At 43.5% G+C, this 72089-nt stretch overlaps 2 protein-coding genes and 1 long non-coding RNA gene across 3 annotated transcripts; all 3 read left to right on the top strand.

Annotated features, from left to right (window-relative positions):
• Positions 1 to 33277: 33277 nt before the first annotated feature.
• Positions 33278 to 37880, top strand: LOC143806948 (uncharacterized). The gene is made up of 2 exons (XM_077288024.1): positions 33278 to 34251; positions 36450 to 37880. Exons 1-2 carry the CDS (start codon positions 33381 to 33383, stop codon positions 36500 to 36502), a joined length of 924 nt encoding a protein of 307 aa, XP_077144139.1. The 5' UTR covers positions 33278 to 33380; the 3' UTR covers positions 36503 to 37880.
• Positions 37881 to 38024: 144 nt separating this feature from the next.
• LOC143806949 (uncharacterized) lies at positions 38025 to 42539 on the top strand. Its single transcript, XM_077288025.1, has 2 exons — positions 38025 to 38998; positions 41197 to 42539. The coding sequence occupies exons 1-2, from the start codon at positions 38128 to 38130 to the stop codon at positions 41247 to 41249; spliced, it is 924 nt and encodes a 307-aa protein (XP_077144140.1). The 5' UTR covers positions 38025 to 38127; the 3' UTR covers positions 41250 to 42539.
• Positions 42540 to 42736: 197 nt separating this feature from the next.
• On the top strand, positions 42737 to 48638 carry LOC143806947 (uncharacterized). The gene is made up of 2 exons (XR_013221599.1): positions 42737 to 43804; positions 48149 to 48638. It is a non-coding gene; the product is annotated as an uncharacterized LOC143806947 (long non-coding RNA).
• The last annotated feature ends 23451 nt before the right edge of the window (positions 48639 to 72089 follow it).

Raw genomic sequence — 72089 nt, 5'->3', positions numbered from 1 at the left:
GCGTCAGCTTTGGGTCTGTTGTGTCTGCGTGGCTGTTGCAGGACACGATGCCGGCTACACAGCAGGGGAACAGCTGGCGGTACTGAACCCCACTGACAGAGTGGCGTGTGTTTTGCTCTGTGCAGCCAGCACTTCTGGACAGCAACTAGCGGTGTTGGAGCCCGGGCTCTGCAGGTGGAGCAGAGTGTAGGCCGAAGCCTAATTGAACCGATTTTAAAGGTAACTTTTAACCCCCCCTCAGGGGTTACAAACTACAAGAGCCACAGCTTGGGCAGCAGTAATGCTGCACAAGTCAAAGGTTGCTCTTTTAATTTTGCTCCTTGCACACGCAGAAAGAAACACGTATAACATTTAGGCCCTTAAGCAGTCAAACTGTTTTGGAGGCGTGAGTTCACTTTGTAATGAGACGCAGCACAGCTGTCAAAAATCCCACCTTGGTGCTGGGCGCGGCCTCCTGAGCGTCGTTATTTGCTGCACAGGAGTCTGCGCTGTCGTGTTATCCCTTGGCCTTGCGCTGTTAGCGCTGCCCATCTTCTGACATCATTTAATGTTGGCCGGTGCGGTTCGCGATGACCATGAATCCCAGCCCCGCAGTGTCTTTACATTGTTAAAACACTGCGGGGCTGGGATTCATGGCCTGGCGCAGTACATATGTTCGCCTCTCACACTCAGGTCCTTACACCTGCTTCAGACTGTGCGGCGTCAGCTGATCCCTTGTCGCATGCCACGGCCATGAAGCCGCACAGTCTGAAGAAGGCCGAAGGAGATGAGGGACAGGCGAACATATGCACTGCTCATGCCCATCAATCACACCCTCGCAGTCAAAATAAATAAGACACCGAGGGGCGTTGTGTGGGCCAGGGCGGCCGCAGAGGCGCAGCCAGCCAAACAATGATGCCAGAAGATGGGCAGTGCTACCAAGGGGGTTGCAGCGTGTCATTACAAAGGAAAGTCACACCTCAGGGACAGTTTAATGGTCACAGAGGACACATTTTAGACGTGTTCAGTTCCACGTGTGCAAGGGGAATAAGTTTCTGAGCCACCTTGCACACATGCAGCATTACTGCTGTACAAGGTGGCTGTGAAACATACAAACGCCTGGGGGAGGGGGGACAGGTTCCCTTCAATTTCAGTTCTTGTGTCTGCGTGGCTGTTGCAGGACACGATGCCGGCTACACAGCAGGGGAACAGCTGGCGGTGCTGAACCCCACTGACACATTGGCGAGGTGTTTGGCTCTGTGCAGCCAGCACTTCTGGGCCACAACTGGTGTTGTTAGAGCCCAGGGTCAGCAGGAGGAGGAGAGGGAGCAGAGTGTAGGCCGAATCCAAATACCAAAAGAAAACGCAGCCGCACTGCCGCTGATGTAAAACATCGATGACTACATATATAGTATTCCTCGTTGCATTGGAGGTGCTTGCAATGAAAAACAGTCCATAAAAGTGCAATTCTGAGAAAAGATGCAATAGCACTCACCAATGAGGTGCAATAACGGTCCTTTTTATTGAAGAAACAGGTGCATGAACAAATCTTCACGGCATCGGGGGTGAGAAAAGGAAGTGAGCAGGGGAAGGCAAGACGACGGCAACCGTTTCGCGCTAATCCAGCGCTTCTACGGGTCTGATGGATCGGGAAATGACGCCAGTATAAGTAGGCAGGCCAAATGGGCTGTCCCACTCACACCTCGCGCCATCTCTGTCGGTCCATTCATTAATAATACAAAACATGAACAACACTGGAATGACTAATAACATACAAAGAGTGAATACAATTAGATTAAAACGAATAAAAACATTTTCAGTGAAGCTCCAGAGATAAAATACATCTATCACGACGTGACTGAACCCAGCAAAGGAGTAATGCCTATAATCGTCTCTTAGTTAAGCCAAATATTATAATTTACATCTAAATTAGAAACAGGAGAGATCTTTTCAAAAAATAAACAAAATCAGAGAATAAGAATACCAAGAAAGAGGGGGGAATGAAATTGGGGCAACCTTGCTAGGGATCGAACCCGAAGGTATTAGAGAAACACTGACATGTCTAGCTTGTCATTCAAGCCAGCATGTCCCGCGGCTCTGGTCCGCATTATCCAGCGTGCCTCCTGTCTGAGTAAGGATCTGTGTAAATCACCTCCTCGCATCGATGGTGTAACCCTTTCGATCCCTGCAAACAAAAGAACCTCTGGTTTGCTTTCATGTGTGTCTCGTACATGTGCAATTAATCTCGGCACCCCTTTGCCAGTATGTATTGATCTAAGATGTTCCCTAAACCGGATAAATAACTGACGTTTAGTTTTCCCTATGTAAAATCTCTTACAGGGACAATATATAACGTACACAACATAATCCGATCTACAAGAGATAAATTGTTGTACATTATGCTCTACTGGACCGATATTTAAATTTTTTCCAGTGATATGTTGACTACAAAAGTTGCAGCGACCGCAACGAAAGTTCCCCTTGAGAGATGATTGTTGCAACCAATTATTCTGAACACCTAAGGTTTGATTATGCACTAATATATCCCTGATACGGGTACTTCTTTTATTTGAAAATAAAGGGCCGCACGCTGCTTTGGAAGCTAGGTCCTTATCTTGTTCCAACACATGCCAATGTTTTCTAATGGATGTCCTTATGGCCTGATCTAATGGGCCATAACGAAAGCAGAAATTAAATCGAGATTCTTTAGGGGCTCTACTCTCGCTGCCGTATACCTGTGAAGAATCTGTCACTCGGTGTAATGCAGAATTCAATAATGATTCGGGGTAGCCTCTATCTCTTAGCCTCTGGCACAAATCGTCCGATTGTTGTACAAACCCCTCTTTTGTGCTGTTGATTCTCCGTGTACGTAACAATTGGCTGTAGGGTAAAGAACGTTTCGTGTGTGACGGATGGTGACTATCATAATGCAATAACGCATTAGAAGCGGTTGGTTTGCGATGGATAGACGTGTGTATCTCATCGCCCTGTATATTAATAAGGACATCCAAAAATTCCAATCTATCCTGTCCAAACACAGAAGTGAAACGCATGCCCATATTGTTAGTAACGTTAAGAAACGCAACAAATTGCTCAAAGACCTCCGCAGTTCCGTCCCACACCAGGAAGACATCGTCCACATATCTCAGGTAGCATCTCACATACTTGAGGAAGGGATTCCGTTCGGAATACACAAAGTCCTCCTCAAATACAGCGAGATAAAGATTCGCAAAAGTACATGCGACCGGGGTCCCCATGGCAGTACCCGCGGTTTGTAGATACCAGTTACCTGCAAAAGTAAAAGCATTATGGGTGAGTATAAAACTCAAACCCCTGCACACAAATTCGTTGAGGGCCTGACTCGTCTCTGTCGTGTTGAGAACACGCCTGATTGTGTCTACCCCCAAGCATTGCGGTATACTGGTATATAAATTGACCACGTCAATGGACGCCAGGGAGAACCCCGGTCGCCAGTGGAACCCCTGTATCTCTTTGAGAAAAGAATTTGTGTCCCTGGTGTAGGACGGAACCGATCGAAGCAGAGGACAAAGCAACCAGTCAAGATACTGTGACAGGGGTTCCGTAAGAGACCCAATCCCTGACACAATTGGTCTTCCAGGAGGATTAATTAAAGATTTGTGTATCTTGGGTAGGTAGTACCAATAAGGCTTCATAGGAAATTGAGGAAATAATTTCTCAGCTGTTTTTTGGGAAATAATTTGTTGCTCCACGGCTCCCCTTAAAAAAGATTGTAATTCTCCTTTAAATTTTACTGTAGGGTCTCCCGATAATTTTAGGTATACTTCACGATCAGAAAGTTGACGTTCTGCTTCAAGTAAATAGGCATGCCTTGTTAACAATACGGTTTTTCCCCCTTTGTCGGCTGGGCGTATAACTACATCAGGCCATTCTGACATTTCTTTTAAAGCCAGCCTCTCAGGAACTGTTAAATTATTGGGTGCTTGTTTGTAAATCAAAGCTTCGATATCTTTCAACACTAAAGTTTCAAATAAAGTTGCTGCATTACCTGGAATAATTTGTGGCATAAAAGTTGATGGTATGCCGCCGACAAAGGGGGTAGAAACCGTAAAAGGAGTAACCTCCTTTGCTGCGTCCAACTCATTTATACTTAGTAGTAACCTAGCATCATCATTAAAATGAGCAAGGGATTCCCCATCTGGCTCTGCAAAAAAACCCAAAGGTCCTATGCTGCATGGACGTGCAGCTTCTTGTGTAGTGACATGAACAGGAGTCGATGAAAATGATTTATATAAATGAATTTTTCGTACGGCCTTAAATAAGTCAATCTGAAATTCCACGAAATTAAATTTTTCAGGGACACAATAATTTAATCCTTTTGCTAACAGGGAATATTGTGCAGAAGTCAAGATTCTATCCGTAAGGTTGATCACACAGTCAGATACGGGCAAAGGGGTTAATGTCCCTGCCGCCAAGAGACATTCTTGCGTTTGTTTCTCCAGCCTGGAGCCTGACCGCTGCTTCTTCCTCCCTCGACGAGTTCTTCTCCTAAAGGGAGCGCCGCTGCTCTTTTGTTTATTTTTTGAAAAGATCTCTCCTGTTTCTAATTTAGATGTAAATTATAATATTTGGCTTAACTAAGAGACGATTATAGGCATTACTCCTTTGCTGGGTTCAGTCACGTCGTGATAGATGTATTTTATCTCTGGAGCTTCACTGAAAATGTTTTTATTCGTTTTAATCTAATTGTATTCACTCTTTGTATGTTATTAGTCATTCCAGTGTTGTTCATGTTTTGTATTATTAATGAATGGACCGACAGAGATGGCGCGAGGTGTGAGTGGGACAGCCCATTTGGCCTGCCTACTTATACTGGCGTCATTTCCCGATCCATCAGACCCGTAGAAGCGCTGGATTAGCGCGAAACGGTTGCCGTCGTCTTGCCTTCCCCTGCTCACTTCCTTTTCTCACCCCCGATGCCGTGAAGATTTGTTCATGCACCTGTTTCTTCAATAAAAAGGACCGTTATTGCACCTCATTGGTGAGTGCTATTGCATCTTTTCTCAGAATTGCAGAGTGTAGGCCGAAGCCTGCACTGGTGGCAGCTTTGTGTCTGCGTGGCTGTTGCAGGACACGATGCCGGCTATACAGCAGGGGAACAGCTGGCAGTGCTGAACCCCACTGACAGAGTGGCGTGTGTTTTGCTCTGTGCAGCCAGCACTTCCGGACAGCAACTAGCGGTGTTGGAGCCCGGGCTCTGCAGGTGGAGCAGAGTGTAGGCCGAAGCCTAATTGAACCGATTTTAAAGGTAACCTTTAACCCCCCTCAGGGGTTGCAAACTACAAGAGCCACAGCTTGGGCAGCAGTAATGCTGCACAAGTCAAAGGTTGCTCTTTTAATTTTGCTCCTTGCACACACAGAAAGAAACACGTATAACATTTAGGCCCTTAAGCAGTCAAACTGTTTTGGAGGCGTGAGTTCCCTTTGTAATGAGATGCAGCACAGCTGTCAAAAATCCCACCTTGGTGCTGGGCGCGGCCTCCTGAGCGTCGTTATTTGCTGCACAGGAGTATGCGCTGTCGTGTTATCCCTTGGCCTTGCGCTGTTAGCGCTGCCCATCTTCTGACATCATTTAATGTTGGCCGGTGCGGTTCGCGATGACCATGAATCCCAGCCCCGCAGTGTCTTTACATTGTTAAAACAGTGCGGGGCTGGGATTCATGGCCTGGCGCAGTACATATGTTCGCCTCTCACACTCGGGTCCTTACACCTGCTTCAGACTGTGCGGCGTCAGCTGATCCCTTGTCGCATGCCACGGCCATGAAGCCGCACACCCTCGCAGTCAAAATAAATAAGACACCGAGGGGCCTTGTCTGGGCCAGGGCGGCCGCAGAGGTGCAGCCAGCCAAACAATGATGCCAGAAGACGGGCAGCGCTACCAAGGGGGTTGCAGCGTGTCATTACAAAGGAAAGTCACACCTCAGGGACGGTTTAATGGTCACAGAGGACACATTTTAGACGTGTTCAGTTCCACATGTGCAAGGGGAATAAGTTTCTGAGCCACCTTGCACACATGCAGCATTACTGCTGTACAAGGTGGCTGTGAAACATACAAACGCCTGGAGGAGGGGGGACAGGTTCCCTTCAATTTCAGTTCTTGTGTCCGCGTTGCTGTTGCAAGACACAATGCCGGCTACACAGCAGGGGAACAGCTGGCGTTGCTGAACCCCACTGACACATTGGCTGGTGTTTTTCTCTGTGCAGCTAGCACATCTGGGCGCCAACTGGCGGTGTTAGAGCCCAGGGTCAGCAGGAGGAGCATAGTGTAGGCCGAAGCCTGCACTGGAGCAAGTTGAAAGGGAACCTTTAACCCCCCCCCCCCCGAGGGGTTTGTAGCTGAAAGAGCCATATTGTACAGCACTAATGCTGGAAAAGGTAAACTTAGCTCTTTTAATTATGGTCCTTGCAAACGCTGAACTTGACACTTATGAAATGTGTCCCCCGGCTGCGCTGGCCAAGATCCTGCCTCGTTGTGTCATCTAATGTAATCACTCTGCGGACCTGTGATCCATGGGCATGCACAGTGCATATCCTTGCCTCTCACTCCCCTCCTTCCAGCTTCTTCAGACTGTGCGGCGTCATGGCCGTGGCATGCTATTAGGGATCAGCTGACGGCGCACAGTCTGAAGAAGGCTGAGGGAGATGAGAGAGAGGTGCATGTCCATGGATCACAGGCCCGCAGTGGGATTAAATCAGAAGACACTACGAGACGGGATCTCGTCCAGCGCGGCCGCACAGGCGCAGCCAGCCTGACACCAAATGATGTCAGAAGATGGGCAGCGCAAACTGTGTGCATGTACAAGGGCTAACATAACAGCACAGGCTCCGGGACAGATTCAAACAACGCTGAGGAGGCGGCGCACGGCGCCAAGGGGGTAAGAATGACAGCTGTGCTGCGTCACATGACAAAGGAAAGTCCCTCCGACCGGATGGTTTAACGGTGTGAGGGGACACATTTCATAAGTGTCAAGTTCAGCGTGTGCAAGGAGCACCACAAGAAGAGCCACTTTTTCCTTTTGCATCATTATTACTGCTGCACAAGGTGGCTCTTTCAGTAACAAACGCCTGGGGGGGGGTGGCTTCCAGGTTCCCTTAAATTTAAGTTGTTGTGTCTGCGTGGCTGTTGCAGGACACGTTGCTGACTACACAGCAGGGGAGCAGCAGGCATTACTGAACCCCACTAACACATTTGCGAGGTGTTTGGCTCTGTGTGGACAGCACTTCTGGACAACAACTAGCAGTGTTGGAGCCCAGGGACAGCAGGATGAGGAGGAGGAGGTGGAGGAGATAGGAGGGATTGCCACACACACAGCTGGGGAACAGCTGACGGTACTGAACCCAATAACAGAGGAGCGACTGTTGACTGTGCGGACAGCTCTTCTGGACAACAACTAGCGGTGTTGGAGCCCAGGGACAGCAGGATGAGGAGGAGGAGGTGGAGGAGATAGGAGGGATTGCCACACACACAGCTGGGGAACAGCTGACGGTACTGAACCCAGTAACAGAGGAGCGACTGTTGACTGTGCGGACAGCTCTTCTGGACAACAACTAGCAGTGTTGGAGCCCAGGGACAGCAGGATGAGGAGGAGGAGGTGGAGGAGATAGGAGGGATTGCCACACACACAGCTGGGGAACAGCTGACGTTACTGAACCCTAATAACAGAGGAGCGACTGTTGACTGTGCGGACAGCACTTCTGGACAACAACTAGCAGTGTTGGAGCCCAGGGACAGCAGGATGAGGAGGAGGAGGTGGAGGAGATAGGAGGGATTGCCACACACACAGCTGGGGAACAGCTGACGTTACTGAACCCCAATAACAGAGGAGCGACTGTTGACTGTGCGGACAGCACTTTTGGACAACAACTAGCGGTGTTGGAGCCCAGGGACAGCAGGATGAGGAGGAGGAGGTGGAGGAGATAGGAGGGATTGCCACACGCACAGCTGGGGAACAGCTGACGTTACTGAACCCCAATAACAGAGGAGCGACTGTTGACTGTGCGGACAGCACTTCTGGACAACAACTAGCGGTGTTGGAGCCCAAGGACAGCAGGATGAGGAGGAGGAGGTGGAGGAGATAGGAGGGATTGCCACACACACAGCTGGGGAACAGCTGACGTTACTGAACCCCAATAACAGAGGAGCGACTGTTGACTGTGCGGACAGCACTTCTGGACAACAACTAGCAGTGTTGGAGCCCAGGGACAGCAGGATGAGGAGGAGGAGGTGGAGGAGATAGGAGGGATTGCCACACACACAGCTGGGGAACAGCTGACGTTACTGAACCCCAATAACAGAGGAGCGACTGTTGACTGTGCGGACAGCACTTCTGGACAACAACTAGCGGTGTTGGAGCCCAGGGACAGCAGGATGAGGAGGAGGAGGTGGAGGAGATAGGAAGGATTGCCACACACACAGCTGGGGAACAGCTGACGTTACTGAACCCCAATAACAGAGGAGCGACTGTTGACTGTGCGGACAGCACTTCTGGACAACAACTAGCGGTGTTGGAGCCCAGGGACAGCAGGATGAGGAGGAGGAGGTGGAGGAGATAGGAGGAATTGTCACACACACAGCTGGGAAACAGCTGACGTTACTGAATTCCAATAACAGAGGAGCGACTGTTGACTGTGCGGACAGCACTTCTGGACAACAACTAGCGGTGTTGGAGCCCAGGGACAGCAGGTTGAGGAGGAGGAGGTGGAGGAGATAGGAAGGATTGCCACACACACAGCTGGGGAACAGCTGACGTTACTGAACCCCAATAACAGAGGAGCGACTGTTGACTGTGCGGACAGCACTTCTGGACAACAACTAGCGGTGTTGGAGCCCAGGGACAGCAGGATGAGGAGGAGGAGGTGGAGGAGATAGGAGGAATTGTCACACACACAGCTGGGGAACAGCTGACGTTAGTGAATTCCAATAACAGAGGAGCGACTGTTGACTGTGCGGACAGCACTTCTGGGAAACAACTAGCGGTGTTGGAGCCCAGGGACAGCAGGAGGAGCAGAGGAACACAGTGTAGGCCGAAGCCCAATTGGAGAAAGTCGAAAGGGAACCTTTAACCCCCCCCAAGGCGTTTGTAGCTGAAAGAGCCAGCTTGTGCAGCACAAAGGATGCAAAAGGAAAAGGTGGCTCTTTTCATTATGCTCCTTGCAAACACAGAACTAAACACATATTATAAAATGTGTCCCCTGATACCGTGAGACCGTCCCGGAGGTGGGACTTTCCTTCGTAATATAACGCAGCACAGCCGTCATTCCTACCCCCTTGGCGCCGTGCGTCGGCTCCTCAGCGTTGTTTAATTCCGTCCCGGAGCCTGCGCTGTTATGTTATCCCTTGGTCAGGCACACTTAGCGCTGCCCATCTTCTGACATCATTTGGTGTCAGTCTGGCTGCGCCTGTGCGGACGCGCTGGCCGACAGCCCGCCTCGCAGTGTCATCTAATGTAATCCAACCACGGGCCTGGGATCCGTGGCCATGCGCAGTGCATATCGCCTCTCACTCCCCTCCCTACGGCTTCTTCAGACTGTGCGGCGTCACTGCCATGGCATGCTATTAGGGATCAGCTGACGGCGCACAGTCTGAAGAAGGCGTAGGGAGATGAGTGAGAGGCGGAGGTTCAGATATGCACTGCGCATGTCCATGGATCTCAGGCCTGCAGTGGGATTAAATCAGAAGACACTGCGAGGCGGGATCTCGGCCAGCGCGGCCGCACAGGCGCAGCCAGCCTGACAACAAATGATGTCAGAAGACGGGCAGCGCTAAGTGTGCCTGGCCAAGGGATAACATAACAGTGCAGGCTTCGAGACAGAATCAAACAACGCTGAGGAGCCGGCGCACGTCGCCGGGGGGGTAAGAATGACGGCTGTGCTGCGTCACATTACGAAGGAAAGTCCCACCTCCGGGACGGTTTTACGGTATCAGTGGACACATTTTATAAGTGTTAAGTTCTGCGCGTGCAAGGAGCAAAACAAAAATAGCTACCTTTTCCTTGTGCAGCATTACTGCTGCACAAGGTGGCTCTTTCAGTAACGAACGCCTTGGGGGGGGGACAGGTTCCCTTACATTTAAGTTGTTGTGTCAGCGTGGTGGTCGCAGGACACATTGCCGCTAACACAGCTGGGGATCAGCTGACGTTACTGAAACCCAATAACACTGGGTCGTATGTTTTGACTGTGCAGACGGCACTTCTGAGCCTCAACTGGTGGTGTTGGAGCCCAGGAATTTAAGTTCAGGTGGTAGAAAGATGAACACAACAGGAGACCTGGATACTGTAGACAGTCACCTAATTATTTAATCAGGAAGAGGAGTGGCAAATTCCTGCGAGATCCAGGCCTTGTTCATTTTCAGGAAAGTAAGCCGGTCAACGTTATCGGAGGATAGTCGCATGCGACGGTCAGTTAGTACACCACCTGCAGCACTAATGACGCGTTCCGATAGTACACTAGCCGCAGGGCAAGCCAGCACCTCCAATGCATACTGGCTTAGCTCTGGCCATGTATCCAGCTTTGAGACCCAAAACTTGAAAGGGGAAGAGCCGTCTGGGAGTACAGCAAGAGGGCAAGACATGTAGTCTGTCACCATCTGACGGAACCGTTGCCTTCTGCTGACTGGAGCCGTCTGTGATGGTGTAGACTTTTGTGGCGGGCACACAAAACAGAGCCACAGTTGGGCCATACTGGTCTTGCCTTGGGCAGAGGCACTGCTTCTGCTCCCTCTTTGTGCAGAGCCTCCTCCACTGCCTGGACGCACTGAGCTGCTTTGTAATGCACTAGCAGCACTTCTCTCAGTTGGAATGGAGAAGATGATGGAATTCACCAGTGTGTCTTGGTACTCCCGCATTTTTCGCTCCCGGTTCAACGGTGTGATGAGGCTTTCTACAATGTCCCGGTAGCAAGGATCGAAAAGGGTGAACACCCAATAATCAGACATGTTGAGAATGTGGGCGATGCGGCGGTCGTTTCTCAGGCACTGCAGCATGTAATCCACCATGTGCTGCAGACTGCCAACTGGCCAAGAAACGCTGTCCCCTGCTGGAGGCGTGATCTCTGCCCGCTCGTCATCACCCTACCCTCGCTGTACACACTGAGTACTGGACAATTGTGTAACTCCCTCCTCTGGATGGATGTCTTCCTCCTCCATTGACTCCTCCTCATCCTCCTCACAAACTGTCCCCTGCTTACGCGTTTGTGAGGAACCACGTGGTGCTGACTGTCCACCTCTTCCACAACATCATCCCTTAGCGCTTGCAGTGATTTTTCAAGCAGGCAGATAAGGGGGACAGTCATGCTGACTAGTGCATCATCTGCACTCGCCATCTGCGTGGAATAATCGAAGGGACGCAAAACCTGGCAGACGTCCTTCATAGTGGCCCACTCTGTGGTTGTGAAGTCTGAACGGCGCGGAGTGCGACTTCTTTGCGCCTGATGCAGCTGGTACTCCATTACAGCTTGCTGCTGCTCACCCAACCGCTCCAACATATGTAACGTGGAATTCCACCTGGTAGGTAGGTCACATATAATGCGATGTTCCGGCAGGCGGTGTCGGCGCTGCAGAGCCGCAACGCGCGATTTTGCTGTGCTGGAACGCCGCAAGTGAGCACACTCTAGGCGGACCTTGTGCAGCAGTGCATCAAGATCCGGATAGTCCCTCAAAAAACTCTGCACGACCAAATTGAGCAAATGTGCCAGACATGGGATGTGAGTGAGGTTGCGGAGGCCCAGAGCTGCCACCAGATTTCGGCCATTATCACACACTACCATGCCTGGCTGGAGATTCGCTGGCACAAACCACACATCGCTGTCCTGCTTGATGGCATTCCAGAGCTCCTGCGCTGTGTGGCTTCGATTCCCCAAAGAAATTAATTTCAAGACGGCCTGTTGACGTTTGGCCACGGCTGTGCTCATGTCGGTCGTAACAGGTAAACGTTCATCACGGGTCCATGTGGAGGTGGACTGTGACGGCTCCTGCAGCGATGATTCTGAGGAACTGGTGTAAGAGGAGGAGTCAACAGAATGGATTCCTGCAATCCTTGGAGTGGGCAGGACACGTCCTGCACCACTCGCATGATCTGTACCCGGCTCAACAACATTAACCCAATGGGCAGTGAGGGAAAGGTATCGCCCCTGTCCATGTTGACTGGTCCACGCATCGGTGGTGAGGTGGACCTTGCTACTGACGGCGTTCAGTAGCGCATGTTTTATGTGTCCCTCCACATGCTTTTGCAGGGCAGGGACAGCTTGCCTGCTGAAGTAAAAGCGGCTGGGCACATTGTACTGTGGGACTACCAATGACATCAAGTCACGGAAGCTGTCAGTCTCCACCAGCCTGAATGACAGCATTTCCAGTGACAGAAGTTTGGCAATGCCTGCAGTCAGAGCCTGTGCTCGTGGGTGGTTTGACGAGAAAGGCCGCCTTTTCTCCCATGCCTGTACTACCGATGGCTATAGACTGGGCTGGGAGTGTGTGGATGACTGGGAACGTGGTGCTGCAGGTGGAATTACAGTGGGTCTCTGGACAACAGGGCCAGAGGTTCTTCCACGGCGATCCTGGGAGGAAGCCGAACCAGCTGCGTGTGAGCTGGAGGAAGAGGCAACACGAGCTGAAGAGGTGGTAGCTGCCGCTGTTGGTTGGCCTAGCTCTTCAGTGTGTTTTTCTAACTCCGCCACGTGCCTGGTGCGCACATGTTTCCACATGTTGGAGGTATTGAGGTTGCTGACATTTCGACCTCTTTTGACTTTGTGATGACACACCTTGCATTTGACATAGCAAATGTCATCTGCAACTGTGTCAAAAAAGGACCAGGCACTACAAGTCTTGGGAGCGCCCTTTTTGGCTTTTGGAAGAGACATGCTCCTAACGGGTGCCAAAGCGGAGGCTGCAGGATCCGCAGTCTCCCCCCTCCCTCTCCCTCTTTGGCCCGTTCGGGGAATATCTTTCTCAGAGCTGCTCCCACCACCTTCCTGTCCCTCACGCCAAGATGGATCAAGGACCTCATCATCTACACTACCCTCTGCCCCCAACTGCTCCTCCTGGGTAGTCTCAGCAGCAGAGCACGCACCAGAAAGTGGCACCTGAGTGTCATCAGCGGATGCGTCCTGCGATGTGGTGACCGGAGGCACTGGCCCACCCGCCTCTTCAGACTCAGAGAGAAAAAGCTGTTGGGCATCACTGCACCCTGCCTCTTCTTCCATTTCTCCAATGCTGCTTGGCTGGCCCCCTGTTTCCAAGCCAAGAGTTTCAGAGAACAGAAGTAGAGTGGCTCCTGTCCTGGGCTCTCTGTCTGCCTGGGCAATTTGGCAGGTGGTGAAGAGACAGATGGGTGCTCTCCAGTGCTCTGTGTCTGAGAGGATGTGGCACTAATTGAAGTCGATGCGTTAGCTGCCATCCATCCGACAACGGCTTCAATTTGTTCTTCACGCAGCAGTGGTGTACGGCGCTCTGCGACAAAGCTGCACATGAAGGACTGTTCCCTGGTGAAACTGGGTGCTGAGGAGTCACCGGTGCCCGCAGCAGGCACAGAATCCCCACGTCCTCTCCCTGCTCCGCGCCCACGCCCACGTGCCTTACTCCCTGCCTTCTTCATCTTGGTTGACTGATAAAGATAAGCAGAAAAGTACTAACGGCTTTGTGTGCTTATTCCTGAACAGCTCCGAGTCCTAACAGGTATAAGAAACACTAATTTTCTAAAGTGTGGACTAGACTTTAATATGAGCTAATGTGGCCTACAGAAATGTAAAGTGGTGTGTTTGGTGAACTTTATTATTTATTTATTTTTGGGGGGCTGAACTGACAACAGAGAGAGCTGCACTCACACGGAGACCGTGCAGACAGCCGTAAACGGCGCTGCAAGGCCCAAAAGCCCTCCTCTACGTTATCCTATGTAGTGTTTTTCCACAAGTTAGCTGAATACGGGTGGAAAGACACTAATAGGAATTTTTTGGAAAAATGTGCAGCAGCCTGCACTACTTAAAACAAAAGGAAAATTGATTTTACGGTATGACACAGTGAAGAACCCTGAGCTGGATACAACCAGGCTATGGCTGCTCACAGACTACAGGGCGAGCTGCAGTCACACGGAGTCCATTCAGACAGCCGTAAACGGCGCTGCAAGGCCCAAAAACCCTCCTCTACTTTATCCTATGTAGTGTTTTTCCACAAGTTAGCTGGATACGGGTGGAAAGACACTAATAGGAATTTTTTGAAAAAATGTGCAGCAGCCTGCACTACTTAAAACAAAAGGAAAATTGATTTTACAGTATGACGCAGTGAAGAACCCTGAGCTGGATACAACCAGGCTATGGCTGCTCACAGACTACAGGGCGAGCTGCAGTCACACGGAGACCGTGCAGACAGCCGTAAACGGCGCTGCAAGGCCCAAAAGACCTCCTCTATTTTATCCTATGTAGTGTTTTTCCACAAGTTAGCTGGATACGGGTGGAAAGTCACTAATAGGAATTATTAGAAAAAATTAGCAGCAGACTACACTACTTGAAAAAAAAAAAAAAATAGAACAGTATGAGGCAATAAACCACCCTCCCTGAACTGAATACAACCAGCTATGGCCTATTGGCTGCACACAGACTAGACAGTGGGCTGCACTCACACACACACAAACACACAGACCTTGCAGATCGCTGTGAAAACAGCGCTGCAAGGCAAAAGCAAGGTGATTAGTAGGTGAACACAGTGGTTGCTAAATTAGCCTTGAAAAAGAACAATGAAGCAAATCGCTATCTCTAAACTGGCCCTCGGTCAGCAAACAGCGTCCTGTCACTAACTGAATTCACAGCAGAGTGAGCGCAAAATGGCGCCAGAGACTTTTAAACTGCAGCATGACATCATTTCAGCAGCCAATCACAGCCTTGCCAGTAGTTTCATGCCCTCCATGCTGAACAGGATGTGCCCACACTTGGAATCATTCTCATTGGCTGAATTTGTGCAAATTTGTGCAGTTTGAATCCTGGGAACTTCAGATTCCGGTATCCGATACGCGGCAAGTATCGGATCTCGGTATCGGAATTCCGATACCGCTAAGTATCGGCCGATACCCGATACTTGCGGTATCGGAATGCTCAACACTAGTCACAATACAATATGTCTAAAACAAAGACACTTCTAAGGCTATGTTCACACAATGCATTTTGATGCGCTTTTTTCTGCACAAAAATGGTCCAAAAACGCTATGGAATCCTTATGCAAGTGAATTCAATGACAATCTTGAAGTGTTGTGCACATGTTCCATAAATTTCGTTAAGTTTGCAGTGTGTTTTTTCCTGCTGCATGTCAATTCTTTGTGCGTTTCTGCAGCGTTTTTCACTCATTGACTTCAATTGAGCCTGTCAAATCTGCAGCAAAAACACAGGTATAGAAATGTTTTTTGGATTTGCTGAGTTTTTGTTTTGCATTTTACCAGCTTCCTGTGGTGTTTCCCACTCTGTCATCTGTTTGACAGCGTGGAAAACACCGGTGCGGTGGTTCTTATTAGCGGTAACGCAACCGCAAGTAAGACTGTCAGTCAGAGCGCTGAGGGATCGTGCTGTCAGATGTCAGCGTGACCCCACAGCTGTGATTGTGACCTTCAGTGGTTACCTGCAGTACAAAGCTTACCACAGGTCAGCAGGCATGGGCTCATTAAACTACGGCTCCCATCGAGCTACGTCTGCTGTCACTGGTACCAGTGACAGCAGGTGTCGCTGATGGGAGATGTCTCATCTGCCGGCACCTGGGCTCACAGTAAAATAAAAAGTGAATTACTTACACATTCACATAAAAATGAAAACTCATTATTCTCACCTAAAGCCAAATCCCTGATGCCCTCGTCTCCTAGAAATAATATAAAATAATAAAACAACATATACTCACCTTTCTGCCGTAGTCCACATAACTCTGAGTGTCCCACGATGAACTCACATGTAGAACAGTCACATTGGGAGATATGACCTCTCTACCCGGCCGCTGGCGATACACTGACAGGAGGTAATCTCTGCCACAGTGTATCAAAGTGCTCTCATTTACGGCACCACTGCATGAAAACTTTCTCACACAGCAGAGTTGCTGTAAGGGAGATCACTGGAGCTCATGAACTCTGGTGAACTCTCTCATGACAGCTCAGTGATACACTGTGGGAGCGATTACCTCCTGTAAGTGTATAGCCGGCTGTTTTTGAGAGCAGTCACATCAGTGACTGCTCTCAAAGTGATCAGAATTGTCATGGGACATTATGGATTACACTCTCTGTGGACAGGTGAGGCATATTGTGGTTTATCATTTTATTTTTGTTGCATGAGACGTTGGCTTTGGTGGATTAGGCTTTCAGTAAGTATGGTTTAATTAACATTCATTAAAGGAGTCTGTCATTATTTCAAGTAAATGACTTTATTCTGGGTGTCTGTGTTTTTATACAATATCACTATGGGGTTACTACTGGATATGTGTCTTATAGACACATCTCCATTATTAACCTGTGAACTTGATGTCACTTGACAATACAAAGGTGACATCAATCCCAGAAATATGAACCCCTCTTGCCACCGCTACAGAGCAAGTGGGAAGAGCTAGGCTAAGCACCAGATTTGGCACATCTTATAGATGTGCCTGTTCTTGGGCAGTTGAGAGCTGATGTTTTTAGTCTGGGAGGGGACAAAATCCATGGCCCCTTCCTAGGCTATTAATATCAGCCTGCAGTTGTCTGCATAGACTTTGCTGGTTAAATTTTTTAGGGGGACCCTATGTGAATTTTTTTCTGGGGACCCCCTGTAAACTAGCCAGTAAAGGCTAAGCAACTAGCTGTGAGCTGATATTAACAGCCTGGGAACATTTATTGCTATTGGCTCCTTCCCAGAATATTAACATCAGCACTCAGTTGTCAGCTATCCCTCTGCTGGTTATTACAATTACACGGGAGCCCACACAATTTTTTTTTTTTCATTTTTTTCTCTAAAAATTAACAGTTGCTGTCTGGTTACAGCCTATGTACGTTCATTCTGTTAATGCTCCTACATAGACTGATGACAATGTGTGTTTGTGTGTGTTTGTGGTTACTTAGCGGCTTAGTAATGAGGGTGTCGGGCTGACACATTTCATTACTAAGCCTAGAGCTAGGTGTCAATGACAGCTGCTGACACCAAGCCCGAATTCCATTACCCTGATGCAACACTGCATCAGCATGAAAAAGGTGGTGTTGAACCAAAAAATGAAATCACAAAACTTTTTTAAAAAATGTGTTTATTTAGCCCCAAAAAACATTCATTGCTGTACAAACACGCATGCAGAAACGCATACAAAAAATGAAGCAAAAAGGCACAAAAATGTATGTTTTTTCCACAGCATTTTTCCGGCCAAGAGATGCAGAATCCTTGCAGAAATTTCTGCAAGCAAATACTCAACGTGCTTGCATAGACTAAGCCTTGCACTCTTTGGAGATTTAAAAAGCAAAATGTCCAGCAAGTAGAAAAATACTATTCTTTCTAGTGCAAATAGCTTCTAAATTCACTTTCTATAGGATACACTGCTCTCTGTATAGTTCAGGTGCACAGGTAGAGTACAAACAAAATCATCAGGGAAGACCTGGAAAACTCTACTTTTATCCAATTAATTCTTCTTTAGTAGGAAATCCCAAAAATACAAAGGACTTTTTGATCTGCATTTCTGTAGCAAAGTGCTTTATTTTCTCAGTGCATCTTCCCAGTATGCTATTCTCCATTCACCTAAGCTTTCATCTGTCTGCAGAACATAAAACTTGCTCCGATTTTGATGCAGGAGAGTCGGATAAGTGCAATGCAATTGTCATGCGAATGCAATGCGTTTTTTGTGCAAGTACAATCTGATTTTTCACACCTAGCACCCGATTTACATCCGAATGCAGTGTGATTGCTATCAGACTGCAATGCGATTTTAACTTGAGCTTATACATAGAGCAATTCTTTAAGTCATTTACACATCATTTTAAAATGAAATATTTATATATATATATATATATATATATATATATATATATATATACACTAGATGGTGGCCCGATTCTAATGCATCGGGTATTCTAGAATATGTATGTAGTTTATTTATGAAGATTTTAGAATAATACTTTGAATACACAGGATTCGGCCGGCCGTGACCAATTAGCGAAGCGTGGTTCAAATCCCGTGCCAATTCACGGCCGGACTGCATGTGTCGCTGATTGTTCACGGCCGGCCACGTAGTATATAGCACAGCCAAGTAGTATATAACAGCCCACGTAGTAAATAGCACAGCCACGTAGTATATTGCACAGCCATGTAGTATATAGCACAGCCACGTAGTATATAGCACAGCCACATAGTATATAGCACAGCCCACAGAGTATATAGCACAGCCCACGGAGTATATAGCACAGCCACGTAGTATATAGCACAGCCCACGAAGTGTATAACAGCCCACATGTCATATAACACAACCACATAGAATATAACAGCCCACGCACGCAGTATATAACACAAGCCACATAGTGTATAAGACAGGCCACGTAGTGTATAACACAGGCCATGTAGTGTATAACACAACCCACGTAGTATATAGCTCAGCCATGTAGTATATTGCACAGCCCACGTAGTATATTGCACAGCCCACGTAGTATATTGCACAGCCCATGTAGTATATTGCACAGGCCACATAGTATATTGCACAGGCCATGTAGTACATTGCACAGGCCACGTAGTACATTGCACAGCCCACGTAGTACATTGCACAGCCCACGTAGTACATTGCACAGCCCACGTAGTATATTGCGCAGCCCACGTAGTATATTGCACAGCCCACACAGTATATTGCACAGACCACACAGTATATAGCACAGCCCACGCAGTATATAGCACAGCCCACGCAGTATATTGCACAGACCACGCAGTATATAGCACAGCCCATGCTGTATATCACACAGCCCACGCAGTATATTGCAGAGCCCACACAGTATAAAGCACAGCCCACGTAGTATATTGCACAGCCCATGTAGTATGTTGCACAGCCCATGTAGTATATTGCACAGCCCTCGTAGTATATTGCACAGCCCACGTAGTATATTGCACAGCCCAAGCGGTATATTGTACAGCCCACGCAGTATATTGCACAGCCCATGCAGTATATTGCACAGCCCACATAGTATATTGCACAGCCCACGTAGTATATTGCACAGCCCATGTAGTATATTGCACAGCCCATGCAGTATATAGCACAGCCCACACAGTATATTGCACAGCCCACGTAGTATATTGCCCAGCCCACATAGTATATTGCACAGCCCAAGCAGTATATTGCACAGCCCACGCAGTATATTGAACAGCCCATGCAGTATATTGCACAGCCCGCATAGTATATTGCACAGCCCACGTAGAATATTGCACAGCCCACATAGTATATTGCACAGCCCACGTAGTATATTGCTCAGCCCACGCAGTGTATAGCACAGCCCACGCAGTATATTGCACAGCCCGCATAGTATATTGCACAGCCCACGTAGTATATTGCACAGCCCACATAGTATATTGCCCAGCTCACGTAGTATATTGCACAGCCCATGTAGTATATTGCACAGCCCACGTAGTATATTGCACAGCCCACGTAGTATAAAGCAATGTGGGCATCATATCCCTGTTAAAAAAACAAATTAAAATAAAAAATAGTTATATACTCTCCTTCCATTGGCCACCGGATCCAGGCAAAGTGGTTACCGACGCTACTCGCGCGCTCCGGTCTCAAGAGTGCTTTTCAGTTTCGCGAGATGTTGACATAGCGGTCTCGCGAGACCACTACGTCATTATCTCGCAAGATCGCAATGCATGGAGCGGTCACCGGAGCATCGCGAGGAGCGGGGAAGGCCTGTTCTGGATCCGAGGGGCCGACGGACGGTGAGTATATAACGATTTTATTTTTTTAATTATTTTTAACATTAGATCTTTTTACTATTGATGCTGCATAGGCAGCATCAATAGTAAAAAGTTGGTCACAAAGGGTTAATAGCAGCGTTAGCGGAGTGCGTTACACCACGGCATAACGCGGTCCATTAGCGCTGCCATTAACCGTGTGTGAGCGCTGACTGGAGGGGAGTATGGAGCGGGCACTGACTGCGGGGAGGAAGGAGTGGCCACTTTGCCACCGGACTGTGCCAGTCGCTGATTGGTCATGGCTGTTTTGCCGCGACCAATCAGCGACTTGGATTTCCATGACAGACAGAGGCCGCGACCAATGAATATCCGTGACAGACAGACAGACCAACAGAAAGACGGACGTGACCCTTAGATAATTATGTAGTAGATATCTACTATATAATTATCTAAGAGTCACTCCCGTCTTTCTGTCTGTCCTTCTGTCTGTCTTTCTGTCTTTCTTTCTGTCACGGATATTCATTGGTCGCGGCCAATGTCTGTCATGGAACCCAAGTTGCTGATTGGTCGTGGCAAAACAGCCACAACCAATCAGCGATGGGCACAGTCCGGCGGAAAAATGGCCGCTCTTTCCTTCCCGCAGTCAGTGCCTGCTCCGTACTCCCCTCCAGTCTGCCCTCACACAGGGTTAATGGCAGTGGTAATGGACCGCGTTATGCCGCGGTGTAATGCACTCTGTTACCGCCGCTATTAACCCTGTGTGACCAACTTTTTACTATTCATGCTGCCTATGCAGCATGAATGGTAAAACGATCTAATGTTAAAAATAATAAAAAAATTAAAAATTGTTATATACTCACCATCCGTTGGCCCCCAGATCGACAACAGGCCTTTCCCGCTTGCGACGCTACGGTAACCGGTCCATGCTGCGATCTCACGAGATGATGATGTAGCGGTCTCGCGAGACCGCTACATCATCATCTCGCAAGACCGCAATGCACTCTTGGGACCGGAGCGCACGAGCAGTGTCGGGAACCACTTCGCTTGGATCCGGGGGCTCCAGAAGGTGAGTATATAACTATTTTTTATTTTATTTATTTTTTTAACAGGGACATGATGCCCACATTGCTATATACTACGTGGGCTGGGCAATATACTACATGGGCTGTGCTATATACTACATGGCTGGGCAATATACTACTTGGCTGGGCAATATACTATATGGGCTGTGCTATATACTACGTGGCTGGGTAATATACTACATGGGCTGTGCTATATACTACGTGGCTGGGCAATATACTACATGGGCTGGGCAATATACTATGTGGCTGCACAATATACTACATGGGCTGGGCAATTTACTACGTGGCTGGGTAATATACTACATGGGCTGTGCTATATACTACGTGGCTGGGCAATATACTACATGGGCTGCGCAATATACAATGTGGGCTGTGCAATGTACAACATGGGCTGCGCAATGTACAATGTGGGCTACGCAATGTACAATGTGGGCTACGCAATGTATAACGTGGGCTGCACAATATACTACGTGGGCTGCGCAATATACTATGTGGGCTGCGCAATATACTACGTGGGCTGCGCAATGTACTACGTGGGCTGCGCAATGTACTGCGTGGGCTGCACAATGTACTGCGTGGCTGTGCAATATACTACGTGGCCTGTGCTATACGCTACGCATACATATTCTAGAATACCCGATGCGTTAGAATCGGGCCACCATCTCATATATATATATACACTCACCGGCCACTTTATTAGGTACACCATGCTAGTAACGGGTTGGACCCCCTTTTGCCTTCAGAACTGCCTCAATTCTTCGTGGCATAGATTCAACAAGGTGCTGGAAGCATTCCTCAGAGATTTTGGTCCATATTGACATGATGGCATCACACAGTTGCCGCAGATTTGTCGGCTGCACATCCCAAAGATGCTCCATACAAGGCAGGATGGATCCATGCTTTCATGTTGTTTATGCCAAATTCTGACCCTACCATCCGAATGTCGCAGCAGAAATCGAGACTCATCAGACCAAGCAACGTTTTTCCAATCTTCTACTGTCCAATTTCGATGAGCTTGTACAAATTGTAGCCTCAGTTTCCTGTTCTTAGCTGAAAGGAGTGGTACCCGGTGTGGTCTTCTGCTGCTGTAGCCCATCTGCCTCAAAGTTCGACGCACTGTGCGTTCAGAGATGCTCTTAGGCCTACCTTGGTTGTAACGGGTGGCGATTTGAGTCACTGTTGCCTTTCTATCAGCTCGAACCAGTCTGCCCATTCTCCTCTGACCTCTGGCATCAACAAGGCATTTCCGCCCACAAAACTGCCGCTCACTGGATTTTTTTTCTTTTTCGGACCATTCTCTGTAAACCCTAGAGATGGTTGTGCGTGAAAATCCCAGTAGATCAGCAGTTTCTGAAATACTCAGACCAGCCCTTCTGGCACCAACAACCATGCCACGTTCAAAGGCACTCAAATCACCTTTCTTCCCCATACTGATGCTCAGTTTGAACTGCAGGAGATTGTCTTGACCATGTCTACATGCCTAAATGCACTGAGTTGCCGCCATGTGATTGGCTGATTAGAAATTAAGTGTTAACAAGAAGTTGGACAGGTGTACCTAATAAAGTGGCCAGTGAGTGTATATATATATATATATATATATATATATATATATATATATATATATATATTGTATATATACAGTATATAAGTCTTTATATTTCATAGACAGATAGATAGCAGAATAGCTGATAATTCATTTGTCGGCTTCTGCAAAATCATTGCAGAAGCCGACAGGCTAGGAAACAAGGTTTACATACAGTAAAGCATTGCAGAACAATTAGATTTATATATGTTAGTGACTAATACTGTTAGTAGTATGTGTGTTTAAAATGTGGGACTTGTATGTATTTAATAATAGAATGTATTCATGAAAAAAACTGGCGTGGGCTCCCGTGCAATTTTCTGCACCATAGAGGGAAAGACAGTGACTGAGGACAGATATTAATAGCCTAGAAAGGGACCATGGTTATTGCCCCCTCAGCTAAAAAATCTTCCCCCAGCCACCCCAGAAAAGGTGCATCTATAAGATGCGCCAATTCTGGCACTTAGCCTCTCTCTTCTCACTGCCCTGTAGTGGTGGCATTTAGGATAATAATGGTTTAATGTCACCTTGTAATTGTAATCCATTATTAATCCTATAGTATGAAAGGGTTAAAAAAAATACACACACATGCAGAATAAAGTCTTTTAATGAAATAATTAAACACACAGATTTTCCATCTTTATTACACTCTCAATCCAAGCAAAGCCCTAGTTTACAACCAGGAGCGGTGCTACTGCTACCGCCCTGATTGTAAACCACTGATGTCAGCGGTAGTCACTGAGGCTGTGCAGACTCCCCGCCTGTCCTGCGGTGAACTGACAGAGTGGGAAAATGTTCAGAAACATTCCCACGCTAATGTCCGGTCAGGCGGGGAGGCTGTGCAGGCAGCTTCTCATTCATTCCTCAGTGGTTTACAGTCAGGGCGGTAGCATTAGCACCGCTCCTGGTTGTAAACTATTTAACCCCTTGAGATGGATTGCAGAGTGGGACTTGACTGTACGGCGGACAGGTATGGGATATTATATATACTCACAAAGCCAAATCAAATCAATAGCATAAGGAATGTAAGAAAGATCAATAATTTTATTTATACAAAAAATCCATATAAAATCATATCAATACATATAGGTACCTCAAAATAGAACTAGAAAGAGACAACAGGATTGGGCACAGAAACAGTCATAATAAATCCAATAAATGCTACATGGCACCCATAACAATAACTGCAGCTTGATCATATAATCATCAGTGATCCAAGCATTATAAATCTCAAGTATAGTTAATACACGGCCAAAGCTGCCAACATTGCAACTTTGTGTCAGAGGCTCATAAAAAGAACGCTGATCATGACCATCTGCAAAGCTGAAAATAACTAGGGACCATAAAAAGTGCATATAATAGGTATAATACCTGTGGCGTGCCCAAGCTGCCGTCATTTCCCACCCTGACGCATGTTTCGCCTGTTCTCCTTCCGGGGGCGTGGTATGGTATGGTATGGGATATTGTTGCTTTTTTATTTTGAATTTTTTTTTTACAGGAGAACAAGGGCTTCGATTGGGTTGAGAATTTAATAAAGATGGCAAAAATGTGTGTATAATTATTTCATTAAAAGACTTTATTTTTAATGTCTGTGTGTATTTTTAACCCTTTCATACTATTGGATTCATAATGGATAGGTGTCTTATTAACACCTCTTCATTATTAACCAGACTTAATGTCACCTTAAAATAACAAGGTTACATTAACCCCTTATTGGTCCATATGCCACCGCTACAGGGCAATAGGAAGAGAGAGGCTAAGTGACGGAATAGGCGCATCTTACAGATGCGCCTTTTCTGGGGTGGCTGGGGGCAGATGTTTTTAGCTGGGGGGCAATAACCATGGACCCTCTCTAGGCTATTAATATCTTCCCTCAGTCACTGGCTTTCCCTCTGTGGCGATGAAAATTGCGCGGGAGCCCAAGCAATTTTTTTCCGGGATTTAATTCTTTATTTTAACACCTACATCTCCCAAATTTTACACACATACTAACAACATTATTAGTTAGGGACATATATAAATCTAAATTATATGCAATGGTTTACTGTATGTAAACCATGTGTCATATCCTGTCGGCTTTGCAATTACTTTACAGATGCCGACAACTGAATCATCGGCTATTCTACTACCTATATCTCTATTATATATATATATATATATATATATATATATATATATATATATATATATATATATACAGACCAAAAGTTTGGACACACTTTCTCATTTAAAGATTTTTCTGTATTTTCATGACTATGAAAATTGTACATTCACACTGAAGGCATCAAAACTATGAATTAACACATGTGGAATTATATACTTAACAAAAAAGTGTGAAACAACTGAAAATATGTCTTATATTCTAGGTTCTTCAAAGTAGCCACCTTTTGCTTTGATGACTGCTTTGCACACTCTTGGCATTTTCTTGATGAGCTTCAAGAGGTAGTCACCGGGAATGGTTATCACTTCACAGATGTGCCCTGTCAGGTTTAATAAGTGGGATTTATTGCCTTATAAATGGGGTTGGGACCATCAGTTGTGTTGTGCAGAAGTCTGGTGGATACACAGCTGATAGTCCTACTGAATAGACTGTTAGAATTTGTATAATGGCAGAATTTGTATTATCCGGCGCACATTACAGAAGTCTGGAATGGTGCCTCGATAAAAGGTGAAGATGCCTCAACTTCAATATCGTTGTTTATAGCCTAGACCAGTGCTCCCCAACTCCGGTCCTCAAGAGCCACCAACAGGTCATTTTTACAGGATTTCCTTAGTATTGCCCAGGTGATAATTGCATTACCTGAAAAGACAATAATTCCATCACCTGTGCAATACTACGAAAATCTTGAATACATGACCTGTTGGTGGATCTTGAGGACCGGAGTTGGGGAGCACTGGCCTAGACACTGAATATTTTCTCCCTGGCTGTATTAGGGCTTATACTGCATTGAAGATAGGACGTTCTACTATTGTCTATACACTGATGTGAACCAATTGCTATGTTCGTCACTACCACTTTATTTTGCTGCATTTGCATTTGTCACTTTTTTGACACATATTTATTTTGTATATCTCCTTAGTATCTGATGAAGGTCTATACCCAGACCAAAAACGTTTAATTGATCACTGCAAAATAAATTGGAACCCTATTTTTTTCAACACGATACATTTTGAGTGCCAAGTTTTTTTTACTTATATTGATATTGGGATGGATACCCTACTTGAGCACCTATTCCAATGACTTTATGGGTGCTGCATACAATCCATTTCGACTTCAATATCGTCATAAAAAGCATTAGCTCGAGTATGCAAAAAAGTATGAAAAGTGAACTGTAGAAGTTTAGAAATGGGTGATTTGGAGATGAAAGTCAATAGACTGTTTTGATGGGTGCAAATGGGTCTGGAAGAAAAAAGAGAAAAGGGATTAATTGATTGAGAATTTGAAGGAACTGTTAAGTTCGATGGAGGAAGCCTGATGAAGGGTTGTTCCACAGTAAAAGCCATTGGATACTTGACTAGGATTGATGGTGGTATCAATGCTGAGTTATGTATCCTACAAGAAGAGTTACTTCGTAAACTTGAGTACTATGGGTATGAAAAGGATGACATAGTGTTCCAACAGGACAATAACATGAAGCATAAGTCGAGATTGAGGAAGAAATGGTTCAATGACAATGAAGTAGAGGTACTGGATTGACCCTAGAGTGTTCAGACCTCAACTCAACCATACACTTGTGGGTAGAGTTGAAGAAAAATCTGTATATATACCCAAGTGAGTTAACCAGTATGCACCAACTTTGGCAACTTGTAGAAAACACCTGGGATCAGATTTCGGTTGAGACATGATTGAATCTGATTGTGAGCATGCCCAGAAGGATTCAGGCAGTGTTGAACGAAAAAGATGGATTTACAAAATACTAACAAAATTATAAAAATTTAAATATAAGATTTTTAGGAGCAAAAGAGTAGCAATGCAGTGACATGACAAGAATCTGCATAACTAATTATATGCAAAATAGTTGCATGTCAAGTTTGTGTATAAGATAGCCAAGATGATTGTCTATAAAATGATGGTAGTTTCACGTTCTAAGCAGTTGTGGATGGTGAGATATGGAGCCTGAAAGTCAAAAGTTCAAAATATTGCAACACTTTTGTTTGTCACTGTAACATGATATCTAAAGTAAGTGAACACGAAGTGGTGGAATAAACCTGTATATAACTCCCAATACTGGCTATGTGCATACATCAAAGTATGTCTCCAGTTACTGAAAAAGATATGTACAAAACATGGCTATGATGTATATGCAAAAAAGGTTATCTACGTAGTGCAAAAACCATGTTTGAAAAATGAAGAAACTTGTTATCTGACTGGAGGAACCATGAAAGAATCAATCCATATAATATAATAGACCAGCTGATGTACTTAGCTCTATGTGGACCAGTCAAACAAGTGCCCCAATGCTCATTTCACCCATCTTCATTAGGGGGTGTCGTCACGTGACTTTTTTTTTTTACTTAATAAAACCATCTATTACCAAATGGGTATTCTCAACTTTAGACATCATTGATGGGGATACCTTCCAGATCACTAGATGTTCAACCCCTGGGAACCCTATAATGCTGAAAATTGGGGCTGGAATCCGGAGAAGTTGGCAATCGGAAAATTATATTAATATACTTATCTCAAATTATGTACCCATTTAGAGAGATTTGAGGAATAAAAAAAAATGTGGAAATACTTCTTTAACATTTCATATTAAATTGCTATGTTATATCAAGTTGAAATTTTCAGGCACAAGTAAAGGCACAATGGTTATTGCACCACTGCATTTGCATTAGGGCAGCTATAAACCTAATATGAATAATGTATCTATAATGAAATACTGAGCAAGTGTATATCTTATGAAGGAATAAATTGAGCTTGAAAGATAACTTGAGGAAACTTCTAATCAAAAATATTGAAATCATTCTTTATTGTTTATTTGTTTTAGATGTTAAGTTCATTCAGTCATAAAATAAAATAATGATATGAGCTTTTGTAGTTACAAAATAGAATTGGAAATTTTAAAGGCTTAAAGTGAATCTCCATTACTCAACACAATGTTGTTAAAGGAAATATGACATCAGAAAATGGTCTACTATTTAAATCAAGGCTTTTTTTAAATAAATGTATTGCTTAAAATTTGGTAACGGTTGTTTCTTCATGTTTTTTTCATATCACAGCCTGTATAAAAAAATAGAAGTCTTGAATTTTACCCACTAGCCCGTGGAGCTCTTCTAAACTCATACTTCCTTATTTTTCAGGAAATCAATAGCTATAATAGCAGCAGTTGACTGACTCAAACCCCAATGGGCATGTGCAAAGGTCATTCTGACAAGAGGAGAAGAGGAGAGCAGTGACATCATCTGCTGTTTTTGGTGGATCTTAATTGATTAGCTGTCTATAGAGGTATTATCTGACACTTTGTTCCTGTCTGTGTTGATAATAAGAGAAAGGAGCTGTGATGGTGCTTGGGTGCTTTTTACTGACAATGTTTGAAATGTATTCCAAATTTAAGACACACATACCCAGTAGAATCCTGCAAGGACATGACAGCCCATATGATTTGCACTTAATAGGACCATAATTTCCATTGCAATAAGACAATGATCCAAAGCACACTTCCAGGCTATGGAAGGGCTTTGTGACCATGAAGAAGAGGGATGGAGTGCTGTGTCACCTAACATGGCCTCAACAATAACCTGTAATCAACTGAATTGAGATGGTTTGGGATGAGTTGGACGCAAAGAAGCCACAAAGTGCTCTGCATCTCTGGGACCATCTTCAATACTGTTAAAAAGCCTTTCCAGGTAATCACCCGAAGATGCTCTTTTAGAGTGAAAGAAGTTCACTTTGAAGAACCTAAGGTTTAACACTTATTTGGGGCACATAGTGAGGTGAGATGCTAGATTTATGAACCATCTTGATTGGGTATACCTTGTCGCAGTGGATCGCTGTTATGCACTTTTGACAAAATAGTATCAACTAAGCATCCTATATTATTTAGATTTTTCATTTTTGTTTTGCAAGTTTTGTGAATGTGCACCAACACATTGCACTTATACCAACTGGTGTGCTGCACTATTTGAATTTGACATGTTATGGCTTGTTTCAAACTTTCTTCTTTTATTCTTGTTTCCATACATGTTACTTGCGTTTTCCAATGGGAAATAGGAAAAACATTGCATGAACAGGTGTTCCCAAATTTTTGACTTGTACTGTATATGTGTATGCAAATGTTTGTATGTAACATGCATTTTTACAAGTGTATCCATTGTTAGCTTGTATAATAAGTTGTGTTCGTGTACCCATAAATATTTTAACACATTTTGCACACTACTGTATAATGGGAAAGCTACTTATGTAAAATTATACTTGAATATAGTCTTCTTTGTCAAACAGAGATCTAAATAGTGTTCTTTTATCCTCCATCTGACTATTATAAATCAGGATATTGCAAAAAAATTATGGAATATTAGACTATTTTTTTTTATTCAAGGTCATCCAGTTAAAAAGTATATATTTAATGAATAGAATAATAGCCTATGGGTGACAGATGCTACTGTATGACATCCATCACAGGCATATGTTAAACAGACACATCTGGAAGCTCCAGTGACGTCATCGCTCAAATCTGAAGAGTTTTCCTTGGAGCTTTCCAGCTGGGAGCTGTGTCTAGTGACAATGCAGCTGTCCATGTGTCAACAGTGTCTTCACCACCTCCCTCCTTCTGCCCATAGCCAAGTACAAATTCTCAGTTCTAGGTTTAGGAACTCTGTCTGACTTTTTATTTGATCCTGGGTGCATGGTGCTTTGCCTCCACTCTCCTCTCATCTACAGCCTTTTATAACATGAGAAAATGCAAACTGAAGGAAGTCACGTCCTGAAATGCTCTTGTCTTTGAATATTATATCATTGGGATTTGCAGTACTTTAGGAAGGCAAAGTAGACTCTCTAGTAACAGATGTAAAGTCTCCTTTTATAGTCCACAGTTGTCCTTCAAGCCAGCATCCCGAGGTCAAGTGAAAGATGTGATGAGGTTAACTTGCATTGTTTGATTATTTACAGTTCATCCTTCAGTGTTTGCTAGTCAACAAACTGCATGGCCCTGTACAATGTGTAATCAGTATATCAGCAAACATCATTGTTCAGTGACCCTTCATCCCTGTTTTGCAAAGATTGCAGTACAATAAACTTTAGAAGCTGATATAAGAGGTAAATAACAACCATTCTTCCATTTTCAAATATCAATTCAACCTACAAGAAGAGTCAATACTTCAGACAACAGTTTATCATTCTGGGCCTACTGAATTTATGACTAGCATAACTAATAAGAAATGCTGTGTCGTCACATATATGGTCTGACATCTATTGTAATGTATATGCCCCGGCATCTCCTGTGATGTGCATGCCCCAGCATCTCCTGTGGTGTACATGCCTGAGTGTCAACTGTTATATATATATGCATCAGCCCCAGTGTCTCCTGGGATGTATATGCCCCAGTGACTCCCCTGATTTATATACACCAGTGGCTCCTGTGATGTATATGCTACATCATCTCCTTTGCTGTATAGTGGAAAAAAGAAGTATTTGATATACTGCAGATTTTTCAAGTTTTCCAATCTACAAAAAATGGAGAGGTGTATCATTTTTACTGTAGGTACACTTCAACTGTTAAAGACATAATCTTAAAAAAAATCTAGAAAATCACATTGTATGATTTTTACATAATTAATTTGCATTTTATTGCATGAAATAAGTTTTTGATACAATAGAAAAACAGAACTTAATATTTGGTACAGAAACCTTTGTTTTCAATTACAGAGGTCAGACACTCTTGACCAAGTTTGCAGACACTGCATCAGGGATTTTGGCCCACTCAGCCATACAGATCTCTAGATCTTTAAAGCTATTGCTGGGCAACATTAAAATTCAGCTCCCAAAAAAAATATTTTCTATTACATTCAGGTATGTTTACTGAATAACAACTTATATGACTAAACACCATGGTAACTCATAATATGACAAAAATCTGTACCATAGGTGAAAAGGACCAACAAGACCTATCATCACGATAAGCACATAACGCGGAAAGAAAAAAGATGACAAATGGTCACACACAATAAATAGAAATACTATAAACTTTATTAATAGCATACCACAATATTAAAACAATATTAGCAGGCTGAAGATTTAAAAAACAGATTAGTGTCCAGAGGCCACAGTAAACGCAGTATCAAAAAAGCGTTCAATAGAGCGAAATACTCCTCGAGGGATTCACTACTATATAAGAGCAATGCTAAACAAGAGCACGATATTGTCAGATTTGTTACTAGGTACCACTCCCAATTTCCGATGATGAAAAATATATTACAAAAATCATGGCATGTATTGAGGGCTGACCCTGTTATTGCACGATTTCTCCCTGAGAGGGCTGGGATTGCAGTCAGACGGTCCAGGAATCTCAGAGATACCCTGGTGCATAGCCATTATACTGGTGAGAGGATTACCACATTTCTTGATAGTATGGCGGTTCGGGTGGGGTGTGTTCCGTGTGGCCGCTGTGTCGCATGCCCAAACATTGAGAGAATTGGCGTATTTGCCAACTGGGATAGATCACGCGAATTTAAAATAAAGAAAAAAATTACCTGTACTAGTACCAATGTGATCTATGTTGTCACATGTCCTTGTGACAAAATGTACGTAGGTATGACCACCCGCCAACTTAAAACACGTATCCGGGAACATGTATTGGGCATCGGCGCAGCGGCTACTGTGGAAGACACATCCACCCTCAAAACAATACCACGCCACTTCAAGACCTTTCATGACTGTAACCCTGATCTTCTCAGGGCTAGAGGGATTGATTTACTTGAAGTAGGGATCCGTGGGGGTGGTACCTTTCAGAGGCTGGCCCGCGTCGAGTCAAGATGGATATGGACTCTGGGCACGGTTCAGCCGACTGGCCTTAATGACAATATTAGCTATGCTCCCTTTTTGTAAGATTGGCATTAATACAACTGCTCCTCTTCCAAGTGTATATGCTGTTATCGGTCCTGCTGGTAGTATCTGCACGTTTACGCTGTTAGTTCTTTGTTTTTAATCTTGTTTTTTACTTTTTAGCACATGTTGACCTGGTAGTACCCTGCGGCATATCCCAGATTTTTGTTCTATGAGAAAAAAAGAAAAAAAGGAAAAAAAAGAAAGAAAAAAAGAAAAATTAAGAAAAAGAGTTTAAAAAGAAGAAAAAAGAAAGAAAAGGATTTAGAAGGCAGAAATGAGCAATTGACTACGGCCACAGTTATTACAACCACAGTTTTGTATATATATATATATGCTTTCTCTATATCTATTATTGCTATCTATATATGTGATTGTTATCACTTTTATTGCATTTGCAATGTATAGATTGTATGTTAAATTCGTTGTATTAATCTCTCATTAACTGTGGGATGAGCTTCTTGTATTTCTGTAGGATTAGAGGTGATTAAGTAATATATAGTTTGTGGTCGGTGTCATAGGTATCTATTGGTATTTGTCCCTTTATTTTATGTTCTTATATTCTATGTTTATGTCTATGTACAATTGAATGGGGCCATTCTTAGTGATTGTAGTGATTCCATCTAGCAGTAATTATTACATCTTTGGGTGCTGCTTTAGTGAATCCTATACGCCGGTGCGTTCTTGTGGTGGCCTTTGGATGCTACGGATCACTTGGGGCCCCAGTGGTCTCCGGCTCCCTTTGGCCCCCATTGGACGTCGCCGGCGCTATGGTGTTCATGAAATTTCGCAACTATTTAGCGTTGTGGTTTCCACGGAGTTACGTTCTTTTCCTGACGCTGCTGCGTTTTGATTTGCCATGTTACAGCGTTTTCTTTTTGACGCTTCTGCGTCATGGTTTCCACGGTACTGCGTAATCACTTTGATAGCCACGCCCCTATACTTCCGGTATATGCGGTCACTGTTTCTTTCTTTCCTGTTGCCGTACGGACTATTTTGGTCGTTGCACCCGCTCATTTCCGGTCCGGGAGCTTTTTAAACCCATGTGCACTCACTGTCTTTGCCCCCTGATGAAGGTGTGATCGCCGAAACGCGCGTTGGGGTGGAAGCGTGCCTCCAGTACTACAGTCCTCTGTGCGGTGGGTACCTTGCTCCAATAATATCTACTATGTTTGTTTGATAGGCTATGGGACTTCAATTAGGTTAGCACTATAGCGGTTCTTGTATTTACCTATCTTATATGTGAACTGTTGTTATTTGGCTTGGTATTCCTGACTGCAGTAGGATCAAATTATTATTTTTGTTTATTTAGTTTTTTACTATTTGTTTCCTATTTTTGCTTATTTTTTCTACTCTGATAATGTATAAGCCTGTAGGACTGGTATTCCTGGTGGCACCCTTCCTGTTAACTCTATAACAGAGGTTTTTGTGCTGTTACTACCTTCCCTCCTTTCACCTGGTTTTAATATTGTGGTATGCTATTAATAAAGTTTATAGTATTTCTATTTATTGTGTGTGACCATTTGTCATCTTTTTTCTTTCCGCGTTATGTGCTTATCGTGATGATAGGTCTTGTTGGTCCTTTTCACCTATGGTACAGATTTTTGTCATATTATGAGTTACCATGGTGTTTAGTCATATAAGTTGTTATTCATTTCTTGCTGTGTTTTGCACAGGGTTGCTTATAGGCATGGACTTCAGAGCCAAGGAAATAGCTTGGCGCTCACATATTGATCAGGTGTTCGGAGGTGATGTTTCCATCACACAGCAGGCTACCGATCGCAGATGGGAGGAACAAGTTATGGAGCTACAAAATATGGTGATAAAACGGACAAAACTTTGGTGGAACTGTAGCTTCTTGGAAGGGTACCAAAATAGAAAGATGATACCACGTGGCCTTAGAGTTCGGGTCATTCCGACTTTTCCTGTGGAGGATGCGGCCTTTATTGCTGGTTGGGAGGAGGCGTGCAATAATTGTTCTGGTCAACTTATGAAGTTATTGGGAGATTACAATAAAGGAATCATTGAACAGTTGGATGCATCTATTAAGGTGGCAGAGGAGGAGTTGAAATTATGTGGGACTATGGAACAACTCGACCTATGTAATAAACAAATTGAGAAATCCTTGGAAAATGTTGTTAAAAAAATCCAAGACACTCAGTCATCTAAAATTGGTAGAGATCGTCATGATTATGAGTGTAAAAGGGTGTACCTATGGAGAAAAAGTAGACAAGGCGATGGACAGATGAGGCGGGCCCAGTCTCAGTCGTCCATCTCTTCTGTAAGTGATACTTCAGAACGATCTACATCTTCAGTGACCACACGGTCAAGAATGACTACACGGAACCAGAGAGATTTTATGTTTCATCCTTACAGACGAGATGATTCCTCCACCGAGCCCCGTAAATATAACAACAAGGTAATTAACCTTAGCTCACATGACTTTACTGATACTGATTTAGAACTACTAGAGAAGGGTCTATCTTTTTCACCTGCAGCACCCTTTGATGTGTTTGAGGCTGTAAAAGATCTTCACCTCTTTGCCAGATCATTAATTTTCAAAAAATATTTTTTTGATGGTAATCTGGCTGCACTCTTCCCCACAGAGGAAGAACAGATAGCCCTTCGTACTTTGGAAGAATTGGCAGTCGAACACGACACCCCTGAAGGAGGTATGATCCCAACCTCCATTCGTTCTAGATCCAAAAAATTTCCTCCCCTGTCTTCATGTCCAAATGTAGATTTGTTTGTACAAATGGTTACCAAAGATTTTCAGGGAATCCCCAAACACATCTATAAAGATAATTTAACATTTGAGGAGAGGGGGCGTCTTCGTGTCCTTCAAGGTCTTGGGGATGTTGTGTTTAAGCCGGCGGACAAGGGGGGTAACGTGGTGGTTTGGCCGAACTCAATGTATGAGAAGGAGGCCTATCGCCAGTTAAACAACAAAGTTTGTTACAAAAAACTCACGTTTAACCCCTTGTCCGCCTTCTCTAAACAACTTGTTGATATTGTTAAACAGGCTAGAGATGCGGGTACCATCACTAATGAATTAGCATCAGCATTATTGACAAGTGACTCTACAATTCCGACATTCTATCTTCTCCCCAAGATACACAAGGACACAAAGACGCCCCCTGGGCGTCCTATAATATCTGGCAGAGGCAATTACCTCGAGAAGGTAAATCAATGGATCGACTCTAAGTTGCAGCCATTGGTTATAAGTCTTCCGTCGTATCTTAAGGATACGGGTGAATTCCTGAGACTTATGGATGGGGTCAGTCTCGGGGATGAGGAATTGTTAGTTACAGCCGACGTCGAGTCGTTGTACACCAGTATTCGACACTCCGATGGCCTTCGAGCGGTCAAGTTTTTCTTAGATGCATCCAACTCCTCAATTGAAATCATAAAACTTATTTGTGATCTCCTGGAATTTTCTTTAACTCACAATTTTTTTGTTTTTAAGGGGTCCTTCTTCCTGCAGCTCCAAGGAACAGCAATAGGTGCCCCCTTTGCCCCTGCTTACGCCAATCTGTTCTTGGGGCTGTGGGAGAGGGGCCTCTCCCTGCCAGATCATCCGGAGTCAATGTGCCGTGTCCTTCTGTGGACACGGTACATTGATGACATTTTTATGATCTGGCGGGGTTCTTCTATCAGCCTGCAGGAATTCATGACATCCCTTAATGATAACACCAGTAATATTAAATTGACATACAAATTCGATGGCAATGCCATCGAGTTTCTAGATGTCATGACTAAACGGGATGTTCGTGGTGACCTGCAGACAGTGATTTACAGGAAACCTACCTCTACCAATCTCTTGTTGCACGCCTCCTCCTCACACCCGGATCATGTCATTCAATCAGTTCCCACGGGGCAATTCCTCCGTCTGCGTAGACTTTGTTCTACTGAGACGGACTTCTGTGAGCAGGCTGAAGATTTAAAAAACAGATTAGTGTCCAGAGGCCACAGTAAACGCAGTATCAAAAAAGCGTTCAATAGAGCGAAATACTCCTCGAGGGATTCACTACTATATAAGAGCAATGCTAAACAAGAGCACGATATTGTCAGATTTGTTACTAGGTACCACTCCCAATTTCCGATGATGAAAAATATATTACAAAAATCATGGCATGTATTGAGGGCTGACCCTGTTATTGCACGATTTCTCCCTGAGAGGGCTGGGATTGCAGTCAGACGGTCCAGGAATCTCAGAGATACCCTGGTGCATAGCCATTATACTGGTGAGAGGATTACCACATTTCTTGATAGTATGGCGGTTCGGGTGGGGTGTGTTCCGTGTGGCCGCTGTGTCGCATGCCCAAACATTGAGAGAATTGGCGTATTTGCCAACTGGGATAGATCACGCGAATTTAAAATAAAGAAAAAAATTACCTGTACTAGTACCAATGTGATCTATGTTGTCACATGTCCTTGTGACAAAATGTACGTAGGTATGACCACCCGCCAACTTAAAACACGTATCCGGGAACATGTATTGGGCATCGGCGCAGCGGCTACTGTGGAAGACACATCCACCCTCAAAACAATACCACGCCACTTCAAGACCTTTCATGACTGTAACCCTGATCTTCTCAGGGCTAGAGGGATTGATTTACTTGAAGTAGGGATCCGTGGGGGTGGTACCTTTCAGAGGCTGGCCCGCGTCGAGTCAAGATGGATATGGATTCTGGGCACGGTTCAGCCGACTGGCCTTAATGACAATATTAGCTATGCTCCCTTTTTGTAAGATTGGCATTAATACAACTGCTCCTCTTCCAAGTGTATATGCTGTTATCGGTCCTGCTGGTAGTATCTGCACGTTTACGCTGTTAGTTCTTTGTTTTTAATCTTGTTTTTTACTTTTTAGCACATGTTGACCTGGTAGTACCCTGCGGCATATCCCAGATTTTTGTTCTATGAGAAAAAAAGAAAAAAAGGAAAAAAAAGAAAGAAAAAAAGAAAAATTAAGAAAAAGAGTTTAAAAAGAAGAAAAAAGAAAGAAAAGGATTTAGAAGGCAGAAATGAGCAATTGACTACGGCCACAGTTATTACAACCACAGTTTTGTATATATATATATATGCTTTCTCTATATCTATTATTGCTATCTATATATGTGATTGTTATCACTTTTATTGCATTTGCAATGTATAGATTGTATGTTAAATTCGTTGTATTAATCTCTCATTAACTGTGGGATGAGCTTCTTGTATTTCTGTAGGATTAGAGGTGATTAAGTAATATATAGTTTGTGGTCGGTGTCATAGGTATCTATTGGTATTTGTCCCTTTATTTTATGTTCTTATATTCTATGTTTATGTCTATGTACAATTGAATGGGGCCATTCTTAGTGATTGTAGTGATTCCATCTAGCAGTAATTATTACATCTTTGGGTGCTGCTTTAGTGAATCCTATACGCCGGTGCGTTCTTGTGGTGGCCTTTGGATGCTACGGATCACTTGGGGCCCCAGTGGTCTCCGGCTCCCTTTGGCCCCCATTGGACGTCGCCGGCGCTATGGTGTTCATGAAATTTCGCAACTATTTAGCGTTGTGGTTTCCACGGAGTTACGTTCTTTTCCTGACGCTGCTGCGTTTTGATTTGCCATGTTACAGCGTTTTCTTTTTGACGCTTCTGCGTCATGGTTTCCACGGTACTGCGTAATCACTTTGATAGCCACGCCCCTATACTTCCGGTATATGCGGTCACTGTTTCTTTCTTTCCTGTTGCCGTACGGACTATTTTGGTCGTTGCACCCGCTCATTTCCGGTCCGGGAGCTTTTTAAACCCATGTGCACTCACTGTCTTTGCCCCCTGATGAAGGTGTGATCGCCGAAACGCGCGTTGGGGTGGAAGCGTGCCTCCAGTACTACAGTCCTCTGTGCGGTGGGTACCTTGCTCCAATAATATCTACTATGTTTGTTTGATAGGCTATGGGACTTCAATTAGGTTAGCACTATAGCGGTTCTTGTATTTACCTATCTTATATGTGAACTGTTGTTATTTGGCTTGGTATTCCTGACTGCAGTAGGATCAAATTATTATTTTTGTTTATTTAGTTTTTTACTATTTGTTTCCTATTTTTGCTTATTTTTTCTACTCTGATAATGTATAAGCCTGTAGGACTGGTATTCCTGGTGGCACCCTTCCTGTTAACTCTATAACAGAGGTTTTTGTGCTGTTACTACCTTCCCTCCTTTCACCTGGTTTTAATATTGTGGTATGCTATTAATAAAGTTTATAGTATTTCTATTTATTGTGTGTGACCATTTGTCATCTTTTTTCTTTCCGCGTTATGTGCTTATCGTGATGATAGGTCTTGTTGGTCCTTTTCACCTATGGTACAGATTTTTGTCATATTATGAGTTACCATGGTGTTTAGTCATATAAGTTGTTATTCATTTCTTGCTGTGTTTTGCACAGGGTTGCTTATAGGCATGGACTTCAGAGCCAAGGAAATAGCTTGGCGCTCACATATTGATCAGGTGTTCGGAGGTGATGTTTCCATCACACAGCAGGCTACCGATCGCAGATGGGAGGAACAAGTTATGGAGCTACAAAATATGGTGATAAAACGGACAAAACTTTGGTGGAACTGTAGCTTCTTGGAAGGGTACCAAAATAGAAAGATGATACCACGTGGCCTTAGAGTTCGGGTCATTCCGACTTTTCCTGTGGAGGATGCGGCCTTTATTGCTGGTTGGGAGGAGGCGTGCAATAATTGTTCTGGTCAACTTATGAAGTTATTGGGAGATTACAATAAAGGAATCATTGAACAGTTGGATGCATCTATTAAGGTGGCAGAGGAGGAGTTGAAATTATGTGGGACTATGGAACAACTCGACCTATGTAATAAACAAATTGAGAAATCCTTGGAAAATGTTGTTAAAAAAATCCAAGACACTCAGTCATCTAAAATTGGTAGAGATCGTCATGATTATGAGTGTAAAAGGGTGTACCTATGGAGAAAAAGTAGACAAGGCGATGGACAGATGAGGCGGGCCCAGTCTCAGTCGTCCATCTCTTCTGTAAGTGATACTTCAGAACGATCTACATCTTCAGTGACCACACGGTCAAGAATGACTACACGGAACCAGAGAGATTTTATGTTTCATCCTTACAGACGAGATGATTCCTCCACCGAGCCCCGTAAATATAACAACAAGGTAATTAACCTTAGCTCACATGACTTTACTGATACTGATTTAGAACTACTAGAGAAGGGTCTATCTTTTTCACCTGCAGCACCCTTTGATGTGTTTGAGGCTGTAAAAGATCTTCACCTCTTTGCCAGATCATTAATTTTCAAAAAATATTTTTTTGATGGTAATCTGGCTGCACTCTTCCCCACAGAGGAAGAACAGATAGCCCTTCGTACTTTGGAAGAATTGGCAGTCGAACACGACACCCCTGAAGGAGGTATGATCCCAACCTCCATTCGTTCTAGATCCAAAAAATTTCCTCCCCTGTCTTCATGTCCAAATGTAGATTTGTTTGTACAAATGGTTACCAAAGATTTTCAGGGAATCCCCAAACACATCTATAAAGATAATTTAACATTTGAGGAGAGGGGGCGTCTTCGTGTCCTTCAAGGTCTTGGGGATGTTGTGTTTAAGCCGGCGGACAAGGGGGGTAACGTGGTGGTTTGGCCGAACTCAATGTATGAGAAGGAGGCCTATCGCCAGTTAAACAACAAAGTTTGTTACAAAAAACTCACGTTTAACCCCTTGTCCGCCTTCTCTAAACAACTTGTTGATATTGTTAAACAGGCTAGAGATGCGGGTACCATCACTAATGAATTAGCATCAGCATTATTGACAAGTGACTCTACAATTCCGACATTCTATCTTCTCCCCAAGATACACAAGGACACAAAGACGCCCCCTGGGCGTCCTATAATATCTGGCAGAGGCAATTACCTCGAGAAGGTAAATCAATGGATCGACTCTAAGTTGCAGCCATTGGTTATAAGTCTTCCGTCGTATCTTAAGGATACGGGTGAATTCCTGAGACTTATGGATGGGGTCAGTCTCGGGGATGAGGAATTGTTAGTTACAGCCGACGTCGAGTCGTTGTACACCAGTATTCGACACTCCGATGGCCTTCGAGCGGTCAAGTTTTTCTTAGATGCATCCAACTCCTCAATTGAAATCATAAAACTTATTTGTGATCTCCTGGAATTTTCTTTAACTCACAATTTTTTTGTTTTTAAGGGGTCCTTCTTCCTGCAGCTCCAAGGAACAGCAATAGGTGCCCCCTTTGCCCCTGCTTACGCCAATCTGTTCTTGGGGCTGTGGGAGAGGGGCCTCTCCCTGCCAGATCATCCGGAGTCAATGTGCCGTGTCCTTCTGTGGACACGGTACATTGATGACATTTTTATGATCTGGCGGGGTTCTTCTATCAGCCTGCAGGAATTCATGACATCCCTTAATGATAACACCAGTAATATTAAATTGACATACAAATTCGATGGCAATGCCATCGAGTTTCTAGATGTCATGACTAAACGGGATGTTCGTGGTGACCTGCAGACAGTGATTTACAGGAAACCTACCTCTACCAATCTCTTGTTGCACGCCTCCTCCTCACACCCGGATCATGTCATTCAATCAGTTCCCACGGGGCAATTCCTCCGTCTGCGTAGACTTTGTTCTACTGAGACGGACTTCTGTGAGCAGGCTGAAGATTTAAAAAACAGATTAGTGTCCAGAGGCCACAGTAAACGCAGTATCAAAAAAGCGTTCAATAGAGCGAAATACTCCTCGAGGGATTCACTACTATATAAGAGCAATGCTAAACAAGAGCATGATATTGTCAGATTTGTTACTAGGTACCACTCCCAATTTCCGATGATGAAAAATATATTACAAAAATCATGGCATGTATTGAGGGCTGACCCTGTTATTGCACGATTTCTCCCTGAGAGGGCTGGGATTGCAGTCAGACGGTCCAGGAATCTCAGAGATACCCTGGTGCATAGCCATTATACTGGTGAGAGGATTACCACATTTCTTGATAGTATGGCGGTTCGGGTGGGGTGTGTTCCGTGTGGCCGCTGTGTCGCATGCCCAAACATTGAGAGAATTGGCGTATTTGCCAACTGGGATAGATCACGCGAATTTAAAATAAAGAAAAAAATTACCTGTACTAGTACCAATGTGATCTATGTTGTCACATGTCCTTGTGACAAAATGTACGTAGGTATGACCACCCGCCAACTTAAAACACGTATCCGGGAACATGTATTGGGCATCGGCGCAGCGGCTACTGTGGAAGACACATCCACCCTCAAAACAATACCACGCCACTTCAAGACCTTTCATGACTGTAACCCTGATCTTCTCAGGGCTAGAGGGATTGATTTACTTGAAGTAGGGATCCGTGGGGGTGGTACCTTTCAGAGGCTGGCCCGCGTCGAGTCAAGATGGATATGGATTCTGGGCACGGTTCAGCCGACTGGCCTTAATGACAATATTAGCTATGCTCCCTTTTTGTAAGATTGGCATTAATACAACTGCTCCTCTTCCAAGTGTATATGCTGTTATCGGTCCTGCTGGTAGTATCTGCACGTTTACGCTGTTAGTTCTTTGTTTTTAATCTTGTTTTTTACTTTTTAGCACATGTTGACCTGGTAGTACCCTGCGGCATATCCCAGATTTTTGTTCTATGAGAAAAAAAGAAAAAAAGGAAAAAAAAGAAAGAAAAAAAGAAAAATTAAGAAAAAGAGTTTAAAAAGAAGAAAAAAGAAAGAAAAGGATTTAGAAGGCAGAAATGAGCAATTGACTACGGCCACAGTTATTACAACCACAGTTTTGTATATATATATATGCTTTCTCTATATCTATTATTGCTATCTATATATGTGATTGTTATCACTTTTATTGCATTTGCAATGTATAGATTGTATGTTAAATTCGTTGTATTAATCTCTCATTAACTGTGGGATGAGCTTCTTGTATTTCTGTAGGATTAGAGGTGATTAAGTAATATATAGTTTGTGGTCGGTGTCATAGGTATCTATTGGTATTTGTCCCTTTATTTTATGTTCTTATATTCTATGTTTATGTCTATGTACAATTGAATGGGGCCATTCTTAGTGATTGTAGTGATTCCATCTAGCAGTAATTATTACATCTTTGGGTGCTGCTTTAGTGAATCCTATACGCCGGTGCGTTCTTGTGGTGGCCTTTGGATGCTACGGATCACTTGGGGCCCCAGTGGTCTCCGGCTCCCTTTGGCCCCCATTGGACGTCGCCGGCGCTATGGTGTTCATGAAATTTCGCAACTATTTAGCGTTGTGGTTTCCACGGAGTTACGTTCTTTTCCTGACGCTGCTGCGTTTTGATTTGCCATGTTACAGCGTTTTCTTTTTGACGCTTCTGCGTCATGGTTTCCACGGTACTGCGTAATCACTTTGATAGCCACGCCCCTATACTTCCGGTATATGCGGTCACTGTTTCTTTCTTTCCTGTTGCCGTACGGACTATTTTGGTCGTTGCACCCGCTCATTTCCGGTCCGGGAGCTTTTTAAACCCATGTGCACTCACTGTCTTTGCCCCCTGATGAAGGTGTGATCGCCGAAACGCGCGTTGGGGTGGAAGCGTGCCTCCAGTACTACAGTCCTCTGTGCGGTGGGTACCTTGCTCCAATAATATCTACTATGTTTGTTTGATAGGCTATGGGACTTCAATTAGGTTAGCACTATAGCGGTTCTTGTATTTACCTATCTTATATGTGAACTGTTGTTATTTGGCTTGGTATTCCTGACTGCAGTAGGATCAAATTATTATTTTTGTTTATTTAGTTTTTTACTATTTGTTTCCTATTTTTGCTTATTTTTTCTACTCTGATAATGTATAAGCCTGTAGGACTGGTATTCCTGGTGGCACCCTTCCTGTTAACTCTATAACAGAGGTTTTTGTGCTGTTACTACCTTCCCTCCTTTCACCTGGTTTTAATATTGTGGTATGCTATTAATAAAGTTTATAGTATTTCTATTTATTGTGTGTGACCATTTGTCATCTTTTTTCTTTCCGAGGTATGTTTACTGGCCAAATCACTCCAGGACCTTGAAATGCTTCTTACCGAGCCACCCCATGTGTTTTGTGGCCAATGTTTACATGCGTTTGACTTCTGCATGTGTACCAACTGTAGAGATCAGACTGAACCAAAGAATCCATTTTGTCTTCCTCCTGAGAAATCTGATAGATACAGCAAGAAGTATATTTCTGCAAACTTGACATCTTCTTTGTTTTGTTAGTAATCACGCGCGCATTCCTCCTTGAAATTGTAGCTTTTTTATCCACATACCAAATAATTGTAACTCTACACTAGAATAGACTTGCTTTGTAAGTGATTATGAAATATGAGCGCTTATGCGCATGTCTGAAAAATGTCTAAACTTTTTATCTATATAAAGAAGGGATCGTGCCCAGTGAAGAGAGGCGTGCTCTGAGGCCATCCCTATGTATGAACACACAACCTTTGTGCTGCGTGTTATTTATTTGGATCCCATCCAGGAAGCCAGGGACGGAGAGGACTCAACATTCTTTGGCGCCTGAACAGGGACCCGAGGCGAGAGTATCTACTCAAGATTCACCTGTGGATACGGACAACGGAGATCTGGGATAATGGACGGCAAATGAACTGAAAAACCTGGCCAGGTAAGAGACATTATTAGTTCTCTTTTATCTGCCCTGTATTATCCGAAAGATCTCTATGAGCCGTGTCACGCTGGGTTAGTCTAGTAGTGAGTAGATACCTATAAAACTCGGGTTACCATATTGTATAGATTTATAAGTCCTGTCCCTGGCAGTGTGTGAACAGTGTGAAGGTTGTGGCATGTTGTGAAAGAAGAGCAAAAGTACGTAGAAAATAAGCCGAAATAGTTGGGGTATAAGCCTTATACACGGAAGTCAGCCTAACTGGGTCATGTGCTTGCGTCCTTTCGAGGAAACCTCCGCCCATGCTTGACTATTCATTAAGTGCTTAACCTCCTTCATTTCTGGATAAGGTTTGATAGAATGAGCCCAGGACGCGGTTTCATGAGCCTGGGACAAGTATGCTAACTGAGACAGAAAGTTTTGTGATCTGTATGGTGTTGCTGAGTCTGTTTGCATGTGCAATAGCACTCAAGTACGTCCTGCATATTAGAAGAAACGGAGCAGACGAGCCTTTCAATATTTTAGCTCCCTAGGAGAGAAGGCAACGAGACATCACCACAGAGTAAGTGGTTGTCCAAACGTCACCTAGGGTAGTCATAGCTAATATTGAAAAGAAAAATGGGAAATAAACAGACAAAAACTGTCTTCGGACAAGTGGAAGCAGCAGATATCATACAGGAAAGATGTGGGAAGACAGTCAGAAGACAGATTAGAAGGGTAAGAGAAAAATTGGGAATTTCAGAAGCACTTGTGTTCAGCACAGAATGGGAAAGAATGAGCAAGGAACGAGGTAATAGATGGATTTTTGTAAGTTTGATTGTCTAGACAAAGGAAATTGTTAAGTTGCTGGAAGATTATTTCTTTTTGGCGCAAAGCCAATTTTTTAGAAATCCTTATAACTTTTTGTCTGAACATAATTTTGAAGTTCTGTTTTTATCAAAGTGATATGTTTTGATTGATAATTCTTCGTGCAAAAAATTAGCATTTGGCATTTTGCCAAGTTTTTGTTACAATGTTTGAGAAACAAAAGGAAAAGTTCAAAGCCGCTACTCCAGACTGGAGGACGTTAGAACAACCAAATATTGTGAAACAACGATGTTTAGGAATAGCCATGGATATAAAAGAAAATCATAAGCCTGTCAGAATAGCTGAGGGTTATGATGGGGTAATTCGAACACTGCCATATACTGTGCCCCTAGAGGTCTCATTAGGACCTAAATGTTTTGCATCCAGATTTTTGTATGCCAGAGGTGCCCCAACATGTTTGTTGGGAACTGATGTCCTAAAGAAATTAGAAGCTAATATCAATTTTAGGAAAGATGGCACAGTTATGTTGACTATCCCTGATGATGCAGAATCATTAGAACAATATGTCAGAATTCAGGCTTTTGAGGATTTTACGGAAGAGAAAGAATACACCACAGATCTAGACCTCTCAATGATCCCAGAAACACTGTGGGCACAGGGTGACACTGATGTGGGATTATTGCATATCTCTCCTGTAAAATTATCTGTGCAACCAGGAACTGTTCTCCCACAGCTCAGACAATACCCTGTGAGTGCCCAACAGGAACTAGCGATTACAAAACAGATAGAGGAATACAGAGAGAAAGGAGTTTTGGTAGAGATACAATCACCTGCTAACACTCCTCTGTATCCAGTCAAGAAGAGAACTCTTGATAAGAGTTCTACACCCAAATATCGTATGGTACATGATCTAAGAGAAATAAACAAGGTTCTAGATCCAATCACCCCAGTTGTACCCAATCCTCATACGTTATTATCACAGATACCAGTCAGTTCTCAAGTATTTACTGTAATAGATCTTTCAAATGCATTTTTCTCGGTTCCTTTACACCAAGATAGTTGGCATTTGTTTGCATTTACATTTAAGGGCAAACAGTTGGCGTGGACACGCCTTCCACAGGGAATGATACACTCCCCTACTCTTTATTCAAATGCCCTTGTTTCAGCTCCAGCGTTAGGGCTACCAGACTACACCAAACCATTTCAGCTTATGGCTGCAGAAATTGATTCTCATGCTACAGGAGTTCTTACTCAGAAGCATGCAGGGAAACAAAGACCAATTGCATATCTTTCAGCAAGGTTAGATCCAGTAGCTAGGGCAGCGCCAACCTGTGTACGTGTAGTTGTTGCTGTCTCACTATTGTTGGACAAAGCATCAGAAATTGTCCTAGAGTATCCACTCACAGTTCAAACTACACATGATGTTTATGGGATATTAAACCAGGTCCAACCAAAACACATTTCCATGGCCAGACATTTGCGGCTACAGTGTTCTTTGCTGCTCCCCTCTACTATCACATTTGCAAGGCTTCAGACTCTTAATTTAGCAACACTGCTACCTCTCGAGTCTGAAGGGGGGAATAAGGACACTGATCCACACGCAAATTTTTTCCCTACAGACACACATGATTGTACAGAGCTCATTTTACAAGAAACGGTAGGCTTACCCAATGTATCCGAAACACCACTTCAAAATCCAGATTTAGAGCTGTTTATAGATGGTAGTAGGTTTGCAGATGACACAGGTAACTTCCATACAGGGTATGCAGTTGTGTCAGAATCTGAAACTCTCAAAGCAGAACCGCTTCCACCGAAACAGTCTGCACAAGAAGCAGAACTAACAGCATTGATTGAAGCACTAAAAATAGCTGAGAATCAGACAGCTAATATATACACTGATTCTAGGTATGCACATGGTATTGTGTTTGATTTTGGAGTAATCTGGAGAGCTAGAGGTTACATGACAGCGTCAGGACAACCTGTAAAACATGCTTCTCTGATCAAACAGATCTTAGAGGCTGCACAAGAAACAAAAGAAGTAGCAGTAATTAAGGTAGCTGCACATGTGAGACTCGACACTAGGGAATCTAGGGGAAATGATAGGGCTGACAAAGCAGCCAAAGCAGCGGCAGTTAAACCCTTACAACAGGTCCATACTGTAAACCCCACAGAAAATACTGAAGATAGACTAAGACAAGCACAGGAAGATGCAGGAGAAGAGGAGAGGGACAGGTGGAAAAAGGAAGGGGCAGAAGAACAAGCAGGAATTTGGAAGAAAGATGGACTAATATGTCTACCTAGAGCCTGGTACCCGATTGTAGTTGGTGGACTGCACCACCCTACTCATGTGTCTGCAAATGCAATGACACTGCTGGCAAAGCAAGTCTGGTTGGCTCCAGGTTTTGGCAACTATGCAAGAGACTATTGTGCTGCATGCGCTATATGCCTGGCACATAATCCCGGACAGACAACAAAGACCCCTATGAAGCACCACGTCCGACCTCTCTACCCGTTCCAGCGATTACAGATAGACTTTATCCAGCTGCCAAAAAGTAATGGGTATGAGTATGTGCTGGTGTGTGTGGACATGTTCTCAGGGTGGCCAGAGGCCTATCCAGTTCGGAAGGCTTCAGCTAAAAACACTGCTGTAAAGCTAGTTGCCGAACTGATACCCCGTTACGGTCTCCCTGAAGTGATCGAGTCAGATAGGGGTACTCATTTTACTGGAGAAATATTTCAAAATGTACTGAAAATGTTGGGTGTTGAAAGTCAGTTACACACTCCGTATCATCCTCAAAGTTCTGGTAAGGTGGAACGCATGAATGGAACTTTAAAATTAAAAATACAGAAAGCCATGGCTGAAACAGGAAAGCCTTGGACAGAATGCCTTCCACTGGCCCTGTACTCAATACGCAATACCCCAAGGGGTAAGACTAAACTGTCTCCATATGAAATTTTATTTGGCAGGACTGCCAATTTAGGATGTTATTTTCCACAACAACTTGTATTAAATATTGAGTCATTGACTTCTTATGTACAAAATCTTCAGAAACAATTAACTAAGGTGCATGCACAAGTTTTTGCTTCCCTTCCAGATCCTGACAACACTGAAGGAAGTCACAAGTTGGAACCAGGTGATCAAGTCTATGTAAAAAGACACACCAGAAAGGCTCTTGAACCAAGATTTGACGGACCCTTCCAAGTCCTGTTGACAACACCTACATCAGTCAAGCTTGAAGGAAAGGCATCATGGATACATGCAAGCCATTGCAAAAGAGCAGTATAAAACTCATGATATTGATGTTAATAGTATTAACCACAACGAAGGCATGGGAAAGACTAAATTCTCTAACCCCGGCTACTTTCATAATTTCAAATAAACAAGTGAATATGCAAGCCGTGCCCAAGCACACACTGTATAAAAGAGCTGCAGACAATTCACCACGTCCTTCGGGAAGGCCACATATAGTACAGATGGGAATTTCTAACAAAATTGCTAGTACCATTTTTATTTATCCTATGTTAACACAAATGTGGGATAAATTAGTTAGAGCCACGGATTATCTAGATGATCAAATTTGGGATATATTGGATATACTAAACACTAGTATAGCTGTACAGAATCAGCTTATAATAGTCATCAACCAACATACTCTGGTATTGGATTACCTAACTGCCTCACAAGGGGGTATGTGTCAAATCATTGGACCCACCTGCTGTCATTATATAGACCCGAATAGTATTATGAGTATGACATTTAAATTAAAAGACGTACAACGGCTCAGAGATCAGTATGACAAAGACAATGACCAGAACAAGGATAGCTGGTGGTCTGATACCTTCTCATTTCTTAACCCAGCCAACTGGTTCAGAGGGATCAGTGGGTGGATTGCTGGGATTATGCAGAGCATAATACATATAGCTATAATTATTGTAATTATATATGTATTATTCAAGATTGTGCTCAAGGGTATCTCAGTATGCACAGATAAATTTTGTGTAATAGATGCAAGAGTATAAATTTTCTTCTTTATTCTTATGTTATCCTCTAGTGATTCTAATTAATATTACCGTACTAATTTTTGTTTTTATATTTTAGTATACTGCTAAAGAAGAAAATAATTTGCGATAGAAGAATTACTACTAGATTTGATTCTCTTATTAAAATATAAGCGTATATATGTGTAATACCAAAAATAAAGGCTTTGTCTTTGGCCCTGTGGTAATATATAAAAAGAATATGTCAAAGGGGGGAATTGTAGAGATCAGACTGAACCAAAGAATCCATTTTGTCTTCCTCCTGAGAAATCTGATAGATACAGCAAGAAGTATATTTCTGCAAACTTGACATCTTCTTTGTTTTGTTAGTAATCACGCGCGCATTCCTCCTTGAAATTGTAGCTTTTTTATCCACATACCAAATAATTGTAACTCTACACTAGAATAGACTTGCTTTGTAAGTGATTATGAAATATGAGCGCTTATGCGCATGTCTGAAAAATGTCTAAACTTTTTATCTATATAAAGAAGGGATCGTGCCCAGTGAAGAGAGGCGTGCTCTGAGGCCATCCCTATGTATGAACACACAACCTTTGTGCTGCGTGTTATTTATTTGGATCCCATCCAGGAAGCCAGGGACGGAGAGGACTCAACACAACTCAAGTTAAGCTCATTTTTTTTCTTTATATTGTTGCATTCTGTGCAAGCCAGGGTGTGGCCTTCTCCTCTCCTGAGCTGGAAATTGTATATAAGGCTTCCGCTTTCTGGTGTTTCACTGGTTGGGCCCAGTCCTTTTGTTTGCCCTTATTCACAATGAGGTCAACATTGACACATGGTAAGGTTTTAATATTAGACAGTGTAGGACTGTCCCAATCAGAGATACCTTGACATGGTGGGATGGCTTCTGTGCTATTTTTTTTCCAAAAAACAGTATTACTAAAAACTCTGTGTTATATAAATGCACTTTTGTTTTTTTACTTAGTTGCAGCAGGGTTTTTGATTACTTTTTCTCTTGTAGGTTTTATGTGTTTTGTTGCCAATGTTAACATGCGTTTGACTTCTGCATGTGTGCCAACTCAAGTTATGCTCATTTTTTTATTTTTTTTATTTGTATTGTTGCATTCTGTGCAAGCCGGGGTGTGGCCTTCCCCTCTCCTGAGCTGGAAATTGTATATAAGGCTTCCCCAGTCTGGTGTTTCACTGGTTGGGCCCAGTCCTTTTGTTTGCCCTTCACACTGAGGTCAACATTGACACATGGTAAGGCTTTAATATTAGACAGTGTAGGACTGTCCCGATCAGAGTTACCTTGACGCGGTGGGATGGCTTTTGTGCTATTTTTTGATCAAAAACAGTATTACTAAAAACCCTGTATTATTTAAATGCACTTTTGCTTTTTTTACTTAGTTACAGCAGGGTTTTTTTGCTCACTTTTTCTCTTGTAGGTTTTATGAGCCACCCCTTAGTTGTCCTGGCATGAAGATCTAGCCATGACTCTTCAGTGCTCTTACTGAGGGAAGGAGGTTGTTTGCGAAAATCTCACGATACATGACACTATCCATTCTCCCTTCAATACAATGCGGTTGTCCTGTCCCCTTTGCAGAAAAGCACTCCAAATTATGATGTTTCCCCCACCTTTCTTCATGGTTGGGACACTTCTCTTGGGGGTGTATACATCCTTCTTCTTCCTCCAAACACGGAGATTGGAATTGATACAAAAAAGTTGCATTTTATTCTCATCGGACCAGATGACCTTCTCCCATGTCTCCTCTCGATCATCCAGATGGTAATCAGATCATCAAAGGGACATGTGCTGGCGTGCCCTGCAGGATTTTATTCCATTACGGCTTAGTGTGTTACTGAAGGTAATGTTTGAGACTGTGTTCTCAGCTTTCTTCAGGATTTTGAATTATTTTCACAACTGTATGTACAGTGTATAGCTCTGGCAAAAATTAAGAGACCACCACATCAAAACCCCGTCATGGGCAGCCCAATCTCCAGACCTGAACTCCATTGAGAACCTCTGCAATGTAATCAAGAGGATGATGGATAGTCACAAGCCATCAAACAAGGAAGAACTGCTTACATTTTTGCACCAGTGAGAAAGACTGGTGGAAAGCATGCCAAGAAGCATGAAAGCTGTGATTAAAAATCATGGTTATTCCACAAAATATTGATTTCTGAACTCTTCCTGAGTTAAAACATTAGTATTGTTGTGTCTACATGATTATGAACTTGTTTTCTTTGCAATATTTGAGGTCTGAAAGCACTGTTTTTTTTAATAATGACCAATTCTCCTTTTCAGAAAAAAAATACAAAATGTATTAGCTTGGAAATTCAGAGATATGTTGTCAGTAGTTTATAGAATAAATCAAAAATTTACATTTTACTCAAAAATAAACCTATAAAGAGAAAAATCAGACAAACTGAACATTTTCAGTGGTCTCTTAATTTTTGCCAGAGCTGTATATATATGTATATGTATATATGTATGTATATGTATTGTAGTGTGGATAATGGTTGTCCACAAAAAGAGAAAGATAGAACGGCATTAGGTAAGGCGAAAGTCAGCAGATAGTGAAACAAAAAATGCTACACAGACAAATGTCTCATGTGACCATGAAGCGGTGGTGGTTTCAACTTGCACTGTGGTGCTCGACCAAAAAGTAATCCAAGTAATCATGATGGATAATGGTTATGTAGTCGATGGCTTATCTCTATGATGTAACCCGGAGTATTTTCTCTAGTGCATAAAAGCACAAAGAGGTTTGTTTGCTGTACCTGGGACCGGGTTACAAGTAGGTGTGAGCCTATATAGTGGAGGCTGTTCTTTTGCACATGGTCTGTATGTTGGGAGGGAGAAAGACCTCCTGTGTGTTTGGCTCCAGACCTGGCCTGAATACTGGACATTACCCCAGCCTGTGTACCCACTGGCCTGGCAGGGCAGAATCCTGCTATGGTCAAGTGAATTTTGTTTGCCTGATCTAAAGGCTGTTTGTTTTCTGTTTGGTTTCCAGGTTTATGAAGCAATAAACCCACATGAACTTTTAACCCCTTTGTGATATCAGGCATAATAGAACGCCAATGTAGGACTCCCTCCCTTTGATGTGGACTCCGGCGCTGAGCCCATATCTTTTCCAGTACATGTCAGCTGTTTTGAACAGCTGACATGTCCTTCTAACAGCCGTGGGTTGAATTGCGATCCACCCACGGTTGTTAACTAGTTAAATGCTGCTGTCAATCTCTGACAGCAGCATTTAATTCCCACTTACTGCAAGCATGCCAGTAATCTCGCCCATTGATGACCCCATCACGTGATCGCGGGTCACCGATGAGTCCCCATGATAACCAGAGGTCTCCAGCAGACCTCTATGGTTGTCACTGCTGGACTGCTATGAGCGCAGTGATCACAGCTCATAGGAAGTGAGCATTTCTGCTACATACAGGCGATCTGATCATCGCCTGTATGCAGCAGAGCCGATCAATGTACTGCAGCTTCTAGTCTCATATGGAGACTATTCAAGCATGCAAAAAGTAAAAAAGTTCTTAAAAATATTAAAAAAATAAAAAATATAAAAGTTTATATCACCCCCTTTCGCCCCATGCAAAATAAAACAGTAAAAAAAATCAAACATACAAATATTTTGTATCGCTGAGTGCAGAATTGCCCAATCTATCAGTATAAAAAAATTTGCCCCCAATCGCTCAACGGAGTAACGAGAAAGAAAGTCAAAACGCCAGAATTGCATTTTTTTGGTCGCCGCAACATTGCATTAAAATGCAATAAAGGTTGATCAAAATATCACCTATGCACCAAAATGGTATCATTAAAAACATCAGCTTGGCATGTAAAAAATAAGCCCCCACCCAACATGAGACCACAAAAAATGGAGACGCCATTAAGGGGTTAAACGAACAAGCCTCCTGTTTTCCTCCCATCACATCCAAGTGAGTAAAACCCTTATAGTTGGTGCTAGAAGTGCTGGCAGCATTCCCGGCAGGGACGTGCAACTGTTACAGGAAGGACTGCATATCCTGGGTTGTCTGTGGCAAGCCAGCAAGCATCGCTAGAAAAAATTGGAGGACCTGCTGAAACACCTCATCGAGTCGTAGCAGCACCAGAAAGAGACCAACAGGCTGTTGTTACAGCAGATCCATCAGAGCCAGCAGGAGCAATGGCAGCAGATGTAGCTTCTGGCAACTGCCATCCAGGGCAAGATGAGCACCCCAACCCCAAGTCCAGCTGATGATGCCCACGTCTGGAAGGCGGTAAGATTGGCTTTGCAGTAAATGACCCTGGGAATGATGTTGAGGCCTTCCTGACGGTGTTAGAAGCAGTAGGCAGAGATACTGGCGCCACACTTGACAGGAGAACTGGTTGAACTGGTCGAGAGATACCAGGGGGTTGAAGGTTCCTAGTGAAGGCAGCCAACTCCACACTGGTGGTCCCAACAGAGGCAAAGGTCAAAAAGGGGTTGTGGGAGTCCAAGGTCAAAAGGGGTGGGGTAGGTGGTATTCAAGGTTCCTACAGATGATGTTGTTTGCTCGAGGTGCCAAGGCCCAGGCCATATAGCTGCCCATTGTCCCCTGACCCCAGAGCAGATGGACTGCTGTATAAGATGCCAATGTTCATATTATGCGTATCCGGCCTGCAGTGTGAACTGTCCCCCTAGCGAGGGCCCTCAAGTGTGTCCCATGAAGGTGAACAGGAGGAAGATAATGGCACTGTTACCCTCTGGGAGTTTAGTGACCCTTGTGAGAACTACCTTTCCTCTCCAACTGATGCCAGGAAAAAAAGTCAGCATTCGGTGCATGCATGGCTATGCTAAGGACTACCCTATGGCCAGAGGGGACATTGAAACAGCCCACAGTACTGTGCCCCATGAGGTTGGCATCATTCAGGACTTGTTGTACCCTATTATTATTGGCCTGGACTTTTGTTTATTTTGGGATCTGTGAAGGAAGGGTTCTGGGTTTGCTGGCGTGAATAAGAAACCAGTGAACTGTAATAAGGTATCACCACTCCCAGATGCAGACTGTCTTCCCTTTTGTGTCCTTGTGGGGAATGAGGAGGAAGTGTCCCTTGAGTCTGACATTCTGGAGTTAGACGTGACCAGTGAGAATTTGGGGCTGGCCAACATAGGGTCCTAACTCTGAAAGAAGCCTTTAATAATTTCACCGTCATAAATGGGAGTACACAGGAGCCGGGGGCTGACACAAGGTTTCCCTATTTTATGATGCGTGGGGAGTTGTTGTATTGGGTCACGAAAGTGAGGGAGGAGCTTTTGGAACAGTTAATAGTGGCGGGCCCCTATAGACGGAAGGTGTTGGACATGGCCAGGAAGACGGAAACCATATCAGGCCTACCATGTCAACCTCATCAAGCCATGGCAAGACAGAGAGCCGACTGAAACTCCGTGCTTGCTGGACCAGCCAGAAGGCAAGGAGGTGTCACCATAGCGGAGGTGCTGTCGAAGGCCCAGAAACAGCAATCACCAGACCTAAAACCAAAACAAAATTTATGAAAGGAACTAAAGCTTAGCGTTCATAGAAGCAGCCCATGTTACCTTCATGATTTTAAGTGTGTTTGTGTGGAAGAATGTACCAAAATCACACCTGAGCAATGCATGTGACTAGTTTCTCCATAGAGAAGGCATCTTGAAGTCTCATCACCAACAAAGTCTCTTGTACAAAATATTATTTAAAGTTAGCATGTTCAATACTTTTTATCTGTGTCATTTCTCATTATGGCACATAACTTCATTTATGGACATGTATGGTTTGATTTATTTGTCTGTCTTGATTGAATGGATTGTTATTCACATCTGTTGAGAATTTCATGTCAATAGCACCTTTAGAAATATACTTACTTAGAAAATCCATGTGTTCAATACGTATTTCACCCATTGTATATTTATACCATAAGAGTTTACACTTTACAGGCGAGAAAGACAGAGAGAGAGAGAACCCCACTGTCCATAAAAGCTTACACTCTACAGGAAAGAGAAAGAGAGGACCCTGCTGACTGGAAAAGCTTACACTGTACAGGAGTGAGAATTACCCAATGACTATGGAGATGGAAAATGATTCTGCTATACAAACTGTGCTCCAATGAGAACCGCAGATCTGTGATGACCCAAGTACTGACCACCACTGCACAAGGTATGATAGTATGTCAAATGTCATAACTGCAGGGCATCATAGAGAGGTCTGAATCTCTACTCTCTGGTGCTTCAGCAGTGTGAGAAATTGTGCCATTCAAGGTTGTTTTTTGTGAACCATAAATTGAATCTCAAAATGTTCAAAGCCACATGACACCAAAATTCTGCATATTTGATCCTCTAACCTCTAATATATATGTTTACTGTTTTTCCTGGAGTTTTTCCGGTGTAGATCTAAGCAGTTATGTGTAAAGAACTCCTGCAGTGAAATGTGATGCTGCTGTGCAGAATTCCTTCATGGTGCTATTATTCATATTTCATTGCGTGATCGCAGAATTACTTGTCTTTATCATTTCAATCACATATATGCAGGAGGAAGCTTATTTTTCTTAATGGATGTATCCAGTACAACAAAATTATGTTCCATCATCTATGAAATGCTTTGTAATTCCACTTACTTACATGCTTTATTGTTAAAATATGCCACTCTGTCCCAGTGTCAGTGTCCCAGATCTCCTACCTGTGAATTACACTTTAGTGGTTTCAGTCATATCTTTTGTTCAAATTTCTAGACGTCCAATAGTTCATTACGCAAATGTGGAGAAAGTACTAAGAATATGGAACGATTCTTTGTCTGCTAAGGTAAGGGGATATATTTTAGATATAGAGGTGTCGATATTTTCATCCCGTACAAGCCAGTTCTATACAACTGATAACTCACCCAGCTGCTATAGCTGCAATATCCATTCTCCAGTACCTCAAACAACATACATTAAAATGTAATGGCCACTTCAAAAAAATCATTAACTATATAGATATGCTATATTTACAGGCATGCTCTGTGACATATTCCCCACAGTCAGTATGATGGCCCTAACAGTCCTCCGCACACAGGATGATGAACCTTCATACAGCTAATAGCCTTCCAAACAATATAATGGTGCTCCAGAAAGTATAGTGGCCACTACAACCATCCACATAATATGATTACACAACCCTCCACAAAGTATGATGTCTCCAACACAACTCTCCATACCGTTTGATAGACCCCACATAACCACTACATTGTATGATGGACCGCACTAGCTCTCCAAATAATCAGTACAATGGCTGCCTACTAGTGTTGAGCGATACCGTCCGATACTTGAAAGTATCGGTATCGGAAAGTATCGGCCGATACCGGCAAAGTATCGGATCCAATCCGATACCGATACCCGATACCAATGCAAGTCAATGGGACTCAAGTATCGGACGGTATTCCTGATGGTTCCCAGGGTCTGAAGGAGAGGAAACTCTCCTTCAGGCCCTGGGATCCATATAAATGTGTAAAAGAAAGAATTAAAATAAAAAATATCGCTATACTCACCTCTCCGACGCAGCCTGGACCTCAGCGAGGGAACCGGCAGCGTTGTTTGTTTAAAATTCGCGCTTTTACTTGGTTACGTGAAGTCCCGGCTTGTGATTGGTCAGGGCGGCCATGTTGCCGGGACGCGGACCAATCACAGCAAGCCGTGACGAAATTACGTCACGGCTTGCTGTGATTGGTCCGCGTCCCGGCAACATGGCCGCCATTAACCAATCACAAGCCGGGACGTCACGGGAGGCTGGACACGCGCCCATTTTAAAAAGCGCGCGTGTCCAGCCTCCAGTGACGTCCCGGCTTATGATTGGTCACGGCGCCATGTTGCCGGGACGCGGACCAATCACAGCAAGCCGTGACGAAATTACGTCACGGCTTGCTGTGATTGGTCCGCGTCCCGGCAACATGGCCGCCATTAACCAATCACAAGCCGTGACGTCACGGGAGGCTGGACACGCGCGCTTTTTAAAATGGGCGCGTGTCCAGCCTCCCGTGACGTCCCGGCTTGTGATTGGTTGCGCCGCGGTCAACCAATCACAAGCCGGGAGGCTGGACACGCGCGCATTTTAAAATTTTAAAATGGGCGCGTGTCCAGCCTCCCGGCTTGTGATTGGTTGATCGCGGTGCAACCAATCACAAGCCGGGACGTCACGGGAGGCTGGACACGCGCCCATTTTAAAATGCGCGCGTGTCCAGCCTCCCGTGACGTCACGGCTTGTGATTGGTTGCGTCTCCCATGTGACTGCGACGCAACCAATCACAAAGCCGGGACGTAATTTTAAAATCCTTAAGGACCTGAAATTACGTCACGGCTTGCTGTGATTGGTTGCGTCGCCCATGTGACTGCGACGCAACCAATCACAACGCCGGAACGTAATTTTAAAATCCTGAAGGACCTGAAATTACGTCACGGCTTGCTGTGATTGGTTGCGTCCCGGTCACATGGGCGGCACGCAACCAATCACAAGCCGGGACTCACGTAAAGGAAAGAAAAGCGCAAATTTTAAACAAAGAACGCTGCCGCTTCCCTCGGTAAGGTGCAGGCTGCGTCGGAGAGGTGAGTATAGCAATATTTTTTATTTTAATTCTCTCTTTTACACATTTTTACATTAATGTTGTTTCGATACCGATACCCGATACCACAAAAATATCGGATCTCGGTATCGGAATTCCGATACAGCAAGTATCGGCCGATACCCGATACTTGCAGTATCGGAATGCTCAACACTACTGCCTACATAGCCTTCCTGTCAGTATAATGGCTGCCACGCAGCCCTCCAAATAGTATACACATTACCCTCCAAATAGTACAATGGCCCCACTAATAGTCCTCCAAATAGCATAATGGCCCCAGAATAGTCCTCCAAATAGAATAATGGCCCCATATAACCTTCCAAATAGTACACTAGCCTCCACATAGCCTGCAAGTTATATAATATCCCCCACATAGCCCTCCAAACAGTATAATATCCCCATAATGTACTGACTGATAAAAAAAAAAGAACACTCACCTCTCCTTATTTTCCCACTGCTCCAGTCCCTACAGAGTGTGCTCCGAAGCTCTGCACAGCTCTACACAATTCGGAACAGCAGGCACACTGCAGTGACATCATCGTACCCACTGCATTGAGTTGTCAGAGGTATAGCGAGAATACCATATCTGCACCCAAAATTGCTGGCTGGCACCAGGCCCACCTTCCACCCTCAACTTATGGGCTCAATAGCAGGAATGAGAGGAGATAAAAGAGCCTGAGCTGTCCCTGTTGTTAATGTAATTTGTATTGACTTATCAAGCTTGCAGCTTTTTAATCGATTTGTTATGTTGCAATGTAATCCAGCACTCTAATAATATTGAGACATTTCTGATATTATCTTCATAGGAAGTGTTAAGTCCCCTAGAGAAGCTAGAGGATTGCTGGATGTACAATGTTTCTGCCTATCATTCAGTCAACAGTCATTTTGGGTCATTTTGTCCCATATACAGGAGCACTCTTTATGGGAAAGCCAAAGACAGACATCTCTGTTGGAGGCTTTTCTTTGGGAGAACAAAGTGATTGACAGTCTGAGATTAGACATGCTCTATCGGCATCTCCCCCAACAATCAGTTATCTAGGGCCAAATATATACAATAGAGTTTTGGTCAAACCCGTTGATATTGGCGGGTGCGGCTGAGATTAGTCTAATGTGTATGTGGTTACTATATTGATGGTTCAGTGATTACTGTGAAATTGGGAATATTTATTGGAAGAAACAGCAACCATGTAGAGTTCTTACTGCAAAGGTCATCCTAGTACGACCTTTCTTTTAATTTGCACATTGCCTTTTCCTAGGAAAACAGATTACAGTTTTGACTTTCAAAAGTGAATATATTTTTCAGTATTGTCAAAATTAGGTAAATAAATTATTCTGAAGCATCAGTGCAGATTTATTAAGACTGGTGTTTCATACATTTTGTAGGAAGTAAAATTCATCCATATCTTCCTAACATATTTGGTGCATCTCATACTAGGAATCTTAGGTATATTTCAGATTATAAGGGTAAGTTCACACAGGACTTTTTTGCTGCATTTATTATGCTAATTTTCAGCTGCTTATAGGTGCGTTTTTGGTGCGTATTTGGTGCGTTTTTTTGGTGCGTATTTTTGGTGTGTTTTTTTTTTTTCTCTTTTACCAGGCTAATGTCCTTGTATTTTCAGCAGCAAAAACACAGCAAATAATGATACCTGCGTTTTTGCTGTGTTTTTGCTGTGTTTTTTTCAACACCCATTCAAGTCAATGGGTGAAAAACGCAGCAAAAACGCTGAAAGAAGTGACATGCTCTATGTAAAAAAAATGCAGCAAAGCACAAAATACTGATCAAACAAAAAACCAATGTGTGTGCATGAGATTTCTGAAATCTCATAGGCTTTGCTGGTATTGTAAAAAGCAGCTGAAAATTAGCATAAAAAAAGCAGCAAAAATATGCAACAAAAAAGTCCTGTGCGAACTTACCCTAAGACTCATTTTTTCACAAAAAATTTGGGAGAAAAAGGGGTGCATCTTTAAATCTGAAGATGCAGTGGGTACAGAAAGTATTCAGATCCCTTTACATTTTTCACTCTTTGCTTCATTGCAGCCATGTGGTAAATTCAATAAAGTTCATTTTTTCACATTAGTGTACACGCTGCATGCCACCTTGCCGAAAAAAACAAAAATGTAGACATTTTTGCAAATTTAATAAAGAAAAAATGAAATATCCATTGGTCATAAGTATTGCAAATTGAGATTCTGGTTTGGCTATTATCCTAAGTCATGTGACAAGGCTCGTTAAAGGGTCGACATTGACTGTTAGGATTGCTACTTCCAATAGGTGGCACTAGAGTTCTTAGTCCTCTTCCTCTCTGAAGAGACAATCTGCATATTTCCCAGAGGAGCATTGCGGCTTTAAGTCTCCTCACCTCGACATGCTTATCATGTCACTCTCCACAAGGAGAAACAATACTTCTGAGATGAAGATAGACCTTTTTGGTGATAATTCTAAGCGGTATGTGTGGAGAAAACCAGGCACTGCTCATCACCTGCCCAATACAATCCCAACAGTGAAACATGGTGGTGGCAGCATCATGCTATGGGGTGTTTTTCAGCTGCAGGGACAGGACGACTGGTTGTCATTGAAGGAAACATGAATGCGGCCAAGTACAGAGATATCCTGGATGAAAACCTCTTCCAGAGTGCTCTGGACCTCAGACTTGGCTGAAGGTTCACCTTCCAACAAGACAATGACCCTAAGCACACAGCTAAAATAACAAAGGAGTGGCTTCAGAGCAACTCTGTGACCATTCTTGACTGGTCCAGCCAGAGCCTTGACCTAAACCCAACTGAGCATCTCTGGAGAGACCTGAAAATGGCTGTCCACCAACGTTCACCATCCAACCTGACGGAACTGGAGAGGATCTGCAAAGAAGAATGGCAGAGGATGTCCAAATCCAATGTGAAAAACTTGTTGCATCATACCCAAGAAGACTCATGGCTGTACTAGCTCAAAAGGTGCTTCTACTCAATACTGAGCAAAGGGTCTGAATACTTACGAACATGTGATATTTCAGCTTTTCTTTTTTAAAAATTACTATATTTCTTTTTTTCAGTCAAGATGAGGTGCAGAGTGTATATTAATGAAAAAAAATGAACTTTTTTGAATTTACCAAATGGCTGCAAAAAAACAAAGAGTGAAAAATTTAAAGGGGTCTGAATACTATCTGCACCCACTGTATGTTACCGGGGGGGGGGGGGGGGGGCGGCAGTGGAGCAGAGTTACAGAAGCCAGGATTGCTGATTCATGAGGTCTGCGGAGGCGGCAGGAGGAGATGGCCAAAGCTGTGGGGCCCTATCTTCTTATAAGACGTCAGAGCATGTGAGCGGAGATTTCCTCCCCTGTATATATTCCTGCAATTGGCTTCAGGAAAATGACTGCCATAAACGGCGCATGTGCAGATTGAGACTCACTCCAGGTCAGTTGTCCGGGAGTGATAATCTCCTGCTGATAAAACTCTGTTTGTATTGGAACAGCAAAACACATCACAGTAAGTGACACATTACTAGGATCAGGGTCCCTGCTCTTACATTGAGGTGCTTTCAGATTACAAGGCAAACACCTGCTGACAAATTCCCTATAAAAGAAATAACAAAAGACAAATCATGCATAGCAATGTCATTTTTACATTGCTGTGCTTTAGATTACTTTTTTTCTGGCAGTTTTACGGTCCTTTTTCATGTGGATTTCAAGCAGAAAATACCATTGTGTGCACCCAGCAGATGAGAAGAAAAGTTCTATTTTCCTTTTGTGTAGGCTGTGTATGATATTCCATGATTATTCCAGTGTATGGACTTGAATTATAAGACTAGGACCAACCAGAAAAAAACAGACCTTTATCCTTGCACTTTAACTTTTCTGCAGGGAAAGTATAATAGAATGACGTTAAGATTAGAATAGTTTTCAATTTAAGCTCAGGATCAAAAACAAAACTAGAACATGTTTTAGCAACACTGTCCTTTTTGTTTGGAGCAAGCCCCTTCTAGGAAAACCGATACACAGTCATAGGCCAAGTCTGTTTCCCGGTACAGCCAAGAAACTATTTTTTTACAAATAGCTTCTATTGTCCCTTGAAATCCAGAAAACGATTTCATAAATTTCAAAGTGCAGTCGACAAAACTGTCTCTTATGCTAGAAATGAACTGCCCATCGACCTACAATAAGAATAACGCCAGGAAGGGACAATAGATCAAAATGACTTAATATTTCATTGTTGACTTCTTCAAAAATAGGAACGTTATGAATTGATGCATCCAAAGAAGATATCAGCAAAATTTCTGCTTACCCATGCACTTGTGTGATATTTATGACGTTGTTTTGCTGAATGTGTTTTGTTGCCGTCTTTAGCAAGCACTGGACAATATTCCTGCAAAAATGCCGACCATGAAACATTTCTGTTTGTGTTGTCTGCCTGTAAAGGTCATGTTTCCTACCTCCATTATTTTATTTTTTTATTTTTTTATTTTTTGCTGGTGCTGAAGCTATTTATGGAGGGGAAATGAAAACAACAGCTTAAAGGTCTACAAAAAAAATTCTATATAGAATTGCTGCAGGAAAATCCATGTCTTATACGTTCAGTCTTCAGAGATCGCCATCCTCGAGAAATTACCAGATGAATCTACAAGAGATGAAAGATTATAATTGACTGGCAGCTAGCTATGGGAAGTTTGGCGTTATATTACAGAGTTCATTCAATGAATGTTAGTTTTCACTTAAAATATAATAAACAGATGCATTTACTGACAATGGAAGCGCCTTTCACATTGTACTAATTAATTGAATTTGCAACATGATAAACACCGTGTAATATTATGCAGTTCTGGAAGTGCGATCCATGTGGGTTTTTTTACAGTTCTAGTATAATATTATATACTTCTTTAGGATACATAATATTCCAGATCTGATTTAAAAGGAAAAAAGGTTTATAATATATTTATTTTTTTATGTCTATTAAATGGATTTTTTAAATTGATGGAAAAAAATCAGCAACAAGTTTTTCATGTGTTAGGGCTCATTCAGAAGTCCGCGATCATCGGTCCGATCTTGGATTGCAATGCACTGACTGACTCGGTGTCTGCCATTCCGAGTGGGACAGCTTCATATATTTCTATTAGACTGTTGCGCCTTTTTCAGGAGATGTGCGATCAGTCCGAGCAATGTGATCCGAGGTTAGACCGATGATCGCGGACGTCTCAAAGAGCCCTTACTAACCATGTAAAAACTGTCTCAAAAAACACAAAAAGCGTTAAAATCCATATTATTGGGGTGCCCCTTATTTATAGCAGCAGGCATTGGAGTAGTTTCAGCATTATTTCAAACCTAAAACAGCACGTCATTGATGGCATTCAATCAACAGTATAGTGCTTAGGTGGCTCTGGCCCGTAAAGCATGTCGATATAAAGTCAGTAGAGCAAAGATCACATAACCACCAACAAAAGCTTAGAACGGGGTTAATTTTCTTTAAAAATGTCATGTTGAGAAATATTGGGTTGTTTAACAAGCAAAAGCTTGACTTCAAAATACCCCTTTCACTTGGCGTAGTAACGTAATGCATCACATTATTTTCAAGCTCTTCTGGCCACAAAAAGATAAAAGACAAAATCTGAGTGAAAATTATGAAATGCCCAATTTCACTTGAAGTTTATCTTGACATTAGGCTAAGGTCACATGAATGAGTAAAAAGGACTGGACAGGTGATGGTGTGAAGCCGGAGAGGTGAGCGGTAAGGTGAGTAGAAGTGGGTTTTTTCTACATTTTATGTTTATTATGCTCTGGAGACTGGACTGGATAGGCCACAGAGTATAATAAGGGACATTAAATTCATAGAGAATAATTTCTTTGCAAATCGATTTCTCCAGGAAAATACGCTAAAAACTGAGAATTTGAGTTTAGTCTGATCTGCTCAATTACACTCAAAATTGTTAGAACCTTGCTGTTAAAGTAAGAAAAGCCAACAATAGATGACAAATTGAAGAGAACAATGATAAGTAAAGAGCCCAGAACAACTTCCATTGCTAGGTGAAGAGAATGGGGCATCAGACTGTGCGGCTTGCCTGTCAGGATAATGTACCAGAGAAGTCCAAGTAGGTGTAATAGAGAATAGACTTTATTTCTACGTGTTTTGTGGTGATCACACGACTTCCTCAGGACTGTCCTCAGAAAGTGGTGTGATCACCACGAAACGTGTAGAAATAAAGTCTATTCTCTATTACTTCTACTTGGACTTCTCTGGTGCATTATCCGGACAGGCGAGCCATGCAGTCTGATGCCCCATTCTCTTCACCTAGCAAAGGATCATCAAATCGGGGCTTGCATCAGCCGCCAATGCTAAGTGCAGTGGTTGTGTCTCATACAACCATAATAGGTGAGAGAATTTGTATTATCTCTCATGAATATTCCCTTTATCTCAGATAAGACCCTATGTGCGCTCTATATTCCTCCTAGCTACCTCAGAACAACTTCCAAAGAGATTAGAATTGAACGCCAAGGTCAAGATACATCAGTGTCATATCGCACCGTCTATTTCTGCCTCAGAATTTCTAGCCATCAGATATATAGCTGCATCGACTAAACAATGAAAACTTTAATGTTAAATTTCCACAATGAATTTTTGGTGAGTTTTTGATGATGCGTATTTTTGCTGAGGAAAAAATGCTGCATCATTTAGTTCCAGAAAAATGAATGGGATTTATATAACTCTCAAGCCTACTGTGCTCTTTATTTATTTTGTTATGCTGTGCAAACTGACCTGCAGTGCATTTTTAAACATGTCAAGTTCTCTTGCACACCTCCACATACACCTCTGCAGACCGAATGATGCTGCTGTGTCTGGCTAGCCAGGACCAGATGTTAAGGAGTTAAGGGAAGGAAACAACAGTCCAAAAACAAATTTCTTTTAACTGAACATTAACATAGTAAGAACTATGAACAGCAGATAGTACGTACAAAGCTTCATGGTCATTTCTTCAGCAATAAGCAGAATAGTACGCTTTTCCTTCACAAGTGATGTTATGCTCTCTCTGTTGTCATTACTGTCTTGCAAACTATCTTGGGAACTTCCATCTTCCTCTGTGGAGGCCGCACGGGTCGAGATGCAACATTACAGCCCTTTACAGCTACTCTCAGTTCCCAGCTCACTAATGAGGACCTCACGTGGTGGGGTTAGTCTGTCCAACACTTCATTAGCAGTTCCAAAGTCAATTCCACAAGAATCAGAGACTCCATCCTGTAGCAACGTGCCTTTTTTTCTCTGCAGGGGAGGATGTGTCTACTATTGGTGAATAATTGTGGTGACTACTTAACTTTCTTTACTATAGACACTTAGTAGATACAGTGCTATATGTATTCTCTTTCTCTTGCTTCCCTTTACTTTTACCTTCCCTTATCATTCATTTAAAACTCCACATCATCATGATGGGCTTCCTGGTCCAGGCCTCAGTCCTCTTTCTTTCCTTTCACTCCTTTTAGGCCTCCTGTCTGCAATTTAGCTTCCCTCTGCTTCTATCCTCTCCTAAGAATCTTACTATCTGAGTCTTAAGTTTCCCTCTTGCTACATGAACATCCATTAATGTAAGGAAAATTAGAAAAATTGGAGTCATGAGATCTGTCATAAAGATATGTACAAAAAATATATTTTATTGGTGCACATACATAAATGTAAACAGCAAAAAAGTAAATAAAATACGTAAATGCAAGGGTATTATATAGGTAAAATTCAATGCGAAGGACACAGGACAAAAAAAAGAGAGTCTGGGGATCATCACTAGAATCAAGTGTATGACCAGTGGGATCAAGTTCTTAGGGCTATTGAACCATATTATACAATGTAATATGCCTTTAAGAGGCAAATAGTAGTGTGGAAAGTTCAAGACTGATCCTTACCCATGTTGGTCACCATGATGTCACCTGACTGCCAGCGCTACGCGCGTTTCGCTTAGGCTTCTTTGGGGGCCGTGAACATCCATTAATATGTGGATCTGCCAACTATCATACCATAGGTCTGATGCTGCTGGATATCAGACCCTATCTGCCTCACTGCCAAGAAGTCATGTCCTGTGTTCCCAAGTAGTACCTCTCATTCTGGGATACTCCTATTAACTCTAACTATCCCTTGTAGCATAGCTAGGAAGGACAGGGTTAAATGCCAGCTCTGCAGTGCTTGATTAGAAGCACAGTAGGATATTGATGAGAACCAGGAAGTAGCTTCATGGAGTGTCAGTCTGCTGGATGTTGAGCAGAGTTGAGTGTGCTACTGGTGAGTGCCCAGCCAAAATGTGAGCTGTAGCTGAGAGAGAGAGACATGCCACGGTCTCTCTTTGGATGGAGACTGTGCTAAGCAGTCTGTTTGTGAGAGCTGCAGATAACTGTGCAGCCTGTTCAGTGTGAACTGTGCCCGAAGGTGAACACTTCTGTTTGCCACTGGAATCTACTAGAGCTGGGGATGATGGAGATACAGCAACTGGTGAGATTGTGCCTCTTCTGTGTATGAAGTCTGCTTGGGGAGAATAGACTGTAAGCTGTTCAGGTGAGTCTGCACTGACATATGTGATCATGACACTGTACACTGTACACATGTACACTGGCCGTGTACAGAGAACCGTAAGTATTTCTGGTTGCTATGGACAATAGCTGTTTTATTTGATCGAGCAGGTAAAAAATCTTATACATTTTTTGTGCATTTTAGCTGTGGAAGGGTATTAAAAAAGCATGTAATCCACACGTTACTAGGGTTGAGCGAAACGGATCGGACAAATTCAAAAATCACCGACTTTCGGCAAAGTCGGGTTTCATGAAACCCGACGCGATCCTAGTGTGGGATCGGCCATGAGGTCGGCGATCTCCGTGTCAAAGTCGCGTTTCATATGGCGCTTTCACTGCCATTTTTCAGCCAATGAAGGAGGATGCAGAGTGTGGGCAGCGTGATGACATAGGTCTCGGTCCCCACCATCTTAGAGAAGAACATGACAGTGATTGGCTTGCTTTTTGTGGCGTCACAGGGGGTATAAAGGGGCGTGCACGCCGACCGCCATCTTACTTCTGCCGATCTTAGCATATGGAGAGGTTGCAGCAGCTTCATCAGAAGAAGGGACATAGTTAGGGAGGGAAGATTAACCCCCAAACCGCTTGTGCTGTAGCAATTTCCACTGTCCAACACCACCTTTTTTTTTGCAGGGACAGTGGAGGCTATATTTTTGTGCATCAGCTCTGTAGCTTATTAGGCTGCCTTATAAGGCTCCCTGATAGCTGCATTGTTGTCTGCACGCTGCTGTGCAAACCAACTGCTTTTTTAAAAGCAAAAATCCTGTTGCTCCTTTCAGCACAGTTATCTTGTTTATTTGTCCACAGTGCACTTTTGTGTGCAGCAGTCCTTTTTATTGCTGCCATGAACTTTCTGCCACTTACATTATGTTGTTTTATACACTGGGCCTGAGTTTTGCTTCAGTCTCCCCCATAAAAAAGGGAGATTCAAATTCTCACAAAGTGGATATACTACAGTCCTGTTAGTTTGTCGTACACTCACTGGCCACTTTATTAGGTACACCTGTCCAACTTCTTGTTAACACTTAATTTCTAATCAGCCAATCACATGGCGGCAACTCAGTGCATTTAGGCATGTAGACATGGTCAAGACAATCTCCTGCAGTTCAAACCGAGCATCAGTATGGGGAAGAAAGGTGATTTGAGTGCCTTTGAACGTGGCATGGTTGTTGGTGCCAGAAGGGCTGGTCTGAGTATTTCAGAAACTGCTGATCTACTGGGATTTTCCCGCACAACCATCTCTAGGGTTTACAGAGAATGGTCCGAAAAAGAAAAAAAATCCAGTGAGCGGCAGTTCTGTGGGCGGAAATGCCTTGTTGATGCCAGAGGTCAGAGGAGAATGGGCAGACTGGTTCGAGCTGATAGAAAGGCAACAGTGACTCAAATTGCCACCCGTTACAACCAAGGTAGGCCTAAGAGCATCTCTGAACGCACAGTGCGTCGAACTTTGAGGCAGATGGGCTACAGCAGCAGAAGACCACACCGGGTACCACTCCTTTCAGCTAAGAACAGGAAACTGAGGCTACAATTTGCACAAGCTCATCGAAATTGGACAGTAGAAGATTGGAAAAACGTTGCTTGGTCTGATGAGTCTCGATTTCTGCTGCGACATTCGGATGGTAGGGTCAGAATTTGGCGTAAACAACATGAAATCTTTGGGATGTGGTGGAACGGGAGATTCGCATCAGGGATGTGCAGCCGACAAATCTGCGGCAACTGTGTGATGCCATCATGTCAATATGGACCAAAATCTCTGAGGAATGCTTCCAGCACCTTGTTGAATCTATGCCACGAAGAATTGAGGCAGTTCTGAAGGCAAAAGGGGTCCAACCCGTTACTAGCATGGTGTACCTAATAAAGTGGCCAGTGAGTGTATATCAGCCAGCCACTTTCTGCCACTTACATTGTGTTGTTTTATTCACTGGGCCTGAGTTTTGGTTCAGTCTCCCCCCAAAAAAAGGAGATTCAAATTCTCAGAAAGTGGATATACTACAGTCCTGTTAGTTTGTCGTATATCAGCCAGCCACTTTCTGCCACTTACATTGTGTTGTTTTATACACTGGGTCTGAGTTTTGGTTCAGTCTCTCTAAAAAAAGTGAGATTCAAATTCTCACAAAGTGGATATACTGCAGTCCTGTTAGTTTGTCGTATATCAGCCAGCCACTCACATTCTGCCACTTACATTGTGTTGTTTTATACACTGGGCCTGAGTTTTGGTTCAGTCTCCCCCCAAAAAAAGTGAGATTCAAATCCTCACAAAGTGGATATACTGCAGTCCTGTTAGTTTGTCGTATATCAGCCAGCCACTTTCTGCCACTTACATTGTGTTGTTTTATACACTGGGCCAGAGTTTTGGTTCAGTCTCCCTAAAAAAAGTGAGATTCAAATTCTCACAAAGTGGATATACTACAGTCCTGTTAGTTTGTCGTATATCAGCCAGCCACTTTCAGCCACTTACATTGTGTTGTTTTACACACTGGGCCTGAGTTTTGGTTCAGTCTCCCAAAAAAAAGTGAAATTCAAATTATCACAAAGTGGATATGCTACAGTCCTGTTAGTTTGTCGTATATCAGCCAGCCACTTTCTGCCACTTACATTGTGTTGTTTTATGCACAGGGCCTGAGTTTTGGTTCAGTCTCCCAAAAAAAGGGATATTTAAATTCTCAACAAGTTTATATACCGTGGGCGGTCGTTGCCAGCTGGTACTGATGGTGGTGGTGGTGCATCTGGTGGTACTGGCAAAAGCACAATAGCACTTAAGGTGTTGAGCCAGCATCATCGTCTGGCTACACAAGGCCTCAAAGGCTCCCTTATCTGGGAGTAGGAAAACAGCTTTTAAAGCTGGAGCAGCATGGAAAAGTTTTGGCTTTCCTTGCTGACTCAGCTTCTAGCTCTTTCGCCTCCTCTTCAGAAAGTTCCAAATATAAAAGCTGCGAGTCGTCAGTGGATGCTCCCGGTCAGGAACAAGACGTTTCCTTGTGTCCTTCACCCAAACCAAAAGTGAAGGATGCGTCAGGCGACACTACAAGTTACTCCATGGAGCTCTTTACACATACCATGCCTGGGTTAGAAAGGGAAATTGTTAACTGCCCTTTACAAGATGAATCGGACATGGAGTGCACTGATGCACAGCCACAGCTAGATTATTATGCTGTTCCATTGACTCAGATCACTACATTGCCCTCGCAGTGTACTGAGCCTGAATCTGACCCTGATGAGACTATGGTGCCCCGTCCCGAACGCTATAGCACCTTACACGGTGACACAGAGGAAGGTGCACATGACATTGAAGAGGAGGTGATAGATGACCCATTTGTTGACCCAGATTTGCAGCCATTGGGAGAAGAGGGTGCCGTTGCCAGTAGCTCAAAAGCGGAGGAGGATGATCCGCAGCAGCCATCTACATCGCAACAGCTGTCATCTGGCAGGCCCGTATCAGGCCAAAAACGTTTGGCAAAAACAAAATCAGTTTTAGGACAGCGTGGCCATCCGGTGAAAGTAGCACAGCGTGCAATGCCTGAAAAGGTATTCCATAGTAGGAAGAGTGCAGTGTGGCAATTTTTTAACCAACATCCGAATGATCAGTCAAAAGTTATCTGTAAGAAATGCTCAAAGACCTTTAGCAGAGGGAAGAATCTTCAAAATTTAAATACAACGTGCATGCTTAGACATTTAACCAGCATGCACTTGCAAGCCTGCACTAACTACCAAATGTCCCGTACCATTGGTGCACCTGCTCAGAATGAAGGTAGTCAGCAACGCTACATTGCTTCCCTCACTGTAAGCCCACCGGTTAGGACATCACCAGCAGCAAATGTGGAGGTATCCTCGCAAGGCCAAAGCAGTCAGGGAATCACAAGGTTTTTGGTAGGAAACACTGTATGTAGGCCAACATCAAGAATGCCATCACCAACCCTCTCTCAATCTGCCATGTCCAGCACCACCACCCCCGCTAGATCCACCATATGCAGCTCTCCAGTCCAGCTCACCATATAAGAGACTCTCGTTAGGAAAAGAAAGTACTCTCATCCGCGTACACAGGATTTGAACGCCCACATTGCTATACTAATCTCGTTAGAGATGATGCCCTACCGGTTGGTTGAAAGCGAAGCTTTCAATGACCTGATGGCCTACGCAGTACCACGCTATGACCTACCCAGTCAGCACTTCTTTGCGAGAAAAGCCATCCCAGCCCTCCACCAGCATGTCAAAGTCCGCATTGTCCATGCACTGAGACAATCAGTCAGTGGAAAGGTGCACCTCACAACAGATGCATGGACCAGTAGGCATGGCCAGGGACGTTACCAGGGCTGTGTTACAAATGAAGTGTTTGGGCGACAACAGACACACTGCGGAAGTACTGGCAGAGTACTTGCAGCAAGAAACTCAGTCATGGCTGGGCAGTGTACATCTTGAGGCAGGCAAGGTAGTCAGTGATAACGGAAGGAATTTTTCTGGCTGCCATAGCCCTTTCAGAACTGAAACACATACCTTGCCTGGCTCACACCTTGAACCTGGTGGTGCAGTGCTTCCTGAAAAATTATCTGCAGTTACCAGCCCTGCTCCTGAAGGTACGAAGACTTTGCTCACACATCCGCCGGTCACCCGTACACTCCAGCCGCATGCTGAACCATCAGCGATCGCTGAATCTTCCCCAGTACCGCCGAATAATCGACGTTGCAATAAGGTGGAACTCCACACTGCACATGGTTCAGAGGCTGTGCGAACAGAGGCGTGCTGTAATTTATTTGTGGGAGGATACACATACACGGGCAGGCACTTGGATGGCAGACATGGAGTTGTCAGGTGTGCAGTGGTCAAAGCTACAAGACCTCTGTAAAGTCCTTCAGTGTTTTGAGGAATGCACACGGCTGGTAAGTGCAGACGACACCATCATAAGCATGAGCATTCCATTAATGCATCTGCTGATGCAAAGTTTGATGCACATTAACACCTTCACCCCAAGGGTGGTTTGCACATTAATGACCAGGCCAATTTTTACAATTCTGACCACTGTCCCTTTATGAGGTTATAACTCTGGAACGCTTCAATGGATACTAGTGATTCTGACAATGTTTTCTCGAGACATATTGTACTTCATGACAGTAGTAAAATTTCTTTGATATTACCTGCATTTATTTGTGAAAAAACGGAAATTTGCAGAAAATTTAGAAAATTTCGCAATTTTCCAAATTTTAATTTTTATGCAATTAAATCACAGAGATATGTCACACAAAATACTTAATAAGTAACATTTCCCACATGTCTACTTTACATCAGCACAATTTTGGAACCAAAATTTGTTTTGGTTAGGGAGTTATAAGGGTTAAAAGTTGACCAGCAATTTCTCATTTTTACAACACCATTTTTATTAGGGACCACATCTAATTTGAAGTCATTTTGAGAGGTCTATATGATAGAAAATACCCAAGTGTGACACCATTCTAAAAACTGCACCCCTCAAGGTGCTCAAAACCACATTCAAGAAGTTTATTAACCCTTCAGGTGTTTCACAGGAATTTTTGGAATGTTTAAATAAAAATGAACATTTAACTTTTTTTCACAAAAAAATTAATTCAGCTCCATTTTGTTTTATTTTACCAAGGGTAACAGGAGAAAATGGACCACAAATTATGTTGTAAAATGTGTCCTGAGTACGCTGATACCCCATATGTGGGGGTAAACTACTGTTTGGGCACATGACAGAGCTCGGAAGCGAAGGAGCGCCATTTGACTTTTCAATGCAAAATTGACTGGAATTGAGAAGGGACGCCATGTTGCGTTTGGAGAGCCCCTGATGTGCCTAAACATTGAAACCCCCAACAAGTGACACCATGTTAGAAAGTAGACCCCCTAAGGAACTTATCTAGAGGTGTCGTGAGCACTTTGACCCACCAAGTGCTTCACAGAAGTTTATAATGCAGAACCGTAAAAATAAAAAATCATATTTTTTCACAAAAATGATCTTTTCGCCCCCAATTTTTTATTTTTCCAAGGGTAAGAGAAGAAATTGGACCACAAAAGTTATTGTACAATTTCTCCTGAGAACGCTGATACCCCATATGTGGGGGTAAACTACTGTTTGGGCACATGACAGAGCTCGGAAGCGAAGGAGCGCCATTTGACTTTTCAATGCAAAATTGACTGGAATTGAGAAGGGACGCCATGTTGGGTTTGGCGATCCCCTGATGTGCCTAAATATTGAAACCCCCAACAAGTGATACCATTTTGGAAAGTAGACCCCCTAAGGAACTTATCTAGAGGTGTGGTGAGCACTTTGACCCACCAAGTGCTTCACAGAAGTTTATAATGCAGAACCGTAAAAATAAAAAATCATATTTTTTCACAAAAATTATTTTTCGCCCCCAATTTTTTATTTTCCCAAGGGTAAGAGAAGAAATTGGACCACAAAAGTTGTTGTACAATTTGTCCTGAGTACGCTGATACCCCATATGTAGGGGTAAACCACTGTTTGGGTGCATGGGAAAACTCGGAAGGGAAGGAGCGCCATTTGACTTCAATGCAAAATTGACAGGAATTGAGATGGAACGCCATGCTGCGTTTAGAGAGCCACTGATGTGCCTAAACATTGAAACCCCCCACAAGTGACACCATTTTGGAAAGTAGACCCCCTAAGGAACTTATCTAGAGGTGTGGTGAGCACTTTGACCCACCAAGTGCTTCACAGAAGTTTATAATGCAGAGCCGTAAAAACAAAACAAAAATTTTTTCCCACAAAAATTATTTTTTGCCCCTAGTTTTGTATTTTCCCGAGGGTAACAGGAGAAATTGGACCCCAAAAGTTGTTGTCCAATTTGTCTGGAGTACGCTGATACCCCATATGTTGGGGTAAACCCCTGTTTGGGTGCACGGGGGAGCTCGGAAGGGAAGGAGCACTGTTTTACTTTTTCAATGC

Source organism: Ranitomeya variabilis, chromosome 2, assembly GCF_051348905.1.
Source record: "Ranitomeya variabilis isolate aRanVar5 chromosome 2, aRanVar5.hap1, whole genome shotgun sequence".
NCBI classification, from domain to species: domain Eukaryota; kingdom Metazoa; phylum Chordata; class Amphibia; order Anura; family Dendrobatidae; genus Ranitomeya; species Ranitomeya variabilis.
Note: the sequence above shows the minus strand (reverse complement) of the source record. Positions and strands in the feature narration are given on the sequence as shown.

Excerpts from the sequence above, each read along its gene's own strand:
- LOC143806948 (XM_077288024.1), top strand. The coding sequence starts at position 33,381 with ATGGAGCTACAAAATATGGTGATAAAACGGACAAAACTTTGGTGGAAC. Across the intron at positions 34,252-36,449 it reads ACACGACACCCCTGAAGGAG|CACATGTTGACCTGGTAGTA; the intron begins GTATGATCCCAA and ends TTTACTTTTTAG.
- LOC143806949 (XM_077288025.1), top strand. The coding sequence starts at position 38,128 with ATGGAGCTACAAAATATGGTGATAAAACGGACAAAACTTTGGTGGAAC. Across the intron at positions 38,999-41,196 it reads ACACGACACCCCTGAAGGAG|CACATGTTGACCTGGTAGTA; the intron begins GTATGATCCCAA and ends TTTACTTTTTAG.